At 39.6% G+C, this 60948-nt stretch overlaps 1 protein-coding gene and 1 pseudogene across 2 annotated transcripts; both read right to left on the bottom strand.

The window, feature by feature from the left end:
- Nucleotides 1–867: 867 nt before the first annotated feature.
- Nucleotides 868–24206, bottom strand: SLC25A51 (solute carrier family 25 member 51). Of its 2 annotated transcripts, none has more exons than XM_043965678.1 (2): nt 24056–24206; nt 868–5048 (listed from the first exon to the last, which is right to left on the bottom strand). In XM_043965678.1, exon 2 carries the CDS (start codon nt 5007–5009, stop codon nt 4125–4127), a length of 885 nt encoding a protein of 294 aa, XP_043821613.1. In that variant the 5' UTR covers nt 5010–5048; nt 24056–24206; the 3' UTR covers nt 868–4124. The 2 variants fall into 2 exon arrangements, with proteins under 2 accessions (XP_043821613.1, XP_043821623.1); XM_043965688.1 differs by having other exon boundaries at nt 24068–24205.
- On the bottom strand, nt 9586–14242 carry LOC122750711 (annotated as a pseudogene).
- Nucleotides 24207–60948: the final 36742 nt, after the last annotated feature.

The raw sequence follows: 60948 nt of genomic DNA, 5'->3' as shown, positions 1-60948 counted from the left end.
AATGGAACAGTCAAAAATTATCAAAAGGAGAGACAGAACTCAAAAAAAGCACAACCATCAAGGGGCTATGCTGTAGGACTTGAATAATGGTATACACCAAATGGGCAACAAAGACCTAAATCACAGCACAGACTACAGTAATGACAGTCTTCAAAAAAAGGTTAATTCCATTCATTATTTAAGAAAGTGGATAACCATATAATACATTTCAATAATTTAGAAAGCTTTAATGCTTGCAGCAATAAGCTTCAGGTATGTGGAAATTAACTTGAACTGTTCTCTGATGCTGGTTAGAGGAGTTATTACTATATTCAAAGGTAAAGTAAAAATTGGGCAGAGTGTACCCCCAAAAATGTATTATGGATGAAGCAACTTGACCAGTTAACACGAGTGGAAATTTCTATAACTAAGGAGTAGCATGTAAGTAGAGAATGGAAGAAAAGTATTACAACTAAGGCAATGAATAAACATGATGATAAAAATTGATTGAGATTAAGAGATCCAAATGAAATGGCAAAGGATCTACAGCCTCCAGGTAATTCAAAATAATCTAAAAGTTTTATATAAATTATGTCAGTTGATCCAGGAAAAAAAATGGGTCAAAGAATAATGCACAAACCTACAAGAAAACAAATAGGGAAGACTGACTTAGACATTTTAATAGGTCTCATTTATAAATTCATAAAATCATTAAATTATATGGCAAATGAAAATAGTTTTAATGCAATGCATAAGAAAACAGGGCATGCTATTTACCAACTATTCAACTTGAGGTACTTTAATCAAAGGACAGAATTTAGAAACAAGGTATTTTAAAGATTAGAGAAAGATTTAAGTTTTTTCTAAAATATGCATAACACTTTCCTCTTTATCAGAAAACAAATGAAGATACCTTTTATTGAAGTTAAAAAGCGAAATTAGACCCAAGTGCTCTTCCCATTCCCTTTTACTGCAGATTTTACTTCGTGACTAAACACCACACAGTACATACAGTATTTCACCTATCCTGAATCTACTTTTTAAACATAATTGGCTTACCATGAAGCCCAGTTTCATTAATATGCCCTTTTTCTTTCTTACACTTACCTAAGATGCTGCACTATAATACAAGTATTACTATAGTCATCTAAACTTAAGAATTTCAGTTTTCCATCCATAAGATCCCACTTTACAGCACTGTTCATAATAGATATTACATGGTTTGTATAACTAGCCAAGTTGAATGATGATTATATTAATTTTTTAAAAGCCCATTTTTCTTGCCACCCAGAAATAAAATAAGTAGAGATGCACAATACAAGTTTGTTAACACACAAAGGATGTTTTTTACTACACTGAGGACACAGAAACTCTTAGGACTCCAAATACAAAACCATAACTTCCTCTGGGAAGCATTACAACTTAGAACAAAAAGGCAAAACCCAAAACACCCCCATGTTCACAAGCATACAATGGAGTGACAAAGACTACTTTAAAGCTTTTCAGGTAAAAGTTATTCAATTAACATTTACCTTTTCAAAAGTTTACCAGCAAGCCAGTTATACTGAAGTTGAAAACTCAGTGATGAACACTTCTTTTCTAGCCCACTATTACTTCTTTTAAAGTCCAGAATAAAGCAAATGGCTAATGATCCACAAAGGTATCATTCAAGCTTTTGTCAAGTTTAAGGTGTCTAGTGTGATACAAAAATCATCTTCATTTATATATGTGCATTCTGATTTTCACCTGCTGTAGTAAGTGACAAGGAAATCCAAAATAGCATCAGAGTTAGGAGCGTTAAAAATATTTCATGAGCAAAGTTGTTTATTTTTTAAAAAAAGAACAAAATTTAAACACATTTTTAGAGGGAAAACTAGGCATTCTCCCTGATTTCTAATTTCATTTATAGTCTACAAAAGTGCGTAAGAACACAACTTCTACCAATTGGAGTGTAAATACAGTACTAGGCCAAGATAGAATAAAGATAATACAGTCAATTCAGTAGATCAACGTACAATGGAGGGGGTAATAATTTACAGAGCATGCATACATAAGTGCAAGTATTTAGGAATATTTCCAAAGTTTTTGTCTGAAAATATCACCAAAGTCAAGGCCTACCTCATACATTTAAAAAAATTTAAACTCCGAGAAGTTCCACTCCATTTGCTCAAATCATTTTCCTTTTATGAAGCTTTAGGTTGCACACATATTTGGTGATTTGAAATAGTTACATTTAACCCTGAATAGTGTTAATAAGACCGTTAATGCTAGTTTATCAGATACCTTATCATTTCCAGCATAACAAAATGGAGCTGCTTTAAGACTGTTAATGCTGTATATAAAGCAATTTTTAAAAATGGTGTTTGCTGGATTTTCATAGAGTTGGAGAGATGTCAAATTCACTAGTTCAGCCTGTCATATACTGCATTTAGAAGTAAGTATCCTTTCTGGACTTTTCACTAACCAATCCCATGCAACATTTAGTAAACTAATACTATCAAAGCCTTGATTTTAAACACAAATTCTCATAGATTATTAAAACATTTGAATGGCCATATCAGGACATTTAAGTTGCTTCACAACATCCATTTATCATTCCTATAAGAAAAGAGGCAGGAGTTCTAATTTGAAAAATCACTGATGTCAGTATGTCAGATATTTGAAACCAACCTATTTTAGTTAAATAATATCTAGTAGCTCTTTTATAGGTAAAATAATTTTCCTAGGATGTTTCTGGTTATTAAATTCTGATTTATGCCAGCCTTTTCAACCATGCTATTTACCTGGAAAACATGTATAAAACCCCATTTCTTCAGTAAATTAATATTTCCGACTTGTTTTGCTTCTAGCTGTCAAGATACCTAGTTAGCATCAACTGCTAAAATTCCAAAGTCTTACCCAGGAACTTAAGACTTGGTTGAGTTTTATGGTTTATGAAGATAATCTGAAATTTGGGTCCCAACAAATTTAAGAAGTGGATGCAAAAATTAGCTAGTGTTGTAGAAAGCAAGAATTCAGGTTTTTTCCTTATATTCAGAAGCCAGAAACAGTGTTGGCTACAAAATCATGAACTTTTACAAGACCAGGACACATAAAAGAGGCTAAGATGAAGTAACAAGTAAATAAAGCTGCTTCTTTTTAAAGGGGAAGGGAGGAAGAAGGACTATAGAGAAAGAGTGGAATTTCAAGTTGCCCAACTATGGCTATTAAAGGAAACAAAACATCTTTGCTGATGAAGCACTAATTCAATGAAACAGTTCTATGCCACATGAAAATGGAATGAAAAATTTTGTTTCAAAGGACAAACTAACAGATTCAAGTTTGCTCATTTTTGTGATGAAATGTAACTTTAAACAGTATAAATCAACATCTAAAGTTATTCAAGAAGGGTTCAACATAAATCTTGGATCAATTAAATAACAGAATTGCTTTAGAAAGAAAAACTGGAGGTTATGACTAATAATTAAAGTTGAGTTTTTCAGAACAGCAAGTTATTTTGTGAATACAAGGTGCTCAGTTCCATCACTACAAATAAAATCCTATGTGATTTAAGAGCAACACAATTTTGCTAACTGTACACATTTGGCTTTATAGTGAAGGTAGGCAGGTGTTTTTCATGAAAAGTCCATACCTAGTAGAGCTGCTTCTCTTCTCTATATTGCTTTCCTTTCTGACCCTCTAAATTCTGAAACCTCACAAATCTAAAGACCCTTTTCTATAGCTCTAGAGAGTAAACAAGAAAGTGAAGCACAAAAAGCCGGAGAAATCTCAGGACACTAGGACTCTTTTCTCCAGCTGTTCATGGCAGCTCAAGTTTTAACATATAGATGGTTCAAAGAATTTATGGGTTTTTTTTTAAATCACTTCTTGGACTTTGAACCTTTCCATCAACACTGATGGTAATAATGATAACAAAAGTCTAAACCTAGCAAGTACTGATAAAAATAATTTAACTTTCCTGCCCATAAACCTTTGTTCTCACTTATATTCCAAAGAAAATATAATCTAAAGATTTTGCTCATATTTCATCTCACTCAGTTTGACTTATGATACTGTCTAGTATTCAGCTTGTTAATAACCAAGATATAACAAGTCTTCTTAAAAGTTCTACTGAACTTATTATTGGGATTTATTGATGACATCTTTCATAAGAACTTTAACAACAACTCATAAGTTGCATTGATTATGCCCCAGGAAATGAGGGATCGATGGTAATTCAGATGGGCACCTCTGAAAAGATGTGTCAATTTCCCATTACGCTCTAGCCAAATTTTCCCAAAAACCTCAGGGAAAGACTGAAATTCCCCACCAATCTGAGATTGCATTCGAGTTTTGACAACATTCACTGGAAAAAACAAGAATCCCAACATGGCACCCAATAGACCTCCACTGATAAAATCATCAATCAAATTAGCAGTACAAGACTTTGGTTCAGGCAAACGTTCCTTGATGGGTCCTCGAAGGCCAAAAAACAGTACATTGCTGAGTCCATTACGGAAAAGAATGGGTATCAAACCTCGATAATATTCTCCAATTCCATAGGATCTGAGAGCCTTGAAAGCATGATAAGTGTTTGTAAATTTGTCGTGATGCTTGTTGTCTTGAAGCAATGTCTGTACACGTTCCAGTGGTGTAAGAAGTGCCTCTGTTGCTCCAGCCAGAACAGCGGCTGTACTTCGAGTCACAATTTCAGAACTGATATGGTGGCGGAGAATGTAAGAGAAATCTTCATAAAGACCAAACATAAGCGCTAATGTTGCAGTCTTCTGCATTAATGGAGGCAGAATTCCTCTGTACAAGTTTCGTAATCCCTCCTTCTGTAACTGAAGTACTGCACCTCGGGTTTTGAGTCCATACAGCTGTTGCCGAAAAAGGATCTTCTGAATGGGATATGTGATTGCTATGTTGTTAAAGGCTGCACAGCAGCCACAAAGGTAGTGCTTAAAATCGTGAACAGCATGAGGTGATATATCTTGCTGTGAGGAAGGCAGAATTTTTTGCCTCTTTTCCTGAGCTTCTGAATCCATCATCTTGAAGAAAGTCTGTCTTTTTCATAAGAGATTTTTTACCTACAAAAGATACAGCATGTGAGTAAACTTGAAGTATGTTTTGTACAAATCTTTCCTCAGAATTAAAAATATTTCCTAAATTTGTGACTCCAATAAATTTCCTCCCTACTCTATCACATGTTCTGATATATCCAATAAATTATTATGGTGAAAAACAATGCCTAGAACTAGAATATATCACATCAGCCTACCTTGCCCCACATACGATTTTTAAAAAATTTGTATTAAAATCTCAAAAGACAACAGCATAATTGATCTAAGAGATCACAATCTAAAAACAAGAATATGAGATACAATTTTTTGAACTAAATCAAACTCATCAAAAATTTACTTTTCATTTCACAAATATCTCAGTAATTTATCTTAATAGCATTCAAGACAAAGAGGTAACCAAGGAAATGGTTGGGGGAAGAAGGAAGTGATGGCTTTACTAGCTGCTGCTTTTTTTGTTTTGTTTTGGCGGGGCAATGGGGGTTAACTGACTTCCCCAGGGTCACACAGCTAGTAAGTGTCAAGTGTCTGAGGCCAAATTTGAACTCAGGTCCTCCTGAATCCAGGGCCAGTGCTTTATCCACTGTGCCACCTAGCTGCCGCTTTTTTAAAAGTACACTACAAAAAATCTGGTATTTTCATTCCTTGATCCCACCCTCAACATAATTCCTCTTTGTGGGTCCTTTTTCTTTCTTTTGTTTATTTTAGTCTGCTTTCACAAAATAAAAATTTTCACTTGAAGGATGATCAAACAGATTATAAGATATAGTGAGATCTGTCCCAGGATGGACTGAACAACCAGTAAGGTTGGCTCTGTGAATCACTTTCTTTTGGGGGCTTATATGCTAATATAATATTATGCATTAAGGAATACTAATACCCTTTAAAAATCATTCTTCTAGTTAAAAAATTCTAAATTACAGATTCCAATGGGAGAAAAACCTTAGATTAGATTATTAAAAAACTGGATTAAATTCTGAAAAGACACCTCAGAAAAACTGATTTAAGAGATCACAGTCTAGGGAAGTATTAGTAATTTCTGAAACAAAATCAAACTCATCAAACTTTTCTTTCAATTTCACATTCTAGTTATTTACTTTTATAAGTGTTCAAGGCAGAGTTGACCAAAACATTCTAAAGAATAGAGATTGAGTGCGTAGGTAGGAAGATCAGTAGAATGAACGGTTTAGAAAATCAGAGTCCCAGTTCTGTGATCTTGGACAATTAAATCAATCAATAAACATTTATTAAAAGCCTACTCTGTGTAGGTGGCGCAGTGGATAGAGCACCAGCCTTGGAGTCAGGAGTACCTGAGTTCAAATCCGGCCTCAGACACTTAACACTTACTAGCTGTGTGACCCTGGGCAAGTCACTTAACCCCAATTGCCTCACACACACACACAAAAAAGCCTACTCTGTACTAGGCATTGTGCTAGGGATACAAAAAGAGGCAAAAAGTCCCTGCCCTTAAGGAACTGACAATCTAATGAGGAAGACAACATGCAAATACACATATACACACACACAGAGCAAACTATGTACAGGATAAATGTGATGTTTGGTTGTGTGTAACTGGAATGGTTTGCCATTTCCTTCTCCAGCTCATTTTACAGATGAGGACTCAGGCAAACAGGATTAAGTGACTTGCCCAGGGTCACATAGCCTGATTTGAACTCATGAAGATGAGTCTTCCTGATTCTCAGCCCTGTGCTCTATTCTAGCACTTCACTTAGGTGCCATTGGATAAATAGTAAATGATTAATAAGAAAGGTACTGGGGCAGCTAGGTGGCACAGTGGATAAAGCACCGGCCCTGGATTTAGGAGGACCTGAGTTCAAATCTGGCCTCAGACACTTGACACTTACTAGCTGTGTGACCCTAGGCAAAAAAACCCCCACAAACCAAACCAAAACAAGAAAGGTACTCAAATTAAGAGGGGTTGGGGGAGGCTTCCTGTACCAAGTAGGATTTTAGCTGGGACAAGGAAGGTAAAAAGGTTGGTGGTCTGGATTAGAGGAGGGAAAACATTCCAAACTTAATCTGTTTTTATCATCAGGAAAGCATTGGACTAGATATTAACCAAGGTTAATGCTAAGAAATTCCCCTTCCAAGATGAAAGAAAAGGTTCCTGTCCTCAAAGAAATTACAGTAGCTACAGCAATATAATATTCACATGAAACTCATTTAGATCACTTACAAAATGTTCTAAAAGTATACAGCAAAATAATATGTAATCAAATATGTAAGCAGAGAAAAGGTTTGTAGTAAATGTTCAGTCACAGTGTGTCAGAATAAAGAATAGCTTTCTGGAAGTGACAGAAAAGGAGATAGAAGAAAAAGTCACATTTGGCTCATAGGTTCTCCTAGGAGAGTCAGAGTTGCTTCCAAAAAGAAAGATCAGTGAAGTAACTTGCATCACTCATTGTGAGTACTTAAAAAAAAAACTATCATCAAGTTAACTGTAGTTTATGCACTATCATGTATTCTAGAAAATGAAGAAGTAGAAGAATACTATTAAGAACCTTATCAGATACTCCAAAAATGGACACTCCAACTTTAATATGAAGATGGGCACAGGGAAAAGGGGAGAGGGAAGGCAGAAGTCTTATAGACAACTTAGAAGCTTCACTCTTGTATAATAATGCATACTTTTTTTTTTTCCTTTTCCAGGCAATTGGGGTTAAATGACTTGCCCAGGGTCACATAGGTAGTGTCTGAGGCTGGATTTGAACTCGGGTCCTACTGGTCCTCCAAGGCCAGTGCACTATCCACTGAACCACCTAGCTGCCCTTGCATACTTTCTTTAAGACTGTGGGAAGTTACTTGATACTGAAAGTATCAAATATCACCACACATAAACCTATCTTAATAGAGGGAATTATTTCAGAATCATTTCTGTATAATTAAATCATGAATGAGTCAGCACAAAAATAAAAATCAACATAAAAAAAGGCCAATGGGTTTGAGTGACTGTGGATTTCACTGAAGAGGCCCTAAAATTATTCTGGGATTCAAAACCATCTGGAAAACCTCACTATCTATAGGGAATCCCTCCAACTGGGACTTTAAGTTGGCCATTCTCAATGGCAAATACCTTTTGTAAGTGTAAGTTGTCTTATTTTATAAAGCGTGGCTTGATAAAGCATAACTAAACAAAGCTATCTAATGGGTTGCATCTATTTAGGAATCTCATATGACCTTAATATAGGAATGGAAAGTACACATTTAGTTCCTCTACCAAGTATGATTTTTACTGGGTAATTATGAATAATATTTCCCATTTTACCTTAAAATGGCTAAATTAATTTTTTCCTCAAAATATTTTGATTTGTCTAATTCTCAATTCAGTAAAAATTTGATTAAAATATTTGAACAGTTGAAAGTTTGTTTCTAGATGGAAGATTACTACAAATTACCAAAAAAAAAAATTGGTAACTTGTTTTTATATTGCAAAAAACTTCTCCCTGGTATCCCTCCCCTTTCCCTCTTGAAGAGACATCTCATATAACAAACAATATCTTTTCAGAGACAAAACAAAATCAGCAAAAATACCAAAACATTAACATATCAAAAAATTCTGAAAATAGTTTTTTCAGTTTCATTTTTTATTTTGCAATTTTTTTCATAATATTTTTCAATAAAACAGAAGTTCCATTTAATGGTCCCTGATCTTTTCTTTAAACAGCTGAAACTCTAGTGGTACTGTTAACTGCTTTCTGGGAAGCTTCTTTAACTTGGTGTGCTTACAGTATGACTATGGCTTCATTAACCTTAGAATGGAGAGACTTGGGGAAACTCAAGCATATGTAGAGGCTCAGAGTTGTCAGTTTCTAGCAACATGCCAGGGTTTTACTGTCCAGAATTGGGTGCATGGCCATTCACCCAACATCTGCTTTTGCTCTTGAGGAGGGATGGATGCCAACATGGAAGCACAGTTCAAGCTTCCTGACCTTGTACAAGAAGAGCAGTCTGCTGCATGGTAACCTGTAGTTGTGTATTAAGATGCTATTGACAGGGGCAGCTAGGTGGTACAGTGGATAGAGCACCGGCCCTGGATTCAGGAGGACCTGAGTTCAAATCGGTCCCCAGACACTTAACACTTACTAGCTGTGTGACCCTAGGCAAGTCACTTAACCCCAATTGCTTCACCAAAAAAAAAAAAAAAAAAAAGATGCTGTTGAGGATTGTGAACACCTGCAGCATACTTTATACCACAGACCAGTGCAGACACCAGGAGTAGCTCTAGCAGCAGCACGTGGTGGAATGTGGACTCATCATCTGAATTGATATGTTTGCAGCTCCTGTGGAAACTGTGAAGAAGTTGGTCTCATTGTACTAAATGGTGGCCTAGGAGCTGATTCTGGGTGGGTAACACAGGGCACGTTCTGAAATGGATGGGATCTGGCAACCCAAGCAGTCTAGCAAGGACTTGGTCTGAAATAAGCAGTTTGGTTAGCAGGATGGTATGCAGCACAGTCTGAGGAATAGCAGCTATGATGTAAGATGAAGTAGGCTAATAGAGGTTGATTATAGGGTTACGCACAGCTCAGAAGTTCACCATTTGCTCTACTTGGGTTAAAGCTACATACAATTGCTTAGTGGCAACAATCCTGCCATTCATTTGTGTGTCTTCTTTGGTGGCTTCCTCTGGTGAAGAAACATAAACCCAAATCCTTTGCAGGGGCCACCTTTCATCTTCACTTTTGTACTCATGCTTGTACCAAATGGTGAGAACTCTTTTTTGAAGACACTCATCAATACCATCAGGAATTTTCATACAGGTTAACACCCTGGTATCTGATGATCTTTTCCTGCTTCATTTGTTCAAATTTATGCTTGAGTTCTGCTTGTGTTTTACTTTTTTCTGAGCTCAGCCAACATAAATTTACTTTCTATTAAGTTCTTTTCCATTCATTTCTTTTATAGCTTTTTGTTCATCTTCATGTCTTTCAGAGCTAACAAAGCCAAAACTTTTGGATTTTCCACTTTCATCAATCATTATTTTTACATGTAAAACAGGTGCAGGGGCAGCTAGGTGGTGCAGTGGATAGAGCACTGGCCCTGGATTCAGGAGGACCTGAGTTCAAATCCAGCCTTAGACACTTGACACTAGCTGTGTGACCCTGCGCAAGTCACTTAACCCCAATTGCCTCACCAAAACAAAACAAAACAAAACACCCCCCCCCAAAAAAACAAAAAACCAAAACAGGTGCAAACTTGCCAAAGACCTCCTTAAGTCCTTCATTATCCATGTCCTCACCAAAATTTTTGGTATAAACATTAGTGAACACTTTTGCTCTAGCTCCAAGTTCTGCTTTTCTTTCTTTACTGATTTAACCTGACTGAAAGACTTTGACCAAGCAGCACCCCATTTAGGGGAAGCTAGGTAGCCCAGTGGATAGAGCACCAGCCCTGGATTCAGGAGAACCTGAGTTCAAATCTGGCCTCAGATACTTAACACTTACTAGCTGTGTGACCCTGGGAAAGTCACTTAACCCCAACTGCCTCATCAAAAAAAAAAAAAAAGCAGCACCCCATTCATTTTTTTCAGTAGCTCTTTCAGCAACTTCTTGTGTCTCGAAAGTGTGTACAAATCTAATGCCCTATGGCCCATTTTCATCACATACCACCTTACAAGAAAGGATGTTTCCAAAAAAGCAGAAAATGTACCGCACGATGCTTTATTATCAATGGATTTATCAAAATTTTTGATGACTGTGCTGCCCATACAACTTTTACATAGCGATGGATCACATTGAGACCACATGATATGCATTAGCATGCCCTTAATATTATCAAAATTCACTGTATTTAATGAGTGTTCAGTGTCTGCAGACTGCTGAAAGTTGACATAGTTTAGGGAGAGGTGGGTGATCACATTCCTGCAGCCTCAGATGAAGAGGTGGGCCTGGCCAGGCTGGACTTATTATAGATCATTGCCTTGGTCACCTTAGGGTACAGATCCCCCATATAGAGGGAGGCCATGGGGTAATGGGGGTACTGAGGCTCATCTTGGTGACAATGCCCAAAGGGCACAGTTTTAAAATTCTTTTAAGACCACCATATTATTTGGCCAGCAGATATTTATTAAGCTAACTGACCAAGAAATGGTCATGTAACATAGTGGTAAGAACATTGATTTTGGATTCAAGAGCACTTGAGTTTGAGTCTCAGCTCTGCTAACTGATAGCTGTTTGGGGCAGCGAGGTGGTAAAATAGAGCACTGGGTCTGGAGTTAGGAAGACTCATCTTCCTGAATTCAAATCTGGTCTCAGACACTTGCTGTGTAACCCTGGGAAAATCACTTAATCTTGTTTGCCTCAGTTCCTCATTGGCAAAATGAGCTGGAGAAAGAAATGGCAAACCTCAGGAAAACCCCAAACTAGGTCACAAAGAGTTAAACATGACTGGAAAAAAAGTGACTGAACAACAACCTGTATATTTCATATCTCTGGGCTTCAGTTTTCTCAGTCTGTAAAATGGAGGGGAGAGGAAAAGACTAGAAGATCTCTATGTACTCAGTTTTTTTTTTTTTTTTAAGTGAGGCAATTGGGGTTAAGTGACTTGTCCAGGGTCACACAGCTAGTAAGTGTTAAGTGTCTGAGGCCGGATTTGAACTCAGGTACTCCTGACTCCAGGGTCGGTGCTCTATCCACTGTGCCAAATAGCTGCCCCTGTACTCAGTTTTAAATCTTTTGGATCTAAAATATTAATGAAGCACTCTCCTTAAAATCCATGCAAGATGGCAGATTCAGTGAAATAGTTAAACTAGATCCTAACCTGAGGTCCATTAAAAAAAATTCTGATATGTACATTTCAATATAATTGGTTTTCCTTCAATTCCATTTTATGCATTTAAAAACATCATTTTAAGAAGGGATCTAGACTTTATCAGACTGCCAAAAATGACCATAACATAATAATGGTTAAGAAACTCTGAACTAGGGGGCAGCTGGGTGGCGTAGTGGATAAAGCAATGGCCCTGGATTCAGGAGGACCTGAGTTCAAATCTGACCTCAGACACTTGATACTTACTAGCTATGTGACCCTGGGAAAGTCATTTAACCCTCATTCCCCCCCACCCCAAAAAAGAAACCCTGGACTAGATGTTTTTGGAGGTCCCTCTGAGCTCAAAAATTCTTATTTTATGAATGTTCAGGGAGATGAACAACTCTGACAGCACTTGAAATAATCTCTAATGGTACATGTCAATACTACCTGACGTTTCTATAGCATTTTAAGGTTTACAAAGTGTTTCACATAAATGGTCTGGTCTAAGATTCACAACAGTCCTGGGAAGTCAGTGCAACAGGTCCATTTTAGAACTGAGGAAACGGAGTCCCTGAAACATCATGTGATTTGTCCATGATAACAAAGTACCAAAGAAAGGACTTTAAACCAAGAATCCCTGACTCCTATCCAAGCAATCTCTCACTATGCTCTGCTCCTTCCCCAAGACTCAAATGTGAGCTATGTGCAATCCTAGAGAACTGCACTGACGACATAAGAGAAAGAAAAGTATGGGAGGTCTTCAACTCTTTATCTTCTGGGCACCCATTTCTTTACGTGTTGTGTCCACCATTAGTACCGAAGTTCCTTGAGGACACTGGCTGTTTCTATGTCTTTGCCTTTCTTTGTACATCCCTGGCCCCTAGCACAAAGTAGCATAATAGTAAGAACTTAATAAATACTTGCTGTGATAAATGAATAATGAATCAATTACATTTGACTGCGATAGGATGTGCATCATGCTAGTTTTGTTTCTTAATGACAACATGAAGCTAAACATTCTCAGAACTGATGTGTAAAAGAAAACAAAAAGACAGTTCCTGCTGTCAAGGACCTTTAAAATACACAAACAGCCATAATACAAAACGTTATCTGGTAACATGATCCATTAGAGTCTGGGTTCAAATTCTGCATTTAGTACTTACAGCCTGAGAAAACACAAAGGACAGCCGAAAGAGCCCTGGCATCAGGGAACATGGGTTCAAATCATCCCTCTGACAGCACCAATGATGTTGATTGAAAGCGACGCTTTCTGCTTGGGCAATTCACTTTCTACACCTGTCTCCTCATCAGTAAAATGGGGAGGGAGGAACTACTGGACTTGGACACTGCGGTGTCTTCCAGTTGTAGAGGTCTCCCCAGCATGATGCAATGCACACAGGAGGGTTGTAATAAAATCTGGTTAATCTAGTCATAGAGGTATTATTTTTCTCTAACACAATCAATACTGTCCATAGCAAGGAGTGTAACCCTGAGGACAAATGAAATAAGACTGCAAAGCATAATGCAAAGCCTGGAGTAATATATAAATGCTAGCTATTGTTATAATTACTGCCATCAGCAAATCCCTTAACCTCATCAGTAAAATGTTTATACTTGACACATCTTCACAGAGTTTTGGGGAACCCATTTTGCAAATCTTAGAACACTCCACGGGGCAGCTAGGTGGCGCAGTGGATAAAGCACTGGCCCTGGATTCAGGAGGACCTGAGTTCAAATCTGACCTCAGACACTTACTAGCTGTGTGACCCTGGGCAAGTCACTTAACCCTCTTTGCCTCGCCAAAAAAAATAAAAAATAAAAAAAAAGAACACTCCATGATTACTCAGTCATTATTGATAGCCCATATCCCAGAACTGCAAACTTCCACTAGTCCAGGTGTACTACTTACTCTATCTATAAAGATGCCAAAAATACTGTTTCCAAACAGTACACTACTAAGGACCCAGTGAACACATATAATACTTTAGAAGATGTGTGAGTTCTACTAAATCCAACTCTATGGTATATTATTATTAACAATTTCATCACTAATGAAACTAACTTGCTCTAGTTTAACTTTTTAAGCCCATATCTTAGCACATATTGACCTGGCACACACACAAAAAGTTCAGTTCTTTCTCTTCTTGCTTATCAGTCCAACCTATATGGCTTGCAAAATGTTAAATCTTGACATCCTCCTTTGCCCTTTCTTTAACATCGAACACTGCCTCTACTAGATAAATACAAATTCAAAACACAAACCTTTTGATACTCTCACTTCTCATATTATTTCTCTGACCCACTCATTCTTGGCCTCCTTTTCTGGTTTCTTTTCATTCATTTGCTTACCGAGTGTGGGGTAGTCCCCTCAATATTGTGTCACTGGCCTCTTCTTTTTGCTCTACTCTTCTGGTAATGTCACTTACTTCCATGGCCTTGTCACCTCTGTGTAGACGATTCCTAATTCTCTCTAGTCCTGTAACTTGTCTTCTGACTTCCAGTTCCACAATACCAACTATCTGCTAGATATCACCTGAATTCTCACTGGTCCTTCAAACTTAACATATTAAAAATGACCTCACCCTCCTTGTCCCTTCCCACCATCCAAACTTGCTCCTTTTAATTTCTCTATTTTGATTGATCTGACCCTTTACTCTTCCTTGTCCTTCAAACCTCCTCAGTTTGGCTGCTTGTTTTCTATAAAATCTCTCACATTCATTTGACAATCACCAGGTACCTATTACAAGTACCTCCTATCTGACAGCCATTATACTAAGGATGCAAAGAAAAAAAAGTGAAATAATCCCTAACCTTAAGAAGCTATATAGCAGGAGACGACAGACCATACAAAATGAATATAAAATATTTTGGGGAGGAAGAGCATTAGCATAAGCAGCTCGGGGTGGGATAATCAAGAAAAGTTTCATGTATGAGGTGGCACTTTAATTTTCACAGGACTAAGGATTCTAAAAGGTGAGAAGGGAAAGAATTCCAGGCACGGAGAGCAGCCAGTGGAAGGAGTGTTGTATGTGAGGAATGGCAGGTATGACGGGACCAGAGTGCATGGAATAATGCATAAGAAGACTGAAAGGGTAGGAAGAGACCAGATTGTCAAAAGCTTTATATGCCAAAGGCCTTTATATTTGACCCTAGGTCTAACAGGAACCACTGTAATATGGGTGGTAGGATGACATGGGCAGAATTCTGTCTGCTCCTTTCCACTTTCAAGGGCCACTACACTCATCCAGGCCCTCATTATTTCACTGCTTTTATTCCTCCTCGCCCCGCCCCCCCAAAGAAAATCATTATTAACCTTTTCTTTAGAGGTCCAGTTTAATAACACCTCCTCCATAAAGCCTTCTCTGATAGCCCCTAATAACTGCCCCAAAAGCACTGCTTGAAAAGATTTTACACAGGTTAGTATTTTTCCTCATTTACTGACATCATTCATAATTCACAAAAATCAAATTCGAGCTTACTATTTCATGTGTCCTTGTTAGTTTGGGGGTGGGGAGGGGATGGGAAATGAGGCAAGTACCTCCTGTGATTTCATAGATGTAGTAAAGAACCTCAAAATTAGTCTCCACCACTTATTACAGAGCTGGTGGCACAAGGGATAGAGCACTGAACCCAGAGGCACGAAGGGTTCAACTCTAGCATCAGACACTCAAAGCACCCTGGGCAAGTCATGTAACTTGTTTGAAAGCTGGGAAACAATTTCTACAGCCAGTGTTTCTGACAAAGGCCTCATTTCTAAAATATATAAAGAACTGAATCAAATAAAAAAGAAAACAAATCATTTCCCAATTAGTAAATGGTCAAAGGATATGAACAGGCAGTTTTCAGATGACAAAATTAAAACTGTCTACAGACAAATGAAAAAATATTCTCGGATCACTATTGATATGAGAAATGCAAATTAAAACTACTCTGAGGTACCACCTCACACCTATCCAGTTGGCTAATATTGATGTGGGATGGAATTTGAGGTTAAATTAATAGAGTCGTCCCAAAAGAATTACAAGACTCAGTGACTCGGTTTCCCAAGTTTTACTGCAATACTGTGGGTTACCACAGGGAGAGAACCAGAATATTGGAAAGGTATCTCTCCAATTGGGAAAGGAAAGACAATTATATTTATAGCATGGATAAATTGATTATCAGTTTCATTATAATATTCTCCACCTAGGGGTGTTACAGGGGAGGGCTTATCCTAATTTAGAGTTCCTGGGGTCCTAAGCCAACCCCCGAGGTGGGTACCTTTTTCAATGGAGGTGTGTTTTGGGGGTTTACACATCGTAAGGTGAATCTGGGGACAAATTTGGCCTTTTCTGCGCATGTCTCTTTCCGATTCCCATGGCTAGTTTCAAAATATAATCATTTTTCATTAGCATTTCTATAGGTTGTCCTTTTCCTTTACTGTTATTTTGACCTGACCGGTTCTGGTCCATTATGGATGTTGATCACTATGGGTATGAGAACCTAACATAAGTTATCCATTAACTGAGATCTGACTCCCTTTTAGAGCGAATATCTGTATTAGAGCTTGGGTCTTAGGTTTTTCTATTAACCCTTTTTTGCCTCCTACATCAATATGACAAAAATGGAAAATGATAAATATTGGAGAAGATGTGGGAAAACTAGAACACTAATGCACTATTGGTAGAGCTGTGAACTGATCCAACCATTCCCAAAAGGCTATAAAACTGTGCATACCCTTTGCCCCGGCAATACCCCTACTAGATCTACATTCCAAAGAGATCATAAAAAAGGGGAAAGGACCCACATGTACAAAAATATTTATAGCTGCTCCTTTTTGTGATGGCAAAGAATTGGAAATTGAGGGGATGCCCATCAACTAGGGTACGGCTGAACAAATTGTGGCATATGAATGTTATGGAATACTATTATGCTGTAAGAAAAAGAACTGTGGAATCTAGATGCAGATTGAACCATGCTGTTTCTACTTTTTTTTCTTTTGAGGTTTTCCTTTTGTTCTGGTTCTTCTTTCACAACACTACTAATGCAGAAATATGCTTGATATGATTATACATGTATAACCTGTATCATATTGCTTGCTGTCTTGGGGAAGGAGGAGGGAAGGAGAAAAATTTGGAACTAGAAATCTTATAAAAACATGTCTCTACATGTAACTAGAAAATACTAATATACCTTTTTGACAAAAAACAGACCAAAAAAAATGAATGAATGATTAGCCCTAGTTAAAAAAAAAAAGAAAGAAATGATTGGGCAGATTTCAGAAAAACCTGACAGAAAAAGACTTACATGAATTCATGTTGAGTGAAATGAGTAGAACCAAGAGAACATTATATACAGTATCAACATTGTGTGATGATCAACTGTGACAGACTTAGCTCTCCTCAGCAATACAATGATCCAAGACAATGCCAAAAGACTCATGATGGAAAATGCTCTCCACATCCAGAAAAAAAACCCAAAAACTATGGAGTCTGAATGCAGATTGAAGCATACTATTTTCACTTTTTGTTGTTGTTTCTTCTTTCTTGTGTTTTTTCCTTTTGTTCTGATTCTTCTCTCACAACATGACTAATGTGGAAATACGGTTAACATGATTGTAATGTATAATCTATATCACTTTGCTTGTTGGCTTCAGGAAGGAGGAGAGAAGGGAGGGTGGGAGAAAAATTTGGAACTCAAAATCTTACAAAAAGGAATGTTGAAAACTATCTTTACACATAATTGGAAAAAAAATACTATTTAAAAACCACTTCTGCTTGCCTCAGTTTCCTCAAATGTAAAATGGGGATAATAACAGCATCTACCCTATAGATTTGTTAAATAGTACTGTTTAGCACAGTGTCTGGCAGAAATTAGGGTTATGGTTAGGGTTATAGTAGGCTTTATATAAATGGTTATTTTTTCATCTTCCCTTACCCACTTATAATGAGAGGAATGCAAATGCTGAAGTTTCAACTTGTATCCTATAAAATGGCAAAGATGACAAGAAAGAAATGTTCTTGGAAGGGTTGTAGAAAGATAGATACACTAATATGTTGTTCATGAAGCTATGAATTGGTACAAATATTTTGGAAAGCAATTTGGAATTATGTAAATAAAGTGCCTAAAATACCTTTTAAGGCAAAGATTCCATTGCTAAGTATATACCCTATATATACAACAAAATATTTACAGTACCACTTCTTTGTGGTAACAGAGAATTAGAAACAAAGTACGTTAGATGCACCAACTGAGGAACATCTTAAAAAAACTGTTACATAAATGTAATGAAATAATACTGTATTGTAAGAAACAACAATGGATATGATTAACAGAGAAGCATGGAAAGATGTGAATTTAAGCAAAGTGAAGTAAGCAGAAGCAGGCAAACAATATACATGTTTATACTTACTAGAAATCACAGCCACTATAAAACAATCTAAGACGAATGCCGAAAAATTACAAAGAACAAGCTAAGTCTCATAAAAGAAATATGAAAAGACACTTCTCCCCACTATTTTCCAGAGGTGGGGAAACCACAAGTATAGAACATTACATATATTGACAATTTTTTTCAATAAATTGACTGGTTCTTCTGGGTTTTTTCTTTTTATTGTTCTTTAAAAAAATTCTTTGTTATATGATATGGCTCCCTGAGGAGGTGTGGAGAGGGGAGAAGTGATGGTGGTGGTGGTTGAGCAGCAGCAAGAACACCGGAGGAAATTTAGGCTATATGACAACAAAAGACATTAACAAAAAAAAATTTTTTTTTAAGAGAAAACTTGTCCAGAGCTGCATGCATAGTCTGCATCAGAGAAGAGACTTTAACCCAAGACATCAAGAAAAGGAGACAGGTTCTAAACTTTCTAAACTTTACTCCACGCTGCTCCTCCTCACAGATGTTTTTTTTTTTTTTTTAAGAAATCCAAAACCTGAGAAAGGGGCTTTATTCAAAGTTGAAAAGAAAAATAAAGCTGATGAAAAGGTAACACTCGATGACATCAAAAAATGAAAACCCTCTTGTTGAATTTATTCCCTAATCAGTACATGCACAGGAGTATGTAGAATATCTAACATTTTAAAACAAAGACAGAATTTGGCAGTTTTGTACAAATATAATTAGCTGTCTTGTACACAATTCCTCAGACCTCAAAAAAATAAGACTCTAGAGTTAGAGAATTAGAACGCTGAAACCCTCACACAGCCTACATAGATTTAAAGTTTCCTGTCAAGTTTGATCTGGTAAAGACATTGGGGGGCAGCTAGGTGGCTCAGTGGATAGAGCACTGGCCTTGGAGTCAGGAGTACCTGAGTTCAAATCCAGTCTCAGACACTTAATACTTACTAGCTGTGTGACCCTGGGCAAGTCACTTAACCCCAATTGCCTCACTTAAAAAAAAAAAAAAGACATTGGGAACAGGTTTTACAGTACCTGATGTGAATTGCTCAAGATTCTGTCAACTCATTATCAACGTGGTCATCATACCCAGGTCAGGAAATTCTCTTTGAAATATTCAGCTGTGTAATTTAAGATTCTAAATGTGGATTCTAATCTGTTCCCCCAGTTTGGGGGAAACTGACTAAAAATCACTGATAAAACGAGTTTAGGTTTTTAAGGGTTTATTGGAAAATAGAAAGAAAAAGATTGAGAACAGAATTCTAACAGCCTGGCATTCCTATCTTTCCTCAAATTTCCTGTGAAGTCCTCTGCCGCCACCACCATCAAGTCCAGAAGCCAAAAAGGCCAGCACTCTCTGCCCAGGCTCCCTTTCCTCCTTCCTGTCTCCTCCCAGACCATAGGAGGCTCCTCCAGTTGATTGGCTGGTAGACTTGATAGACAGCACCCATGAGCAAACGTCATTTCCTGACGCCAAGGAAAAGCCAGAATGCCTCTGAGGCATTTTCCTCATGGTGGAGCTCTCCACAGCAAGTCTCCAGCAGGTGGCGTCATTCCAATCGTCACACAGCATGGATAATAAATCTTCACAATTAAAAATATAATCCAAAGGTATACACAGCATTATGATGGTTATTTACCTAGAACCAGTTAGCACAGTAGCTATGCCTGAAATCAGGAAGACTCAAGTTCAAATCTAGCCTCAGACACTAGCTACATGACCCTGGGCAAGAAAATAACACCTACCTTCGCGGCTGTTGTGGGTATTAAATGAGATATTTGTAAAGCAATTATTACAGGGCCTGGCACACAGTAGATGCTTAAAAAATGCTTATTTCCTCTCTTCCTTATTTCCAATGAATTTACACTTGTATGACTCAACTAGGTATAACATTCAGTCGATAAAAATAAGTAGACAAAATCAACCTCATCAGTAAAATTAAAAGAGGGCACCAGATACTTATGATAGTATGAAGCTGACTTTTGAACAACCAAAAGGGTCCTGAAATCTTTGGGGTAACCAATGGTTATGTGCCATTATAGGAAAAAAAGGTAGTTAATAAACCAAATACCGAAGAACTCATTAGGCCAATACATAAGGCAATCAAGCATTGTGAATTTATTAACCTCTTCTTAACTCCTTATAATATTCCAACTTTATCAATTCCACCTGAAAACATTCTCTTCAGTTACCAATGTTCTCTCAGTCACCAAATCCAATAGCCTTTTCTCAATGCTTTCCACAGTCTCTGTTCATTGCTGATCACTTATCTCCTTTTCTCTGGGTTTTTGGAGCACCACACTCTCCAGATGTTCCTATCTGTACCCTGCCCCCCACTCTTCTTTCCTAAATCCTCATCTGGATCATTTGTTCTAATTATAGGTGTCCCACAGGGTTCTGTCTAGGGTCCTCTTCTTCACTATCTCTATACTACTTCACTTGATGTTATTAGCTCCCATGGATTTAATTACCATCTCTATGCAGATGATTCTCAGATCAGCTGACCTCTAATCTGGCATCTCCAACTGCCTTTTAAACTCAACATGTCCAAAAATGAACTTATTCTCTTCCCTGCTAATCCTTCCCCTTCACCCTCCCTCCCCAACTTTCCTATTTCTGTCAAGGACAACCCCATCCTCCCAGTCCTTCAGGCTTGCAATCTATGCACCACCCTCAACCCCTCACTAAGTCATTCTCCCCTCCCCCCAGCCACACTGTTGCCAATGACTGCTGAGTTCACCCTTGTAACATCTCTCAAATCCGTCCCTTTCTCTCCTGACACTGCCACCACTCTGGTGCAGGCCCTCATCACCAAACACCTTGACTACTGTGGTAGCCTAGTGATGGGTCTGCCTGCCTCGAATCTCTCCCCACTCCGATCCATTCTTCATTCAGCTAGTCTTCTCCCATCTTTCCAGTCTTCTTACACCTTACTCTCCAACACACACTCCTCAATCTAGTGATACTGGCCTCCTTTGCTGTTTCAAGCATGGTGCTCTATCTCTCTAGTCTGGGCATTTTCTCTACCTGTACTCCATGCCTGGAATGCTCTTCCTCCTCCCCTCTACCTACTGCCTTCCCTGGCTTCCTTAAAGTCTCAATTAAAAATCCCACTTTCTCTTTAATTCTAGTGCCTTCCTCTAATTTCCCATACATAGCTTGGGGCAGCTAGGTGGCACAGTGGATAAAGCTCTGGCCCTGCAATCATGAGGACCTGAGTTCAAATCTCACCCCAGACACTAGCTGTGTGACCCTGGGTAAGTCACTTAACCCCAAAATATCCCAGGCCATCTCCAGCCATCCTGATGTATACCTTGCCACTGGACCTAGAAGCCAGTGGAGGAGAGAGTGAAGTTGGTGACCTGGCACAGCCCTCCTTCACATAAATTCAATTAACTGCAAGTCGTGACATCTGATATGCTCCAGACAAACAACAACAATATAGCTTAATTTGTATATATCTGTTTGCTTGTTTTCTCCTCTATTAGATTGTGAATTCCTATGGGGCAGGGACAGTTTTTTGCCTCTTTGTAGCCCCAACACTTCTTACCACAGCGCCTAGAACATAGTAGACTCTTAATGTTTACTGCCTGACTGGGTTCTATGTGTCACATACTCTGTGAGGGAGATAAGAAAGAAGATAAAAGTAGAAAAACAACCCCAGCCCTCAAGGAACTTAACCAGAGTGATAACAGCTAAATAAGTACATCTAAAATAGAGAGTAGGAGGCAGATGACCCCAGAGGGCAAGGTTCAAGTGGCTGTAGAGGAAGAAAACTCAGGAGGAAACCATGTGTGTAGGCAATTTTTGAGTTTTCTTTGGTGGAGTGAAGAAGTTAAATCACTGTGACTTCAAAATACAATAGTCTAAGGGGGTATTTAGGAAAATACTAACTTCCCCACTTCTTCAGTGCAGTCCCTAACCCTAACCCTAACCCTAACCCTAACCCATAAGTTCTGGTTCTAACTAGCTATGGGGCCTTGGAGAGGAACTGAATTCAAATGCCTACCTCAGCCACTTACTACCTTTGTGACCTTGGGCAAATCACCTAATCAAAAGGTACCACTAAGCATCAATTATACTTCTTAAACTGTGGATTGAGATTGTCGCCCCCCACCCCCACCCCACAGCTAGGTGGCACAGTGGATAAAGCACCAGACCTGGATTCAGGAGTACCTGAGTTCAAATCTGACCTCAGACACTTAACACTTACTAGCTGTGTGACCCTGAGCAAGTCACTTAACCCCAATTGCCTCACCAAAGGAAAAAAAAAAGATTCTATATGGGGTCGTGTAACTGAATGTGGAGGTCATGAAAAATTCAGCAACAGTAAAAGATTACATATACCTATTTTATATACTTATATATCTGGGCCACATGAAAATTTCTGGGGCAAAAAGGGGTCAGGAGTGGAAAAAGTTTAAAAAGCCCTGGACTAGGAGGCAGCTAGGTGGTGCAGTGTTAAAGCACTGGTCTTGGATTTGGGAGGAACTGAGTTCAACTCCAGCCTCAGACACTTGACACTTACTAGCTGTGTGACCCTGGGCAAGTCACTTAACACAAAAAGAAAAGAAAAGAAAAAAGTCCTGGACTAGATGACCTCCAAGCTCCCAGAAAGATTCTATTTATTTATTATCTATTATTTATTTATGCTATATTTAAAATGAGAATTGAAAGAAATGAACCCTAAGCTCTTAAGAGATCTAAAATCCTATCATTTTCCTTTTGGTCAGCTCCCAACAAATATATTAGTAGAGTAGGGTTAGGAGGAGGATAAAAGTTAAGGAGTGGGCTGCAACGTGAGGGAAAACTAACTTACAAATGACACAGTTCTTTTTTTGGATACCACAAATATCTGCTAAAAACTCCTCGTTGGAATCCTTCCGGGAATCCACCGGCTTTTCTAGTGTTCAAGCTTTGGGACTACAACTGCGCTATCGCTATTCGCATAGGGGAATTCCAATGAGGAACTCTCCCAATGCCGGCAGGCGTCTCCCCAGTCATTTACAGCCCTAGGCTCCGGGGCTTGGGAGAGCCACCTGGAGTGCTCCGGCACAGAGCAGGGCAGCGGGTGTCAGGGAAGAGGATCTGACGCGTACGTTTCTAGGAGTCTTGCAGGGAAGAAGGGTGTCCCACCAGATGGGGACAATCGAAATTATTCTCCAAAAGGATGACATGCAGCACCGCCCCACTCCAGCACACACACGCCAAGAGGCAGACAGCTAATCACTCTAAGAAGAAAGGGGACCTAATTACTGCGACTTTGAGCAGGCACTTGACATCGGAGGCGACCCTCGTTCTCTACTCCACAGGGCGAGGAGTCTGGGTAATAACGATGATGACGGGGATGGTAACGCTAGTAATAATAAAGTCTAACATTTGCACCAGGCCGGTTTGCCACGCTCGCCGGTGCCTCCAGCTCCCGCGAGCATTCTTTAGCTGCAGGTCCCGCAGCTGCCGCCGCCCACGACTAAGTGCAAGGCGCTCGGCCTGTAAAAGCGTGAGCAGACACGCAAACACCCACTCCCACTCGAGGTGGTGCGCGGCCTTCCCGCGACGACCCAGCCGCGCCATGGCCCGGCCAGCGCCCCCAGCTCCAGCGCTGTCGTTTGCCAGAGGTTTCCAGCTGCCCTCGGGCCCCGGCTACAGGAACGGCCTCGGCCCCGCCCCCACCCGAGCCCCGCCCGGCCGGCTGCCAATGGGGTGGGGGGGGAGAGAGAGGCCCTTCCCCTCCCCCCGGGTTCGCTACACTGCGGGCGGGGCATGTGGAAGGGTCGATGGCCCGCACTCCCAGCCTTGTGCCCCCCCGCCTCCGGGTGTGACAGACCGCCCCCTCCAACAGTCACCTAACCAGGTCCTGGGACTCACCGGATGGCTTACCCCCATCGCAGCGGACTTCGGGGCCTAGGCTCCCCCCGCAGGAGGGCTCCGAGGCAGGCCGCCGCCGAGGTGGAGGGAGCGGCAGGCAAGGCAGCGCGCAGGCGCAGAGCACAGAAAAACGAGCCACCCGGTCCGCCAGCCTCACCCTACTCTCCAAATGGGGGTCACGTGACACCGCGGGGGCCGGCCCAGCTTCCTGACCTGCCTGGGAGGAAGTCACGTGACATGAGAATTTCCCGCCCTCCCCCCCTTCACTTTCGTAGCTCGCTCCCCTACATGCGGGGCAGTCACCTGGGTTTGTAGAATCGCCTGCCATTCCGGGGGGGGTGGTACCTCCCCCCTTTGCCTGTCCCTCTCTGACCATGGGCTTCTCAGGGGCAGACGAGGCTTTGGCAAGGCCCTTTCTTGGGGCTGGAAATTAAATTAGTCACGTGCGCTTTCTGTGCCTTCTAGGAATTCCCTCGGAATAGAAACCGGGTGTGTAGGCACCAGGGGATTCCCATGCCCATTCAAGCTGGCGGCAGCCGCGGTGCAAAACTATGGACACCCCGCGGAAAGGTCCAGGCTCTCATCTGGACAGATAAGAGGCTGGGGAAATTCTACCCAGAGGTCTGGAGGTCAATGAGTCAGGGAGCTGGCTACAAGCTAAAGAATTAAATTAGCATCAGCTAATGAAGGACAGCAACTCCCTGAACCAAGGAATGGACGGTTTTACGCAGACTTAGGGCCGACAATCAGGAGGGCTAAAGGAAATTAACAGGTGAGGTTTCTCAGTCACTTTTATTTGCTAGGTTGACTATTAAGGACCGGACGTCAAATGATTGAGGGAAAATGTGTGAACATCAAGGTCCTCAATTTGCCACTAGATGCTCGGTGGGTTTTCGACTCCGCTGGCATCTTCATCATGCTGCCTCCCTAACCCACTTTACCCCCCCCCCCAGGATAAAGTCACCAGAAACATCAACCTGGAGATTGCTCTAGCTTTGCCATTCACACCTCACCCGTACCTCAACTGCCTCTGTCTCTCTAGAGGCTTGGAGGAGGGGACAAAAAAGTTCTCCCTTAGCCTCCCTTTATTGGGGGCTCAAAGTGTCAGCTGTCTTTTGCCACCAGGTGCTCTGCTTGGTTTCTGTTCCATCATCCTCTTCATAGTGCCCCTGCTCTGGGTGCCCTCTGACACTCCAACATCCCCCACACACTTTTCAGCCTCCTTTTGTGTATTATCTTATTCCATTAGATTGACTCCACAAAAACCCCATCTGTCTTTCATTTGTATCCCTAGCGTTTAGCGCACATAGTAGGAGCTTAATGTTTATCATGTGGTATCATAATCTTGAGGTCTCAAGAGTTGCCAAAGATCAGGTTTGTTACAGTAGGATAATGCATTCCTAAGAGGTCAGTCTTAATCAGAATATCCTGGTGAGGAAGGAAGTATCCAACACAGTGGAGATCTTTAAGTTAGAAATCAGTAACATTTATCCTTTTGGTGTCTGCCTGAGGGTTTGTCTCTATTTATACGACCTAATAGTTCTATTTCTTTGACCTCTCAAGTTACTTTTTTCCTAGGGAAATGTTCCCCCAAACTTACAGTCTACAGTTTTTATCCCTTTCCTCCACCATGTATTTTGGAAAATATTAAGGGTTGTTGTTCAGTCATGCCTGACTCTTCATGACCCGGTAGACCATACTGCCTATGCATTTTCTTGTCAAAGATAACTGAAGTGGTTTGACATTTCCTTCTCCAATATATTAAAGGAGATCATGGAAAAAGGAGCCAGATCTTAAACTATACTTCAAAGCAATAATCATAAGGTGATGGTTAAAAAAATTAAAAAGTTGTTAGAACAGAGTGATGGAGGAGGCTAAAAGGGTTAACAGATAATGTGAGAAATGGGTAGTTGTCTCCTCTCAATGTGGATATAACAAGTCAGTCATACTCTTCTGACCTGTTTGTAGGACAAAGGTCTCAGATCCCCTCCTCCCCCTCAGGTTAGCAAGGTCACATGGTTCAAGGAGCCCTGGTCTCAATTAGGTCCTCTCCAGAGTTGTGTCCTTATAAGGAAGTATAAGGGCCACTCCTGAGTTATGCCCATACAAGGAAGAGGGGTGGGAATACTGCGTTCTGTTTAGCTAGTTTTTGCAAGTAGATTGTAACCCTGACCAGTGATGAAAAAGGGGAAGGTCCATGCCCGTTAGGGACTAGGGTATAAAACAGGGCCTGCAAGCCCCTTTTCTGGGCACCTACTAGCTGCACACTAGGGTACCTCCTTCTCATGAGAAGAAAATAAAGCCTTTGTCACCTCACTGCTGAGTTCCTGAGAATTATTGAGAAGAGGATGAATTTTTCCCTCACAGATAACATCAACTGTAGCTAAAAAGCATTAACTGTTAACCTAATCAATAGTAGTGAGAAGGGTTAACAGAAACTAAGACCTGAGTAACCAGAGGGTTACTATCCAGAAACAGATTTTTTTTGGGGGGGGGGCAGGGCAATGAGGGTTAAGTGACTTGCCCAGGGTCACACAGCTAGTAAGTGTCAAGTGTCTGAGGTCAGTTTTGAACTCAGGTCCTCCTGAATCCAGGGCCAGTGCTTTATCCACTGCACCACCTAGCTGCCTCGCCTCAGTCTTTTTTTTTTTTTTTTTCGCCTCAGTCTTTTAATAAAACTTGGGAAACTGAGTCACTGAGTCTTGTAATTCTTTGGGACGCCTCTTGATCAGATTGATTAATTAAATCCATCCCCATTTCAAAATTAGGCACGCAAGATCCAGAAGCGATCCAGATAAATACAAGAACTATAAGTACTGGGATGAAGACTTACCATTTAACAAAAACACCTGGGAAAATTGGAAAACAATGGCAGAAATTAGGTTTAGGTCAACAGTTTACACAGTATAACATAAGAAGCTCCAAATAGATAAGCAACATTAAAAATAAATTGAGTGGGTTTTTAAATTTTAATTTTGCAATTAGTTATTTACACAAGGTTTTGGGTGAGCAAAGTAAGTTCAGTTCCTATTGCTATCTGTCATGGGAAAATGGGGTAGGGGGTTTTGGGTAGGGGTAGGGGTAGGAGTAAGGGGTTAGGGATTTGGGGTCCTTAGGAATTCCTCTTTAAAGAATTACATCCTCTTGCACACAAAAGCAGTTAGAATAAGATAGTAATTTATTTAGGGCAGGGGAAGGGAAGGGAAGGGAAACCATGAAAGAAATCCTTGGACTTCTCATGGGGAGAAAGGCATGGCAGAGTGTGGCTCTGAGATACCAATCTTCTAGAGCAGGAGACAGGCAGGTACTTTTATAGAGGACTGATAGGGGTGACCATCTGACTGTGGAAAGTTCCTTTAGTGAGAGAGGACCATCCCCCACTGGTGGTGGCTGTGGGAGTTGAGTGAGGGGTGGCTGCCGATCTCTCAAGCCATCTCCTCAGGACACAAAGGAAGCAGCCACACCTAATCTTTTTTTTTTTTTTTTTTAGTGAGGCAATTGGGGTTAAGTGACTTGCCCAGGGTCACACAGCTAGTAAGTGTTAAGTGTCTGAGGCCGGATTTGAACTCAGGTACTCCTGACTCCAGGGCCAGTGCTCTATCCACTGTGCCACCTAGGTGCCCCACACCTAATCTTATCTATCGCCCCAGGGTTGAGGAAGACTAGAATCTAGAATGAAGGGTGAGGGTCCTGGAGCTAGCTCAGTCCGGTCTGGTTCCACTTATCTCTCTAGGTGTGTCTGTCCTCTGGGTTAGTTTCTCAAGGAGAAGGTTCTAGAGAAGGTTCTTTGATGTGCTCCAGAGAACTTCTGGGATGCTATGGGCCCATAACATATCCATGACAGATAAAGGAATTTTTCAAGTGAATTCAATATGGTTGGGAGTCGGTAAATTGTATTCTGTGACCCAGTCTCATAATGAAGGTATGCCTATTCTCATTCAGAGTTCCTCAACATATTCTTCCATTCTTTTGGTAATGAAAAGTCACTAAAAACAAACTTCTTAAAAGCTTCTTCTGAATTTGAAATGCTAGTGCTTACATGATGTTGACTGTTAGTATTCATTTCTATTTTTCTGTGAGCCTCTGTTTAGACTATATGGATAATTACAGTGTGTAGATATTGGATCCAGCTTTTTGGACACAATATTCCACCTTTAGTAAGCTAGAATTTGTCTTGATTAATGCTGACATTCCAACAATAGTTGGTGGATCTGGGCATAGCAGAACCAGCATCAATGTTTCTATTGACATAACATTTTTAAGGAAACTTTAAAGACACTTATATAACCCAAATATAGGTGCTCTTTATCACTTAGAATATCTAGTACTAATGCTTTCATAGGTTATTGTGAGGGAAAAATCCATCCTCTTCTCAATAATTCTCAGGCACTCAGCAGTGAGGTGACAAAGGCTTTATTTTCTTCTCATGAGAAGGAGGTACCCTAGTGTGCAGCTAGTAGGTGCCCAGAAAGGGGGCTTGCAGGCCCTGTTTTATACCCTAGTCCCTAACGGGCATGGACCTTCCCCTTTTTCATCACTGGTCAGGGTTACAATCTACTTGCAAAAAACTAGCTAAACAGAACGCAGTATTCCCACCCCTCTTCCTTGTATGGGCATAACTCAGGAGTGGCCCTTATACTTCCTTATATGGACACAACTCTGGAGAGGACCTAATTGAGACCAGGGCTCCTTGAACCATGTGACCTTGCTAACCTGAGGGGGAGGAGGGGATCTGAGACCTTTGTCCTACAAACAGGTCAGGGGGAGTATGACTGACTGTTATATCCACATTGAGAGGAGACAACTACCCATTTCTCACAGTTATGAAGTTATTTGTCTTAAATGTTACTTATAAAAGGGTTACAATATTATAGTTACTTGGGATCCACTATCTATTTCAGCAACATATGATATTTTCACATTTTAGCATTACTGGTATAATGGAAGATTGAGAATTCAATTGTATGAATATATGAGGTTTTTGTGGATGTTTGGTGAGCCTGCTTCCAGGCATGTGTAATAAAGGGAACTGTTCTTCAAATTGGAGCATACACAAGTATTCAGTGATTGTTTTTGTCTGCTTACTGTGTGTTCTTTTTTAATTGGCTGCTGAACCGGAACTGAGCATGCATCCAAAAGACTTCCATGGGGGCATCTCAGGCTTTTTTCTGATTTGTTGCATTTGAGTGAGTTTATTCTTTTCATGGATACATTCCCTTTGGCTGTCATCTCCTTCTGCTTTGTAAGGTCTTTGTTGATTGATACAATATTCTGGACTTTTTGTGATGATTGATTTACATCATTTAAACTTCCATAGGAAATGGTAGGGGCAGCTAGGTGATGCAGTGATAAAGCACTGGCCCTGGATTCTGTAGGACCTAAGTTCAAATTCTACCTCAGACACTTAACACTTACTAGCTGTGTGTCCCTGGGCAAGTCACTTAACCCTCATTGCCCTGACCAAAAACAAAAACCACAGGAAATGGTAGTGGACTGTTTCCCATTGTTTAGTATCAATACCTTAAACAGGTCAAGTTTTTTCTAATTTGAAAATGACTGATCCATGCACTAATAAATAAGCAGTCACATTGCACACAGACAGATGATTCAGAACTAACTCCAACATTGGTAATCTTTCATTTTCTGTCATAATTTTATTTTAAATGATCTTATTTGGTATTTGCTATATGTAGTTAACATGATATTCTGGGGGCGGCTAGGTGGCACAGTGGATAAAGCACCGGCCCTGGATTCAGGAGTTCCTGAGTTCAAATCTGGCCTCAGACACTTGACACTTACTGGCTGTGTGACCCTGGGCAAGTCACTTAACCCCCATTGCCCCGCAAAAAAACAAAAACAAAAACAAACATGATATCCTGATTCACTTCTTAAAGAAAGTATTTATGGTATATAGGTATGAAGTTTCTGTATAGTCTACAAGTTTTTCATTTCTTACCTCTTAACAACTGAATCATGTTTTCCAGCATATTTTTCATTATGCTCATGTCACTAAGTAGTAAAGTAAATGGTAATTTAATGTAGAGGGAATTATTGGGTTTGAATACAAACTATCTTAATAGTTGTGTAACCTAATAAAAGTTATTTAACTAAGTCTCAGAGTCCTCATCTATAAAAATGACATAATATTTGCAGTATCACCTCCCAGGGCTCTTGTGAGACCTAGGAGACAACAAGCTATGACATATGTGAGACCAGAGAGTGATATTAGGGGGAATTGGGACAAAGGTCACCAACCTCTTCAGCTTTCCTTAGCCACCACGGCCATTGCTATTTGCATAGAACAGAAGGACATGTTGGGGGAAGCCTAAAATAGTTTTATCATCATAGAATCCACTAAACTCCTTTTCATTTTGAAGAAGCAGAACCCTGAAGATATCTTCCTCCCTAGAGCCTATGATAGTAAGAACTAAAGTAGGATTTTGACCATAAATTAGATGACAGTTGAACTGAGAGACTCAGGTGAGATAGTAGAGGAGAAACTAATAAAATGTCAGTAGAATAGTTCAGAGAAACATAAAATAGAAAAGTCCTAAGTGAAGTTCATGGAGGAGACCTGATTTTAGCCTGAACTTCTATTAACTGATGGTAAGAAAAGAGCTTCACAACTATCGGCCATGTTTGTGAGGACTAATAGAAGAGATCTTCATAGGATTGTATGGGACAAACTGCCTCAGTTTACCCAAATAACTCGAGGAGACCCCCAAGTCAAGCAGAGACAGATTTATTACATCCTCATGAGGACGGGCAAAACCCAATTACACATTGAAGTCTTGCAAAGATATGCCCAATCCTCTAGGTTTTTATAGTAATCTTGAAAAGGACTGTCCCCACGTACACCTAGGGTGGATGAGCTCACAATCTAACATCCAATCCTGTCTCACCCAAGGTGCGTACCCAGCTCGTGAGCAATGTATGGAGACATGCATACGTGTTCCAGGAGCAAGGGGGAAAAGGGGAGGGGGAACAAGGTCAAACCAAAGGAAGAGGAAACAGGGGAGTGACAGTCAGATGTTTCAAATCTCACAGTTCCCACTGACTCCCCTCTCCAGGCCCCTGTCTCTAAAGATAAGGATGACAGGGTTAAAATTTATCTTCGGCTATGTTGGGAAGTCAAAGAAATAATTGGCAATAAAACTTAAAGGAGACAGTGAGAATTTGACAAGCAATAAACTTCTAAACTAACAATATTGGGTCAGGGCTGGGTACCTTCCAGACCCCATCCTCAGAGTTTAATCTGACTCAAATCCATAATCATATCATACAGGATTAACTGTGAGAACTAACTAGGAAGAGCTTCCTTCATCATCTAAGAGGGCTGAGTAAAGGCCTTCTCTGTAGGGGAGAGGCTTACAAATTACAGCACCCCCAGTGGTTGGAACCAGAATAACCAAATAGTTTTTTATTCAAAACCAGGTGGTTTTGAGTCTTGCACTTCAGTGGAGGACTATAAGGCATAATAGTGGCTGAAAGAGCTGGTTAACAGATATGTAGTCCTCTATGAAGGGGGAAGGTGAGTCACAGTTTCCCCAGTGGATGTTGGACAAGCTATTACATGACCCTACAGGTAACAAGATAGCTAAAGAGCAGCTGAAACTGAGATATAATACCTATTGATAAACACTGGTGATGACCAGTGGCAAGCAGCTGAGAAACAATCCCTGATGGGGGCCAGGTACAATAGAGAGCAAGCAACACTGTTATATCACCAGAAGAGTCTGGCAGCTTTGCATCATCAAAGGTATGAGTTTTCCTTCCAAATGTGCCCTGCTCACATATGTGTATATCCTATGCATGATCAAATCAGGGCCACTCATTACAGCAGTTTGAATGATGGCTATTTGTGTGAGTTCTAGATGTTGTAAATGAGGAGACTTGATTAATTTTTCCTATTGATTTCTATTCCTGCATTGGTGTCACTCCAAAAGAGTGATTAAAAAATTTCACATCTGACATGTGTTAGATGATATTCCTTCATTTTTTAGTAATTTCAAAGTGGTGAGGTGTTATCTTTTAACTCTACTTCCAGATCTATATTTTGGTGCCTTTTGAGAATTGTGATGGATTGAGGTGGCAAAGAAGGGTAAAAGGGAGGTGGGGAGAGAATATGATTCATTCTAGGATTGACTCATACATATAGGCCTGGTTTCATAGAGATAGGAGCTTGTTCTTCACAACCTTAGCTGGGCTTCTTTTTTTTTGTTTGTTCTTTTGTTTTTGTTTTTGCAGGCAATGGGGGGTTAAGTGACTTGCCCAGGGTCACACAGCTAGTTAATGTCAAGTGTCTGAGGTCGGATTTGAACTCAGGTCCTCCTGAATCCAGGGCCGGTGCTTTATTCACTGCGCCACCTAGCTGCCCCCCTTAGCTGGACTTCTGAGTAATTCTTCCTAGCACTGGTGGTTATGAGCTCATACAAAAAACAAAGGTGTCAAAGTTTGTTCATAGCTGAAATTTCTGTTTTAACTCTTAACTCTCTTGTTCTAGTCTCCAGACTCTAAAACATGCTATGAGTACAGTGAGTAGTTTAACATTCCCTCAGGGCTTTTTGTTCAGTAATTTATATGTTGGGTTGTCTTAGATCTATGAGGTGGGCCAGCAGGCAGGTGGCCAGGCGTAAAATAGACACTACACAATGATTCTTATTCAAGTCTACACTTTCCACTGTGTTTGTGGGAGAGTGAGCTCAGGATTTATGGAGAAATGTTTAGTTCTGATACTGTTTCATTAAATGTCTCAGTTTAAATCCATGCATCTAGGATTAAAAGGGAATGTGTTGGGGGGCGGCTAGGTGGCGAAGTAGATAAAGCACTGGCCCTGGATTCAGGAGTACCTGAGTTCAAATCCGGCCTCAGACACTTGACACTTACTAGCTGTGTGACCCTGGGCAAGTCACTTAACCCCCATTGCCCCACAAAAAAACAAAACAAAACAAAACAAAACAAAAAAAAGGGAATGTGTTGGGCAGCTAGGTGGCGCAGTGGATAGAGCAGGCCTCAGACACTTAACATTTACTAGCTGTGTGACCCTGGGCAAGTCACTTAACCCCAATTGCCTCACTAAAAAAAAAAAAAAAAGGGAATGTGTTGATTGAAAAAAAAATCTCTGATAAGGATATGATATCCAAGATATATAAGGAATTAATACAAACATATGACCAAGGTCTATTTCCCAATATCAATTAATTGCCAGTTGTTAATAACCACATGAAAGATTGCTCCATATCACTAATAAGAGAAATCAAAACAATTGTGAGGTTTTACCATACTCTCAGAAAACTGGCAGAGATAACAAATGATAGAAATAGTCATTGTTGGAGAGAAAACAGACATACTAATATACTGCTAGTAGATATGCAAATTGATCCAGTTATTCATTTGCCATGCAATTTGGAACAATGGTTAAAAAAACCCCAAACATGGGGCAGCTAGGTGGCGCAGTGGATCAAGCACTGGCCCTAGATTCAGGAGGACCTGAGTTCAAATCCAGCCTCAGACACTTGACACTTACTAGCTGTGTGACCCTGGGCAAGTCACTTAACCCCAATTGCCTCACCAAAAATAAATAAATAAATGAACAAACAAACAAAGAAATAAAAAACCAAACATTTTAAAAAGTCTATACCCTTTTATCCAGAGATCCTACTACTAGGTAAAGACAGTGAAGCTAAAGCTAGGCTCCACATGTACCAATATATACATAATAGTGCCTTTCGTGGTAGCAAAGAACTAGAGACAAAGTAAATGCCCTTTTGTGGGCAGTGACTAAACAAATTGTGTTAAATGACTGTAGCAGATGGTATGACAAATATAAAGAATTCAGATAGGCTTGGGAAGACAAAGTGATATGATACAAAGTGAAGTAAGTAGACCCAGGAAAACTATCTGCACAATGAGTGTTGTTCAGTTGTGTCTGACTCTTTATGACCTGGTGGACCATACTGTTCATGGGTTTTTCTTGTCAAAGATACTAGAGTGGTTTGCCATTTCCTTTTCTGGTGGATTAAGACAAACAGAGATTAAGTGGCTTGCCCAGAGTCACACAGCTAGTACATGTCTGAGGACAGATTTGAACTCGGGTCTTCCTGACTTCATGCCCAGCACTCTATCCACTGAATCACCTAGCTACCCTTACACAATGACTACAGTAATGTCAATGGAAGAATGACAAAAACCAAAGCTTAAAGCTATATAATTATAGTGACTGAGATTAGCCTAGGAAAAAAGTTGAGAAAATATATGTCCCTCCTTTCATTGTATTAATATGTACTATCAGACCCAGTTGATATATCAGTTGGTTTTGCTGAACTGAATTTTTCCTCTTTTTAAATTTTTCCAGTTTTTGTTACAAGTGTTGGCTCATTGAGTAGGAAAGGGAGAAAGTATATATCTGAAATGAAAGCAATGCCTGAACAATACGTATCAATAAAAATAAAGTCTAAAAGTTTTTGTTGTGAACCTTTTCTCTGGCTGACAGGTGAAAGTGAACACATGGATGGGGCTCATGAGTTTTGTTTTGGAGAGGATACTAACCTATAAAGTACCCAACCCTAACTCTGTGCAACTAGGGTAGCTAAGTAGCCCATGGGGGAGAAGGGCTCCAGCCATTACAAGAAGAAAACATGTAAATTACCAACTGCTGCATAAATAGCAGCTACTACTATTATTAGTAATAGTCCAATTGTAACTATGCCACAGTTTCAGTAAAGTGGTAAGCCAGACTTCAAGGAGCTGACTTGGGGGGCGGGGGGAGGTAGTTTAGTCATCATGTGTACAGTTATCCCTTCCATATCACAGTTTTCCCCATCATGGTTTCAATATATTGAGGGTCAGCAAAAGAAATTAAATGGGATTTTGGGGGAGTTTTGTGGAAGCTGCAGATGAAAAAGAAAAAGTTAAGAAACTCAGAAATATGGGGTAGCTAGGTGGTACAGTGGATAAAGCACCAGCCCTGGATTCAGGAGGGACCTGAGTTCAAATCTAGCCTCAGATACTTGACACTTACTGGACAAGTCACTTAACCCTCATTGCCCCTCAAAAAAAAAAAGAAACTAAGAAATGCCTATACTATATGTATAGTGTTGTATAATATAGCCTATGACCAAATAAATAATTTTACAATAAGATACTCATACCTCATAAAAGAAAAAAGAAAAAAAAAAGTCACATTTCTTCTTTGGAACCAAGGGAGAACTGAATTATTATTATTATTATTTTTTTTGGTGAGGCAGTTGGGGTTAAGTGACTTGCCCAGGGTCACACAGCTAGTAATTATTAAGTGTCTGAGGCCGGATTTGAACTCAGGTCTTCCTGAATCTAGGGCCGGTGCTCTATCCACTGCGCCACCTAGCTGCCCCGAACTGAAAAATTTTACCAGGATTTTGCTGATCCACGGGGTGCTTTGCCCTAACATCCCACCCCCCTCCCACTTGTGGAAGGAATAACTGTATAGCATTATTTCAAGAACTTCAGTCATGAAGGAGCAAAATAGGATAGAAGCTGGATAGGGTAGAAGGGGGTGTGAAAGTGCTTTTTCTAAGTATTAGGGAAACCCAGGAGTACTGGTAGAAATGGGAGGAGTAGCCTGTAGAAAGGGATAGATTAAAGATGCATGAGAGGGAAGGAATGGTGATTAGAAAAAGCTCCCGTAGAAGACAAGAAAGGATGTGATCAAGAGCATGGGTAACTAGTCTTAGCAAGGCACCTCCATGAGAGGAAGGAAGGACCACTTAATCAGCTTCAGGCTACACTAGGGAGTGTTGAGGCCAGTGTTTGACTTACATGGAGTAGAGAATGGCTGAGAAGTTTTGGGGGCAATTTAGCTCTGTCTAGTGACAAACACAGGTTTCCTGCATCTGAGCAGCCACCATATGATAAATAGATCGAGTTAGATAGCCTGACTGGAATGGTGGGAGGTAAGACTCTTGCTCTAAAATCACTTAGTGCAAATCCCTCCTTTTTACAGATGAGGAAAATGAGGTCCAGAAATGTAGAGATCTGACTGACCATGATTAATTACTCGACTCACTGTTTTGTTTTGTTTTTCATTTGTTCAGTTGTTTTTCAGTTGTGTCTGACTCTTTGTGACCCCATTTGGGATTCTTCTTGATAAAGATACTGGAATGGTTTGCCTTTTTCTTCTCGAGCTCATTCTACAGATGAGGAAACTGAGGCAAATAAGGTGAATTGACTTGTCTAGGATCACACAGCTATTAAGTGTCTGAGGCCAGATTTGAATTCAGGAAGATGTCTTCCTGACTGCAGGCCTGGTGCTCTATCTACTGTGCCACCTAGCTACCTATTCAACTAGCTAATTATAACAAATTTAGAAGTGGAACCCACTTCTCCCATTCCTGAACCACTGCTTTTTCCACTGTACCAGAGGTGACAAACACACCAGATTAAACAAACAACAATATAAATTGAAAGTTGTGTGGCCAGCAGGAATCCTTATGTGTGTGTGTGTGTGTGTGTGAATATATATATATATATATATATTTCTATTCAAGTTTGACATCATTGACTATACCACACCAGACTCTCCTGTCTTATAGACACCAAGGGAAAAATTAAATGGGAGAGAAGATATGGGGGGAGTGACACAATGACATGTTTTAGAAAGATTAATTTGAGAGTGGTGGGAAAGATGAATTTACCAGGAAATTATATTTGCCCTATCTTGTGCCCTTTTCTATTCAGTCCTATTATTCAAAAAAATAAGTGAATCAGCCAGGCATCTAACTGTAGTCTTAAATATCAATAATTAATTTCAGACTAGAATGGAGCAATTATTCTTCTGTGGTAAAACCTGAAAAAGGAACTAATGGATTTAAATTAAATGCTCAATCTAGGCATAACAAAGACAATGGAATGAGAAAATACCAGGGTCATGAATAAAGTAGTCATTTTTGGAGTAAAGCCAGATCCTTTTTATGCTTGAAATCCATATAGCTGACATGTCCAGTTCTTCTAGCTCTTACTTATGTGCAATAAGCTCTTTGGCCACTCAATAAATATTATTTGTTGGTGATAATGCTAACGATGAATTACGAGATTTTAAAATTTATATAATGTACTTCCTATAGTTTTTGGCAGTTGTCTAGGCTGTATTTATAACTTTACCCCCAGTTATTCAGCTCTGAGACACAAGGATCTAGGTATGTATCTTTGAAGCATCTGATTGGGGTGAGGGGTACCATAGAACAAGGAAGGTCATTGGATCATATGGACAGTCCCACTTTGGCCATGCCAACTGGTCAAGTAGCTTAGAATAATAATTAAAGGGAAGGCAGTAAGCATTTATTTGGGTTTTTTTGGGGGGAGGGGTTGGTTTTTTTTGTTTGTTTTTTAGGGAGGCAATTGGGGTTAAGTGACTTGCCCAGGGTCACACAGCTAGTAAGTGTCAAGTGTCTGAGGTCAGATTTGATCTCAGGTCCGCCTGAATCCAGGGCCGGTGTTCTATCCACTGCCCCACCTAGCTGCCCGGGGAGTAAGCATTTATTGACAGACACTGTCCTAAATGCTTTACAAATATTATCTCCTTTGATCCTCATATCAACCCTAGGTAGGGGCTATTATTATCCCCAATTTATATCTGAGGAAACTGAGGCAAACAGAGGTTAAATTACTTGCCCAGGGTCACACAAATAGTACATGTCTGAGGATGGATTTGAACTTTTGAACTTATGCCTATGTGAATTTCATTAAATGGATTAATTAAAGAAAAGTGAGAAGTACATCCCCAGGGAAAGATGTAGAATAATCACTCTGGGAAATGGTAATTGTCGGGGGAAAAAAGGACCTCATAGTATTTATTGGAAAACAGAAGGTTTTATCTTCTAACTCCTTGGACTAAGAATTGACCCTTTATGAGAACATGTGTCATAAATGGGGCTTTAGCTGTTGTAGGATAGACTAGACTAGGGAAGGAAGAAGAATGGAAGATCAGGCAGAACTCTGAGGGTCAGTGAAGGCTGGGGAGCTGAACATGGGAGCAAAGAGTGAGTTATTCTAGGGGACAGAAGTCTCATAGATTAACCTTATAGATTAAATTTTACAGATTAGGTAGAAGTAAGAAAATAAGTGCTTTAATTTATAAAGCACTTCCTTTGCTTCTTTTCAGAGGTGGTGGACTATGGTTGTGTAATATGGCATACAGGCATGTCTCATTTTATTACACCTTGCATATAGTGTGTTTTTTGCAAATTGAAGGTTTGTGGCAACCCTGCATTGAGCAAGTCCCATTTTTCGAACAGGATGTGCCTATGTCCTATCTCTGTGCCACATTTTGGTAATTCTTGCAATATTTCAAAAATGTTCATTGTTATTATACCTGTTATGGCTATCTGTGATCAAAGTTGTTACTATTGTAATTTTTTGTGGGCACCATGAGCCACATCCACATAAGATAATGAACTTAATAAAAGTTGCATATATTCTGACTGTTCTACCAACCTGATAGTTCATAGTCTCCCTCACTCTCCTTGGGCCTCCCTATTTCCTGAGATATAACAATATTGAAATTAGGCCAGTTAATAACCTTACATTGGGGGAGGGGGGACAGCTACGTGGTTCAGTGGATAAAGTACCAGCCCTGGATTCAGGAGGACCTGAGTTCAAATCTAGCCTCAGACACTTGATACTAGCTGTGTGACCCTGGGCAAGTCACTTAACCCTCATTGCCCCCCAAAAAAGAAAAGAAAAGAAAAATAACCTTGGCCTCTAAGAGTTCAAGTGAAAGGAAGAGTCAATTGGTGTGGCAAACTTCATTGTTGTCTTATTTTTTTAAATTGCCACAGCCACCCCAACCTTCAGTAACCACCACCCTGATCAATCAGTAGGCACCAACATCAAGGCAAGACCCTTCACTGGCAAAAAGATTATGACTCGCTGAAGGCTAAGATGATGGTTATCATTTTTTTAACAATAAGGTATTTTAAAAATTAAGGTATGGGGGCAGCTAGGTGGTGCAGTGGATAGAGCACCGGCCCTGGAGTCAGGAGTACCTGAGTTCAAATCCGGCCTCAGACACTTAACACTTACTAGCTGTGTGACCCTGGGCAAGTCACTTAACCCCAATTGCCTCACTAAAAACCAAAAAAACAAAAAAAAATTAAGGTATGTACATTGCTTTTTTAGACATAATACTATTGTACACAGGAGACTATGGTATAGTATAAACATACCTTTTATATGCACTAGAAAACTAAAAAAAAATTGTGTGACTCATTTGGTTGTAATATTTGCTTTATTATAGTGGTCTGGAACTGAACCCACAATATCTCTGAATATGGTTAGACTTAGCTGACATGTTAATTAGTTGTGTTGTTCCAACCCCCCCCCCCTTCCTTTTAATTCTTTGTCACTAAGGATGGATTATTGGATTGGGAAGGGAAAGTGATATATTTCGAAATGAATGTCATATTAAAACAAAATATATCAATAAAGTGGAAAAAAACACACTCTCAAAAGTCAGAGATCAGTGCATGGGGTGAGGGGGGTACCTACCCCTCACAAGAGAATAAGACTGAGGATATGATTGCTATTAGCAAAAGGCTCAAACTGAGCCTAAGATCCACACTAACCAAGTTATTGTTCCAGGCAGGACTGAGCCAGGTATTTGGCAGTTTTATTGTAGCAAGCATTTGGTGGATATCCAGGTACGTGTGTAGCAGCTATGGAGGGAATCTAGCAACAGGTATTAGGGACTCAGTTATGGGAAAACTAATGGTCAAGGACAGGAAATTGTTTTCTAAATTATCTTCTGGCTTTAGCATTTTCTTCCAACAGTGGAGAGCCAGGTAATTAATTAACCCTCAATAAACTGATGGGATTAGAACTGAACCTGAGATTTAATTGATTAAGGGAATTCCCAGATGAGGAAAGTCTTTTTTACCAATGCAGGTTGGCAACTTCTCTGCAATTTAGAGGATTACACAGAGCACTGAGAAGTAGAGTAATTTACAGTCATGTAGCTAATCTGTGTCAGAGATTGTGCTTGATCCCAGCTCTTCCTGGCTCTGAGGACAGCTCTCTCCACTGTGCGACAGCTGCCATTTCAATAAGCTGATGATAAAATAAGACAAAAGTATCACGAAGCAAACTCCAGATCTAAGCTAAGAATAAGTTCTGTTTAGGCTATATGGATTCCAGGATAGACTTTAAAAACAGTATTAGTTGAATAAGGCTATCTAGTTCAACCAAGGTCACAGAGGTAATAAGTATCAGAGCCAGCATTTGAACCCAGATCTTCTGACTCCCAATGATGGTAATGATGGCTAAAATGTATAAAGCACATTAAGTATTGCAAAGTATTTTCCATGTTAATTTGATACTCACAAAAACTTTGTGAAGTAGATATTATTGTTGTTGTTGCTATTGTTATTATTATTCCCACTTTGCAGATAAGGAAATTGAAGATTAGGGACATTAAATGACACGACCAGGTCACATAGCTGGACTAAGCAGGATTTGAACTTAGATTTTTCAGACCCTTCACTACCTTGCTAAAGAATCCAACATTCAGGGCAGCTAGGTGGCGCAGTGGATAAAGCACCAGCCCTGGAGTCAGGAGTACCTGAGTTCAAATCTGGCCTCAGACACTTGACACTTACTAGCTGTGTGACCCTGGGCAAGTCACTTAACCCCAATTGCCTCACTAAAAAAACCCCAAAAAAACAAAGGATGAACAACAACAACTTCTCCTTGCTAATTGGGGTCCTCAATCTCTTAGTCCCTTGTAGGAGGGGAGAATACCACAGTGTTCCTTCATCCCACCCATTCTCCTGCTCCCTGATGATAATATACTATTCGCTTAGGTATTTCAATGGAATTCATTTTGATGCACTATGAGAAAACATAGGATAATTGGAAAGAAAATGGGCTAGTTATGAGTGACAGACAGTCCACATGCTCCATTAATGTCCTTGCAATGTCAGGAAAACAAGAGGAAGGTCCTTAGCAAGTTGGGTAGATTCTCTGTGGCAGACTTCTGATAGAATATGGACAAATCACAGGATAGGTAGGTGTAGGGGGGTTGTGATTTGCATTGTTTAAGGTAATAACAGTGTTGTGCTGTAGCCAACTGTAAGGGCTTATGAGAGATTGTTAAATTTTCAGTCAACTCAGAAATTAACAATTGCTAAAAATCAGGACTTTATTGCTTTGTTGATTATCTAGGCTTAAGAAAGTTAATATCCAGATTAAATTTAAAAGTGTGTTCATGTACATGCCGCCTTTCCCCCAGCCTGGTTCTTAAGCATTCACTAGCACCCCCCACCCCCTCCCTTTTCAGGTATTGCTTCAGAAACATTACTTGGGTTTAGCAGAAGTACAGTACAAGGCATAGGGAATGAAGTCATCAGCAAACTGAAGGCATGGTGATTGTAGGCTAATTAATAATAGTACCTGGTGCATTAAGATTTGCAAAGTACTTTACATCTGTGATTTCATTTAAGTCTCACAATGCCCCTGGGTCATATCCACATTGATAAGGTGACAGATTTATTGGAGTCTTTAAATATACAGGTCCACAGTTCTGTCCTATCCCTACATACCTCTCTTCCTGGTTCCCATCTGTCATTAAATTCTGATTTGCCTCAATGTTTAACTTAGTTTTAGTTCTATGGAATTGGAATTGACTGGTTAGAGTTGCTCTTTGAATTCTTTTGGAATCCCTCTGTTCCCCCCCCCCCAACTCCTTGTCTGTTTGTCTATCTGTCTCTGTGTCTCTGTGGCCTATAGCAATTTGAGCCTAAACAGAGATATCAACATAGGTTTTAGAGCTAAGGCAAACTTAGAAATCAATTGTTCAAGGGGCAGCTAGGTGGCGCAGTGGATAGAGCACTGGCCCTGGATTCAGGAGGACCTGAGTTCAAGTCCGGCCTCAGACACTTGACACTTACTAGCTGTGTGACCCTGGGCAAGTCACTTAACCCCAATTGCCTCACCAAAAACAAAACAAAAAACCAAAACAGAAATCAATTGTTCAAGCCTTTCACTTTATAGATGAAAAAACTGAAGCCCCAGGGAGAAGAATTGACTCAAAGTCTCATAAGTAGTAAATGATAGAACCAGGATTTGAACTAATCTCTTCTGTCTTCAAACCTAGTGCTTTTTTCACTATATAACTATCTATATAACTATCTTCCGACTCAGTCTTCTGGGTTTTCACCTTTACTCTATTGTCCAAGATCTGGGAAAATCTATCTTGCCTCTCAAATTCCCAATGAGAACTGAGATTTGCTTATCAGTTCCCAAGACTACCTCCTCTGGGTTTAGTCTTGGTCTCTCCTTCACCCTATCTTGAAGATCTCTCTGGTTCTCTGTCTTTGTTGAAAGCTGCTTACCCTTTTCCTTCAACTCTTATTCTCTTTTGTCTATATTCAGGTAAATTTAACAAATGTTTATTAAGTGTCTCCTCTGGGCAAGACACTTTTCTTGGTAATAGGAACATTAAAAAACTCCCACAATTGGTCTTGTCCTTAAGAAGCTTATATATTTGGGGGGGGGTGTTGTATATAGCATGTATACAGATAATTAAATAAAAGGTGTAACGATTGGAATGACGCCACCTGCTGGAGACTTACTGTAGAAAAGCTCCGCCATGAGGTGAAGGTCTCTGAAGGCAGTACCATGTGTCTTTTCTTTGGCGTCAGGAAGTGACGTTTGCTTGTGGGAGGAAGAAGGGGGAGGCTGGCACACTGGCTCGCTCTCTTTCGTGTGGACTCTGGCAGAGAGCAGAGCAGGAATGCTCTCTCCCTTTAATAGATAGATGAATCTAGGCTTTTCTCTTTCTCTTCACCAAATTCTTATTCTCCTTAATAAATGCTTAAAAGTCTAACTCTTGCTAAAGCGTATAATTTATTGGTGACCACTCATTAGATATTTTAGACAGTATAGCTAGAATTTTAGTCCTTTACAAAGGTAATTTAAGTGGGTGAGAGCACTAGGGATCAGAGAAAGCTTTGTGAAGGAGGCATCTGATTGGAACCTTGAAGGAAGAGAAAGTTCTAAGAGGTCAAAGGTAATGAATGTGTTCCAGGCACAGGGATGACTTGCATGCATGTACAAGGTAGGAGTTGCAGTGCTGAATTCAGTGGACAGCTAAGTAGTCCAGTTTATATAGAATATAAACCTACTCTATGGCGAGTTAGCCTCAGGCCAAAGACCTGCTGGACGCCTCCAGCTTCGCTACAGAGATGTATGTAAGTGAGACTTGAGGGCTCTGGGAATAGACACCAGCAGCTGGGAGGAGATGGCCAAGGACCTGCGCCAGATGGAGTTCAATACTCAGGAGCAGCTTGCGTGCAGCTGAGATGGGCCCCCAAGCTCTGGAGGAAGAAAAACGAATGAGACACAGGAACAGACGGGCAACAGAGAGCACAGTTTTCCGATGTCCTTGTTTGTGGCAGGAGCTGTGGCTCCCGTATTGGACTGCACAGCCACACTGTGGCCTGTGGCTCTTCAAGGCCCTGATCCCTGGTTGTCCACGACTGGCAGAATCCTACTAGTATACATGAAGGGCCATCTCAAGGCATCATCCTATATCTTTCTTCCCTTTAACGGTCAGACTTTTAGAATGATTTATGGTTGCAGTCTACACTGTCTTACCACACACTCATTTGTCTTTTTCTTGAAATCTGACTTCCTACTGGTCTGCTTGACTGAATCTGCTCTCTTCAAGGTTACAAAAATCTCATCATTGCTAAATCCAAGAATCTACTTTCAGTATTCATCCTCTTTGGTCTCCTTGAATAAAAAGCTACAGCTTTTTATTCTCTTGACCCAGGCATGCCCCTGGATGTTCTCCCCTCCCTTGGCTTCAGTAACACTACACTCTCCTGATTCTCCTTGTCTGACCACTCCTTCTTGGTCTTTGCTGGATCAGTATCCATATTCTGCACTCTTAACCCTGATGCCCCTCCCATACTCAATCAGCTGCCAAGTCTTGTCAGGTCTCTTTCCATAAGATCTTTTCCATCTGTTCCCTTCTTGCTACTCACAAATTTACCGTCCTAACTCAGTTTCCCATCACCTTTTGTCTGGACTACCAAAATAGTCTTCCTAATTGGTCTTCCTGTTTTCAATGTCCCTTCTCTCTGATCCTTTTACATACCTGCTAAAATTATCTTAAGTTACTACTCTCCTCAAAAACCTCCAGTGGTTCCTTGTTACTTACAGGATAAACTACATACTCCTTTGCCTAGTAGTTAAGATCCTTCAGAATCCGGCTCCAACCTTATTTTACACCATTCATCTCTCTTTTTTTTTTTTTAACAAACATTTATTTTATTTTTTCCAGTTATAAGTAAGGGTAGTTTTCAACATTCATTTTCATAAGATTTAGAGTTCCAAATTTTTCTCCTTCCCTCCCTGCCTTTTCTTCCCCCTCCATAAGACAGCAACCAGGTTATATATGTACAATCCACAAGTGCTCTTTTTATCAGTTCTTTCTATGGGGGTGGATAGTAAGCTTTGTCATTAGTCCCTTAGGATTGTCTTGGATCATTGCATTGCTGAGAATAGTTAAGTCATTCACAATTGCTCATTGAACAATACTGCTGTCACTATGCACAATGTCCTCCTAGCCCTGCTTACTTCACTATACATCAGTTCATGAGTCTTTCCAGGTTTTTTTGGGATTATCCTGTTTGTCATTTCCTTTTTTTTTTCCCCCCGAGGCAATGAGGGTTAAGTGACTTGTCCAGGGTCACACAGCTAGTAAGTATCAAGTGTCTGAGGCCATATTTGAACTCAGGTACTCTTGAATCCAGGGCCGGTGCTTTATCCACTGCACCACCTAGTTGCCCCTCTTTTTTCTTTTTTTTTTTTGTCATTTCCAGACCATTCCACCACAATCATATAGCACAGCTTCTTCAGTCATTCCTCATTTGATGGACATTCCCTTGATTCTCAATTCTTAGCCACCACAAAGAGTTGCTATAAATATTTTTTGTACAATTCCCCCCCCCCCTTTTCTCTTTTTCATGATTCCTATTGTTCACTGTTTCCCTAGGGATTTGCTTCTGCCTGTCCCCTCCCCCAATCTGCCCTTCTTTCTTTTGCCCCCCCCCCTTTTTTTTTGCCTTGGAGTTTTTTTTCCTTGCAGTTTTCCTTTTGGGATCTCTTTCTGGAGGTGATTGGGTGGATTCTTTCAATTCCTATTTTAGCTTCTACTTCTAGAATTTCAGGGCAATTTCCCCTGAGAATATCTTGGAAGATGATGTCTTTCCTTGATCATAGTTTTCAGGTAGATCAATAATTTTCAGATGATCTCTCCTGGACCTATTTTCCAGGTCATCAGTTTTTCCCAGAAGATATTTCACATTGCCCTCTATTTTTTTATTCATTTGGATTTGCTTTATTGTGTCTTGGTTTCTCATAAAGTCATTGACTTCCATTTGTTCAATCCTCATTCTTAGGCAATTATTTTCACCAGAGAGCTTTTCCATTTGGCTTTTCAAGCTGTTGACTTTTTTCTCATGTCTTTCCTGCATCACCCTCATTTCTCTGTCCATTTTTTCCTCTACCTCTCTAACTTTATCTTCAAAGTCCTTTTTGAGCTCCTCTATGGTCTGAGACCAATTCATATTTTTCTTGGAAGCTTTAGATATAGGGGCCCTGACATTGACATCTTCCTCTGAGGGTGCACCTCGATCTTCCTTGTCACTAAAGAAACTTTCTGTGACCCTCACCTTTCTCTGTCTGCTCATCTTGCCTTTCTTTTACTTGACTTTTAGCTCCTTAAAGTGGGGCACTGTTTCCAGGCTGCAGTTTACCAAGTTTCAGAAGTCCCAGGTGGTATGATTTAAGGAAGATCAGGTTCTTCACTAGCCTGGCCTGTTCTCTGGTCCGTAGATAACCCCAGAACAACTTACTAATCAACCAGCTTTGTGTGTTGTGATTGTCAGCTCCTATGAGCCTGTGCCCTGCCCCACCTGGGCTACTGCTACTCAAGGCTACCTCCTGGTTCCCAGCAGGGGTGAAAAACCCAAGTTCTGTCTCAGCACCAGCATAGACCCCTGTAGTCTCCCCCCTGCCAAGGGCTCAGCCCTCTCACCAGACTGTGAGCTTAGTTCCAGATGACACTGGCACTTTCAGCTGATTCAGAGGCTCTGGGGGTCTCCTTCTCTGGTGAGGCCTTCCTGGGACTGGATCTGTCAGGGTGACTGTGGTGTTGGGCTCCATTTCTGTCTCAGCACAGCAGCTCCCTCCTTCTGACCTTCCAAGCTGTTCTTGGTTAGAAGATGATTTCAGCACATTCTTCTATGGGTTTTGCTGCTCCAGGCATTGTCCTGTGGCATTATTTGGATGTTTTTTGGAGCGATTGTGTCATGAGTTCTAGAGCTCACTTCCTTTTACACCATTCCTCTTAATTCACTTCTCCAGCTATAATTCATACTCCTCCTCCTCTTCTTCTTTTCTTCTTCTTCTTTTTTTTTTTTTTGGTGAGGCAATTGGGGTTAAGCGACTTGCCCAGGCATACTACTCTTCTTAATGCACAATACATTTGAGCCTAACTGGATTATTCACTGTTTCCTGATCTTGACAATCCATTTTTTTAAAAGATAAATATTTTCTTAATGCTTAAAAAAATGACTGTCATTTCCCAATGATTACCAATCAACCCTCCCCATAGAATTCTCTCTTCTTAAAAAAAAAAAAAGTACAGTTAAATAAAGCAAATCAACACATTGGCCATATGTGACAGTCTCATTCCACATTTGTAATTTAACACCACTCTACTGATGTGAGGGAAACAAACATATACCATATATCAGGATATACCTTACTAGTATTACAGTATAACTTACCTTAATTACAGTTTTAGATTGGCTGCCTAAAAAGACTGATGCATTTCCCCAAAATCTTCATAGTGACACACTTATGAAACAAATGTTAAGGTTTGGGGAAGATTTATCATAACTCTAATCCCATCTATTACATGTCGACCTGAATTAATTTTTTGCATCTATTGATAAAATCCTGTGATTTTTGTTGTTTTTGTTGTTAAGGTGGCCAGTTAAGTTTATAATTTTCCTAATGTTCAACCAGCTCTGCATTCCTGGTATAAATCCATCCTGATCATAGTGTATTCTCCTATAGTGTCCTTGCTAATATCTAATCTAAAAATTTTTGCATCTATATTCATTAGAATTATCAGTCCATAGTTCTTTCTCTGTTTTGACTCTCTCCAGCTTAGCTATCAAGATGATATATATTTCATAGAGGAATTTGGTAGGACTCCTTCTTTTCCTGTTCTTTTAAGATAGTTTATGAAATATTGGAATTAGTTGTTCTTGACATTTTTGTTAGAATTCAATTATTAATCTCTTTGGGAGTTCACATATGAATTGGGGTTTTTTGTAAGATAAAGTTATCTAATTAGTCAATTTCCTTTTTTGTTAATTTGGGAAATTTATATTTTTATAATTGTTCATCCATTTCATTGATTTAAAAATTATATATACACGTGTATATATGTATGTGTATATATGCACATATACATACATATACATATATCTCTTCAATCAGCAAGAATCTTCCACCTTTCCACTCTTCCACCCCTAACCCAACCCCCTCTAAGAATGAAAGAAAAATAAAATTCCTGTTACAAACATTTTTAGTCAGGCAAAGCAAGTTTCCACATTGGCCATGTCCAAAAAAAGATATCTAATTCTGCACCCCGAGTCCTTCACCTCTATCAGGAAATGGGTTATCCTATTTCTTTAATAGATTTCTGCAACCATGCTTGGTCATTACACTGATCACAGAGTTCTTATTTTTCCCCTCAAAGTTGTTTGTTTTTACGATGTTGTTGTTGTAGAAATTATTCTCCTATTTCACTCATGTAAGCCTTCTCAGGTTTCTCCAAAACCATCCCCTTTATCATTTCTTAGCACACAATAGCATTCTATCACATTTACATAGCACAGCTTGTTCAGCAATTTCTACTTTATAGACACCACTTTGGTTTTTCACTCTTGGCTACATCAAGAAGAGCTATAAATATTTTTGTATATCCTTAGTTAGAATTTGTTTTGCCTAAGACTAATCTTCCCTTTAATCTACCTTCTCCCTAATTTTCCCTTTTTGCCTTTCCTTCCTGTTTCCTTGTTGAGTGAAAGTTATTTTTGTATCCAACTCTGTGTGTGTGTTCTTTCTATATTTGTCTTATTCAGAGGAGAATAAGGTACAAGTGTCAGCTGTTCCCTCCCACCCCAGCCTCTTTGCTTATATAGATGCCTATAAATAAACAAATAGATAAATAATTAGATACACACATATACATAAATATTATGTATATTTGTACATATATATATATATATATATATATCTACACACACACACACACATACATACTTGTATACCTTGATTATGTCAGGTAATTTTCCATAACCTTTCTTTCCCTCCTCCCTCTACCCCCAATGTATTCTTTTTTCCTTTCCTTTTTCTTTTCTCTTAAGATCACCAAGACATCATAGAACCAATCTCAGGCTTTGCTAATTAGACTTCCTCTATAACCATTGATGATAATAGAGATCAGAGAAGTCACATGTATCATTTCCTCACATTTGGATGTAAATAGTTTATCCTTTTAGTTCTTTATAATTGTTCATTCATGTTTACCTTTTTATATTTCTCTTATCCCTGTATTTGAACTTAATAAATGCCTCAAATGGCATCACATCTAAATTCTTTTTTTTTTTAGTGAGGCAATTGGGGTTAAGTGACCTGCCCAGGGTCACACAGCTAGTAAGTGTTAAGTGTCTGAGGCCGGATCCGAACTCAAGTCCTCCTGACTCCAGGGCCGGTGCTCTATCCACTGCGCCACCTAGCTGCCCCACATCTAAATTCTTAAAAGTTAAATTAGTTATATGGACAAATAAATATTAAAACTATAATAGTAAGAAACCTCAATTCGCCTCTCTCAAATCTAGATAAATCTAACAAAAAATCAAAGGAAAAATTAAGAACCTAAATAAAATTTCAGAAAATATAGATATGATAGACTTATGGAGAATATTGAATGAAAATTGAAAGAAATGTATTCTCATATATGTGTGTGGCACCTTCACAAAAACTGACCATGTATAGAAAACCTCAAAAAACAAATGCAGAAAAGCAGCCAACCATATTGCAATCAAAACTATATTGGTGGGGACAGCTAGGTGGTGCAGTCAATAAAGCACTGGCCCTGGATTCAGGAGGACCTGAGTTCAAATTCTGCCTCAGACACTTGACACTAGCTGTGTGACCCTGGGCAAGTCACTTGGCCCTCATTTCCCTGAAAGAAATAATAATAAAAAATAGAATAATAAAAAAACACCTATATTGGCCTTTTCTGAAAGGTACTATATTAACAATAACTATAAATGAACCTTTCAGTAAAATGCAGTTTCCCTGTTTATCCTTTATAATAGATTCTGCTCCAGACCCTTATTTTAATTCTGTGTGTACCTGGTTTTGTTTGTTTGTTTGTTTTTTTAAGTGAGGCAATTGGGGTTAAGTGACTTGCCCATGGTCACACAGCTAGTAAGTGTCAAGTATCCAAGGCCAAATTTGAACTCAGGTACTCCTGACTCCAGGGCCGGTGTTCTATCCACTGCGCCACCTAGCTGCCCCTGTGTATACCTGTTTTAAGTGTGTTTCTTAATAAATAACATTCTAGTTTCTAATCCATTCTGCTTTCATTTTCCATTTCTCATTCATAATCGCAGTTATGATTATTAATTGTTTATTTCCTTCTATCCTATTCTCTTATAATTTTCCTTCTCCTTGTTTCTCATTTCTTCTTCAAGAGATTGTTTTGCTTCTATCAAATCCATCCCTTAATATGTTACCCTCTTATTCCCCCCCACCTTCCTTTATCCCTTTTTTCTCCTGTTTCTCTGTTGGATGAAATGTACTTCTGTACCCAATTCTGAGTGTCTGTGTGTGTGTGTGTGTGTGTGTGTGTGTGTGTATACTTTCCTCATTTAAACAGTTCTGAGAGAGAAGTTCAAGCTTCAGCCACTCCTACTCACTCTTCTATGTTATATAAACTTCTACTTGGTATAGTTTGAATGCATATTGAAGCCTACTATTTTTTACTTTCTTTATCCTTTTCATGGGTTTGTTTTTGTCTGTGATTTCTTTCACAACATGACTGATATGGAAATATGTTTTACATGACTACACATGTATAACCTATATCCAATTGCTTTCCATATGGGGTGGGGGGAGGTAGAAGGAAAGAATTAGGAACTCAAATTTTTTTTAAATGAATGTTTAAATTTGTTTTAAATTTTTTTTTGGGGGGGGGCAGGGCAATGAGGGTGAAGTGACTTTCCTGGGGTCACATAGCTAGTAAGTGTCAAGTGTCTGAGGCTGGATTTGAACTCAGGTCCTCCTGAATCCATGGCTGGTGCTTTATCCACTCCACTACCTAGGTGCCACCTGTTTTTATACATAATTGGAAAAATATTAAGAAAAAGAAATATGATGTCTAGGCTCTTATTTTGGTCATGCTTTAAGGTAGTCCAATGATCCTTAAATTATCTCTCCTTGATCTGTTTTCCATCAATTGTTTTTGCTATTGGATCTCACATTTTCTTCATTTTTTCCCTAGTCTTTTGACATTGTTTTGATATTTCTTGATGTCTCATAGAATCATTAGCTTCTATTTAGTCAATTCTAATTTTCAGGGAGTTATTTTCTTAGACAAGGTTTTTTACCTCTTGTTTCAAGCAACTCATTGTCTTTTATATCATTCTTCTATAGCTCTCATTTCTTTTCCCATTTTTTCCTCTACCACTCTCATTTGTTTTTTGTTTTTTCAAACTTTTTTTTATGGCAGGGCAATGAGGGTCAAGTGACTTGCCCAGGGTCACACAGCTAGTAAGTGTCAAGTGTCTGAGGCCAGATTTGAATTCAGGTTCTGAATTCAAGGTCAGTGCTTTATCCACAGTGCCACCTAGCTGCCCCTCTCATTTGTTTTGTTTGTTTGTTTGTTTGGTTTTTTTTGCGGGGCAGTGGGGCTTAAGTGACTTGCCCAGGGTCACACAGCTAGTAAGTGTCAAGTGTCTGAGGCCGGATTTGAACTCAGGTACTTCTGAATCCAGGGCCGGTGCTTTATTCACTGCACCACCTAGCCGCCCCTCATTTGGTTTTTAAAAATAATTTTTTTGCTTGTTTTTAAAGCTCTCACGTTATCTCCTTTAGGGATTTTGGTTGAACACGTGCCTAACCTGTGTTTTTCTTTGAGGGTTTTCTTATAGATTTCTGGAGCCACTGCTTCTGTATTTGTGTCTTGAGCTTCTCTGTCACTTTAATAGATCTTAATTGTGGTATTATTGTTCTTTTCCCCTTTTTTGATTATCTTTCTAGCCTAATTATTGACTTTGAACTTGTGAGGTTAGACACTTTTGAGGGATTAGACTATCTGGCCAGAGTTGCTGTCCTGTTGGCTCTTCTGCTGTTTTCAAAGCTCAGGATAGGGACCCAAAAGGTTTCAGTGCTCTCACAGTGATTTGATCTGGCATGAATTCTGCTTACTGACTTCTAAGTTCTCTAAGTTCTTGACCTGGGTTTGGGTCTCTTGGCTTTTCCCTAGTAGGCAGTTTCTGTAGACTGCTGCTAGGTTCAACTATTATTCACCCACCGAGACTGGGATTCCTTTGCTTGTTATTCCACTGTAGGCTTCAGCCTGGGCCAGAGGCTAGAACTGAGCCCTTGCTCTATTCCTGGGATGAGAAGGCTACTATGTACTTCTGAACATATTCTTTGCTTGGTACACAGCTAGGGCTGAAGACTGATTACTCCTCTCTTCTCAGTCACCTCCAAGTGCACTTAGCACAGTGCTCTGCATATCGTAAGCATTTAATAAATCCATCTTCCTTCCTCCCTTCCTCCCTCCCTCCCTCCCAGTGGTATAGGACAGATTCTACCAACAGGAAAATTGTTACTGATGGAGGGGATTGAGGATAACATTCTATAGGAGATAGCATTCAAGTTGGACTTCAAAGGAATTCTGCAGGGGAAGTCAGACCTTGGCTTGTGCTCAATAGTTCTTCAGTTGTATATTTCTTGTTCTTCTTCTAGAGTCAACCTCAGGCCCTTCCAAGACTATTCTAAGTAGTCAGAAGAGTAAGAGGACCCTAAGCCTGAGGCTGACTTCTCCATGGTATTGAACTTAGATATTAGGTATAAGTTCCTTCTCCCAACCCCATAACCACTCTGAGGGCACAATGTAGGGCATAGATACTGAAGTTCCTCAGTTCTGGCACCTGGTCCCAACCTGGGCATCTGCCCCTTGCCAAGGCCACAGAAACACGTCAGTATTGCCATGGCAGAGGTAGGAATAACATGCATGTTGCCTCTCCCACTAGACTGTGAGCAATTTGAGGGCAGAGACTGTCTCTTTTCTTTCTTTGTCTCTTTACTGCTTAGCACAGTGCCTGGCACAGCATATGAGCTTAATAAATGTCTATCAGCTGACTTGACTTACTCATTTTCCAGGCCAAACACTGCACTCCATTTGAACTTGGGGGCTGGACCATGACAATATGGTGGTGAGTAGACTAATTGTTAGATGTAAATCATGTATATTTGTTTTTTTTTTTAATCATGTATATTTGTATAAAAAAAGAAATGACCATTCAAAAAAACCTACAACCCAGCAGGCAGGGTCAAGCTCTGTGTCAGAACTCTGCTTTTGTCCCCTCCTGTGTGACTTTGACAGACTGACAGGCCGTGTTTGCAGGTTGGTATTACTTAGAATGAATGGGATGCTTGCTACCCACATCACTCTACTTCCTGGTTGGGTAGGGGAAGAGGAAGCATAAGGACAGACAGAAGTCTGTTGATAGCCAGCAACGGTCTGCACTAGTATATTTGCTTGGCCTTTAGATTGAATTTTTCTCCTCCCTTGAATTGTCATGTATGTTCTGTGTCCAATTATAAGCAAAAGAGCAAGCTGCCACCAAATCATTTTCTGGTGATTAATGACAGCAGAAGGGAGAGATTCAGCAAGAGGTTTTGGCTCCTAGAGATAGGAGACCTGTCCCTGTTTCAGCTCAGCTTGAGGGGAGGGAGAAGGAGGAGACACTTATCTCCTATGGATTTTTCACAATGTAAGAGAGATGGCCTATGTTCATACCCCTAGGCAAGTGCAAGTTTCCATAAACAGGAGGGCATATAAATAGAGAGACATAATTCAAACACTCCCTACTTGAATCAAGATAGGACCTTGAGGCATATGCCAGCCAAGCTAGGGAAGGACCATTCAGGTACAAATGTGGTGCCTATCCATCTATTAGAGTGCTGGACCTCTTTTCCATTCACATACCTTCTACTTCACAGGGGACATTATCTGTTTCAAATGATGCCCCATATCACCTTTTACAAGAGAATTTTCCCCTACACGTGTTCCACACAGGTCACATGGGGTGCCTACTACATATCCTTTATACTTTTTTTTCCATAAAAGTATTTTATTATTTTCCAGTTACATGTAGAGATAGTTTTCAACATTTGTTTTTATAAGATTTCTAGTTTCAAATTTTTCTCCCTTGCTTCCCTCCCTCTCCCCTCCCCAAGACAGAAAGTAATCTGATATAGGTTATATAAATACAGTCACATTAAACATATTTCTGCATTAGTCATGCTGTGAAAGAAGAATCAGAGCAAAAAGGAAAAAACCTCAAAAAAGAAAAACAACAACAAAAACAATAGAAATAGTACGGTTCAATCTGCATCTAGATTCCACAATTCCTTTTTTTTTCTTTTCTGGATTTGGAGAGCATTTTTCATCATGAGGCCTTTGGAACTATCTTGGACCATTGTATTGCTGAGAAGAATCAAGTTTATCACAGTTGATCAACACATAATGTTGTTGATACTGTGTACAATGTTCTCCTGGTTCTGCTCATCTCACTCAGCATCAGTTCATGTAAAGTCCTTCCAGGTTTCTCTGAAATCCACCTGCACATCGTTTCTTACAGCACAATAGTATTCCATTATATTCATATACCACAACTTTTTCAGCCATTCCCCAATTGATGGGCAACCCCTCAATTTCCCATTCCTTGCCACCACAAAAAGAGCAGCTATAAATATTTTTGTACATGTGGGTCCTTTTCCCTTTTTTATGATCTCTTTGGGAAAAAGACCCAAAAGTGGTATTGTTGGGTAAAAGGGTATGCACAGCTTTATATCCCTTTGGGTATAATTCCAAATTGCTCTCCAAAATGGTTGGATCAGTTCACAGCTCTACCAACAATGCATTAGTGTTCCAATTTTTCCACAGCTTCTCCAACATTTATTATTTTCCTTTTTTGGTCATACTAGCCAATCTGATAGGTGTGAGGTGGTACCTCAGAGTTGTTTTAATTTGTGTTTCTCTAATATTCATGTATTTTTTGGAGCGTGGAGCAAGGAGGGTTAAGTGACTTTCCCAGGGTCACACAGCTAGTAATGTGTCACGTGTCTGAGGTAGCATTTGAACTCAGGTCCTCCTGAATCCAGGGGTGGTGCTTTATCCACTGCACTACCTAGCTGCCCCATCATGTTTTTTTTTAAATAACAGGAACACTTTCTAATATATCCCTCTTCTCTCCTTTCTCAAACCATTCCTTCTATTAAAGAAAAATAAGGAAGTTTAAGGAAAATTAAACAATACAACATAGACAACATTTTGTACCCACAGTCATCCCCCCTACACACACACGCACACACACTGTCTCTCTTTCTCCTTTACTCAAAGAAAGGATGGAAGTATGTTGATCATTTGTCCTCTGGAATCAAGATTGATCATTGCATTCAGTGAGTTCAGATTGTGTCAAAGAAGTTAAAGTGAAGAAAACATGATGGGACTGAATAGCTGAGTAGCAGGAATCAGAGTCAGAATAATATGATATCAGATGGGCTTCAGGCTGTGGTGGTTGTTCCTCCTTCATTGACCAAAGAGGATCAATGACATCACAAGGAGAATGCCTTGACTTGCCTGTGAATTGGATTCAAGGGAGGCAGAGCTGCGAAAAAGAATATCAGAAGAAGCAGTATCTGTGAAGGAGTGGGTGAGTGGAGGGACTTGGGGGGGAGTGGGTGTGGGGTGTGTGTGGAGTGACAGTGTGAAGATGCCGCTTTAGGAAATAGCATCTAGGGGTTCTGAGCTTGCAGGAACAATAATGACCCACAGGATAGTTCCCCCCCCCATTTATTGTTGCATTTTACTTTGACACACCATACAATACCACAGTGTCCTCACAATGAAATCTCCTCAATGTATATAGTCTGTCCCCCCAAGCAGTTAGGTCAGACAACACAAAAGAGTCGTGACCGATAGAACTTTACATTTTTAGCACTTTTCTGTTTGTTAAAAGGACAGATGTGTTTAAACCATTTGTCACAACACATTCCAACTGAAAATGAAAAGCTGCACCATTAAAAAGAGGAAAACAGAAAGTTAATATTGCTCATTTACATGGGTAAGGAATAAATTTGTAACCAGTTACAATACAGAGGATATTAGGGAGAGGGCCTGGACCTGTGATTTCATTAGTTAAAGAACACTCCAAGGTGAGGAAACTCCTATCAATGCAGGTTGGCATTTGCCCAACCCCTGACCCCCCAACTACTTTCTCCATTTTAGAATCTTAGAAAATTTCCTAAATCAATGAAAGAACAAGTGACTTGTCCAAGCACTTTGTATGTGTAAGAGGCCGATTTTCCAGATTTTGAGGTGGATACTGCCTTCGATGTCCGTTCCCATTCAAGATCTTTGGTCCTGTGAATAGACAATATCATAAAGGATAAGATAAACTGTTGTAATTAGATGCAAACAAAGTGCTCTTTTCACAAATAGAATAAATGTGGAAAATAAAGTATTAGAAAAGATACAGATTAGGAAAAAAAATCTTTGCGTGAAACTTCCCTGAACAAAAATCTAGTATCTATAAATAATTGACAACTATAAAATTTGAATAATTTCCCAAAAGATAAATATTTGGCCAAAAGATTTGAACTTTTTCCAAAGAAGAGATAGAAACTATTCCAGCTACCGAAAAAGTACTTAAATCTTTAGTTACCTGAGAAATTAAAATTAAACAGCTCTGAAGTATTATTTTATTTACACTGGCAAAGATAATATATTGGAAAAATTCAATATTGGTACAGATATGAGGAAAAGAGAACACTGATTCACTTCTGGTAATATAAGGATACCTGACCTTTTGTTATTCTGTATAAATTTAATTTTATTTATTGTCTAATTCTATAAAGTATTTTCTTGGTAATATGGTGTGTATAGCATTAAATCTGTAGACTAATGTGGGAATTTTACCATATTGGGGCAGTCTAGCCATGAACATTGAATATCTCTCCAATTATTCCTTCTTGAAAATTGTTTCATAATTTTTATTCATATAAGTCCGGTGTTTGTCTTGGAAAGTTAACTCCCAGATACTTAAGGCATTTTGCTGATATTTGAAATGAGATGTCTCTGTCTCTTCTTCCTAATTTTTGTTTGTAATATGCAGGACAGCTAGGTGACTAGTGGATAGAGTGTTGGGCCTGAAGTTAGGAAGACTGATCTTGAGTTTAAATTTAGCCTGACACTTAGTAGCTGTGTGACCCTGGGCAAATCACTTCACCCTCTTTGCTTCAGTTTCCTCATCTGTAAAATGAGTCAGAGAAGGAAATGGCAAACCTCTCCAGGATTTTTTGCCAAGAAAACCCCAAATGGAGTCACAAAGAGTCTGACCATGACTGACTGACTCAGTAACAGCAAATATACAGAAATATTGACCTTTTTTTTTTTTTTTAGTGAGGCAATTGGGGTTAAGTGACTTGCCCAAGGTCACACAGCTAGTAAATGTTAAGTGTCTGAGGCCGGATTTGAACTTAGGTACTCCTGACTCCAGGGCCGGTGCTCTATCCACTGCGCCACCTAACTTCCCCCAATATTGACAATTTTAATGGATTTATCTTGTATCTTGCTCCTTTACTAAAGCAATTAATTGTCCCCAGTTAATTTTTATTGATTCCCCAGTTTTTCTGAGTAAACTGTCATGTTATTTGAAAATAGAGAAAATATCTCTCTACCAATTTTTCTATCATTTTTTCCTTGTTTCGTTGCTATAGCTAATATTTCTATTACCATCTTTGTTTCACTTTTGATCTTACTGGGGAAAACTTGCATGTTTTTCTATATAACAAAATAACACCATTTCTTGGTTTTAGATAAATATTTTTATTAAGAAAAAGTATTTTCATTCCTATGCCTTTAGATTTTTTTAAAGTATCACTAATATGTTTTGTTTCTACATTACATTCACAGATTACTCCCATTTCATGAAAGGTCTTTTGTAAAACAATTTTGTAAAATTTTGTAAAACAGTTAATTAAAATTAATAATACAGTGACCTCATCTGAAAGTACATGCAACATTTCACATCTGTATCATCCTACCTCTTATTAAAACAAAACAAAATAAAACAAATCTATTCTCTCTCTTTTCCACCCCATTGTACAAAAAAATTTCTTTTAAAAATATGCACAAATATGGCCAAATAAATTTCATTAATGGCTATATACATATATACATGCACGTATATGTATATGTATACGTACACACACACACACACACACACACACACACACACACACACACACACACGGTGGTGCAGTAGAGTGCTAGGCCTGGAATCAGGAAGACCTGAGTTCAAATCCAGCCTCAGTCCTTAGCTGTGTTCACCCTTGGGCAAGTCATTTAGCCCTGTTTGCTTCAGTTTCCTCATCTTTAAAATGAGCTGGAGAAGGAAATGACAAACCACTGCAGTATCTTTACCAAGAAAACCCCACATAGGATCACAAAGAGTAGGACATGACTAAAACGACTGAACAAACAATGAGAACAATCAAATATCAAATGTATATACATACATATGTGTTTATACACGTGTGTGTATGTGTATAACACATTTATTCCTGCATCCTAAATCCATCACATTTCTGGAATGGTTACCATGTTTACTTTCTTTAAAACAAAAAGCAAGCAAACAGAGAGAGAGAGCACTTACAGTTAGATTTGTTTTTGCTGAAAGCACAGAAGCCAGTCATGAGCTGGGGCCTATTACCAATTGACTCAAGAGCTCTGACCGGCTGGAGTTTCTGACCTGCGGAGGCTTGTCCCTCTGTAGGCATCCTGGTGGTCTTGTTTCCCAAGGAATTACCATATTGGTGCAGAGCCTAGGGTAGACTCCTAATCAGCTTAAGCCCACTAGAGTTCAAAACTCCTGAACTCAAGCAATTCACCAGCCTCAGTCTCTTGGGTAGCAAGGATTCAGGCATGTGCTACCACACCCAGCCTAGGGTCCTATTCTTTATGGCAAGAAAATATCCTGTCATTAGCTGGAGATAGGTCCAATCTCAGAGTCTGTCTCCTTCTTTACCACCAACCAGCCTTTGGCCACCTTTCTCTTTTCTCTGTCTCATTCTCATTCTCTCTCTTTCTCTCTCTCTCTCAGAAATTTCATTCATCTTTTTGGTTCAACTATGACCTTTGTGTAGCTGAACCCTAAATCTAAATTTATATTCCCAGTCCTGATCACTGTCCTGAGCACCAGACCTATATTCTGTCCCACTGGCACATCAAACTCAACACATCTAATGACTTCTTCTTCTTTTTTTTTTCTTTTTGCGGGGCAATGGGGGTTAAGTGACTTGCCCAGGGTCACACAGCTAGTAAGTGTCAAGTGTCTGAGGTTGGATTTGAACTCAGGTCCTCCTGACTCCAGGGCCGGTGCCCTATCCACTGCGCCACCTAGCTGCCCCTCAACACATCTAAAACATAGTTTATCTTTTACCTTAAACTTATTCTTTCTTCCAACTTTATTTACTTCTGTCAGGCAGCAGTGGATAGAGCTAGACCTGGAATCCAGAAGAACTGAATTCAAATCCTGCCTCAGACATTTACCAGCTATGTGACCCAGGCTAAGTTATAACTTGCACAATCAAGAAAACACTACCAGCATCTTTTTCCTCATCTGGAAAATCAGCATAATAGTATCACCCACCTCATCAAATTCTTTAGATGATAAGGTAAAATCATCTATATAAAAGTTAGGTTTTTTTTTAATAAACCTTGAAGTGCCATATATAGGATAGTAGTTATTATTAGAGGTAACACCTTTCACCTCATCTCTGTTGTAGAAACTTTAAAATTATCTTCGACTCTTTTGTATTTCTCATATCTAATCCTCCCCCAATTCTGTCAGTTCTACCTCCATGATTATACACATAAACATGGTTATATACACACATATATTTACACATGTACACACACCCCAAAATATATTTACATATTTTTGTATCTACTTGTATTTGCAAATAATTGTTTTTTCTGATAGAATTTATATGCTCCTTCAAGTCAGAGACTGTTTTATCTTTGTTGTTCTTAGGACTTAGGACAGTGCCCGGCACAAATCAGATGCTTAATAAATCCCTGCAGATGAATGGATATAAATATGTGTATTATGCATGCCTATATACATGCAGACACATGCATATATGTACAAACCTCACTTGTATGTTCACATACATACAATTGTATGCATGCTTATAACAACTCACCCCAGTACAGGTCATTTTGATCACTACCTTGAACTATACCAACAGTCCCCAAATAGATCTTTCTTCTCTCCAATCTGAGTTTCAAATCGTTGTCGGGCATCTTCCTTATCCATTGATTTGGTCATGTCATTCCTATTCTCAAATCTCTCCATCGCCAGTTGCCTAACAGATATTGTTTACTTGCTTTATCCTAGTGTAAGACCACCTTCCCAATGGCCACTAACTAGCACTGGTAGGTTGGGTCCCCAGAGGAGGATAGTTAAGTGATCAAGCAGAATTCCCCTTCTCCTCCCTTTCAATCTATTTTGTTTGTTATGGGCTTTTGGTTTTTTTATATTCTGCACCTTTTTCTTTTTTTTTTAAACTTTCTTTCTTTCTTTCTTTCTTTCTTTCTTTCTTTCTTTCTTTCTTTCTTTCTTTCTTTCTTTCTTTCTTTCTTTCTTTCTTTCTTTCTTTCTTTCTTTCTTTCTTTCTTTCTTTCTTTCTTTTTTGCGGGGCAATGAGGATTAAGTGACTTGCCCAGGGTCACACAGCTAGTAAGTGTCAAGTGTCTGAGGCTGGATTTGAACTCAGGTCCTCCTGAATCCAGGGCCGGTGCTTTATCCACTGTGCCACCTAGCTGCACCCATCAGCAAAAGAAATTAAATGAGAGGGTTTTTTGAGTTTTGTGGAAGCTGCAGATTATATGTGAAAGCCATCAGATGGCACAGAGCCTATGATCAAATACTTAATCCAAATGTTACTATAAACACCCCATAAAAGAAAAAGAAAAAGAAAAAGAAAAAGAAAAAAATTCTGACTTCTTTTCTGGTTACAAAGGGAAGGCCAAAAAATTTTGCATGGCTTTTCCTGATCATGGGGGCACCAAGCTCCTAACCCCTGTGATGTGGAAGGGATAACTGTATTGCTATTGTTATTATTATTAATTATACAACTTGCCTAGTAAGTTTTTAGAGCTAGAATTCGACTCCTAGGCCGTCTCTCCATCTACTACACTAAGCCGCCTTGCTTAATAAATATTTTATTAAATTAATTGAATTTTACTAATTCTGGTGTTTTTTCTTATCTGAATTAGTGAATTTGGACGGTTTCAAGGAAAAAAGAAATGTTCCTTTTTCTAGGCTGTGGCTCAGACTTCAGCCAGATGATGGCAGTAAAGTTTCATCTCTGATCTCTCTGGGTAGGAGGGCGATTTTCACTTTTTCACCTGATCTCCAGTTAATTCTGTTGTTTGAAGGGGACAGTGTTTCATAGCTATTTCCATC

The sequence above is a fragment of the Dromiciops gliroides genome, chromosome 1 (assembly GCF_019393635.1).
Source record: "Dromiciops gliroides isolate mDroGli1 chromosome 1, mDroGli1.pri, whole genome shotgun sequence".
Classification (NCBI taxonomy): Eukaryota; Metazoa; Chordata; class Mammalia; order Microbiotheria; family Microbiotheriidae; genus Dromiciops; species Dromiciops gliroides.
This window is presented reverse-complemented; position numbering and strand designations above follow the sequence as displayed.

What these genes read in the sequence shown, in the direction of transcription:
- SLC25A51 (XM_043965678.1), bottom strand. Translation starts at nt 5,009, where the DNA reads ATGATGGATTCAGAAGCTCAGGAAAAGAGGCAAAAAATTCTGCCTTCC.